This window comes from Zingiber officinale, chromosome 6A, assembly GCF_018446385.1.
Source record: "Zingiber officinale cultivar Zhangliang chromosome 6A, Zo_v1.1, whole genome shotgun sequence".
In the NCBI taxonomy this organism is placed as follows: domain Eukaryota; kingdom Viridiplantae; phylum Streptophyta; class Magnoliopsida; order Zingiberales; family Zingiberaceae; genus Zingiber; species Zingiber officinale.
In genome coordinates, this window is record NC_055997.1 from 107,698,614 (window position 1) to 107,767,944 (window position 69,331).

General features: G+C 35.6%; 2 protein-coding genes, 1 long non-coding RNA gene and 3 other non-coding genes across 6 annotated transcripts; 4 read left to right on the top strand and 2 right to left on the bottom strand.

The window, feature by feature from the left end:
• Nucleotides 1–34,597: 34,597 nt before the first annotated feature.
• Nucleotides 34,598–39,847, top strand: LOC121997310 (casein kinase 1-like). Its single transcript, XM_042551661.1, has 14 exons — nt 34,598–35,212; nt 35,330–35,370; nt 35,583–35,652; nt 35,725–35,873; nt 35,988–36,083; nt 37,234–37,304; nt 37,991–38,052; nt 38,144–38,207; nt 38,299–38,383; nt 38,498–38,624; nt 38,753–38,826; nt 38,906–38,966; nt 39,043–39,176; nt 39,262–39,847. Exons 1-14 carry the CDS (start codon nt 35,137–35,139, stop codon nt 39,598–39,600), a joined length of 1,449 nt encoding a protein of 482 aa, XP_042407595.1. The 5' UTR covers nt 34,598–35,136; the 3' UTR covers nt 39,601–39,847.
• A 580-nt stretch (nt 39,848–40,427) lies between these two features.
• Nucleotides 40,428–40,499, top strand: TRNAW-CCA. The gene has a single exon. It is a non-coding gene; the product is annotated as a tRNA-Trp (tRNA).
• An 80-nt stretch (nt 40,500–40,579) lies between these two features.
• TRNAW-CCA lies at nt 40,580–40,651 on the top strand. The gene has a single exon. It is a non-coding gene; the product is annotated as a tRNA-Trp (tRNA).
• Nucleotides 40,652–40,728: 77 nt separating this feature from the next.
• TRNAW-CCA lies at nt 40,729–40,800 on the top strand. Its single transcript has one exon. It is a non-coding gene; the product is annotated as a tRNA-Trp (tRNA).
• A 3,201-nt stretch (nt 40,801–44,001) lies between these two features.
• LOC121997311 (FCS-Like Zinc finger 7-like) lies at nt 44,002–45,659 on the bottom strand. Its single transcript, XM_042551662.1, has 2 exons — nt 45,218–45,659; nt 44,002–44,378 (listed from the first exon to the last, which is right to left on the bottom strand). The coding sequence occupies exons 1-2, from the start codon at nt 45,622–45,624 to the stop codon at nt 44,222–44,224; spliced, it is 564 nt and encodes a 187-aa protein (XP_042407596.1). The 5' UTR covers nt 45,625–45,659; the 3' UTR covers nt 44,002–44,221.
• A 1,038-nt stretch (nt 45,660–46,697) lies between these two features.
• On the bottom strand, nt 46,698–59,951 carry LOC121997312. The gene is made up of 4 exons (XR_006116256.1): nt 59,908–59,951; nt 47,909–48,115; nt 47,114–47,218; nt 46,698–47,023 (listed from the first exon to the last, which is right to left on the bottom strand). It is a non-coding gene; the product is annotated as an uncharacterized LOC121997312 (long non-coding RNA).
• Nucleotides 59,952–69,331: the final 9,380 nt, after the last annotated feature.

Genomic DNA, 69,331 nt, shown 5'->3' on the forward strand with positions numbered 1-69,331 from the left:
GTATTCTAATAAAATCTGGAAGCTTGTAGAATCACCAAATGGTGTAAAAGTCGTTGGGTGTAAAAAGGTCTATAATAGGAAAAGAGGGATAGACAGGAAGGTAGTAACTTTCAAAGCAAGGCTTGATGAAAAAAGAAACTTTTTCACTGGTAGTTATGCTTAAGTCTATCCAGATTCTTTTATCTATTTGGCAAGAGGATGTCAAGACAGCATTCCTTAATGGAAGTTTTGAAGAAAGCATCCATATAAAGCAACCAGAAGGGTTCATTGCAAAGGGCTAAGAGCATCTTGTGTAAGCTCAATCAGTCTATGGACTGAGGCAAAGCTTCAAGGTCTTGGAACATCCGGTTTATCAAAGTAATCCAGATCTATGGATTTATTTAGTAACTGGATAAGTCTTGTGTATACAAAAGGTGTGATAGAAGCGTGGTGGTATTTCTTGTACTATACGTAGATAACATTTTTGGTAGTTGGAAACAATATCAAAATGTTATCAGAAGTAAGAGTATGGTTGTCCAAATAATTCGATATAAAGGACTTGGGAGAATGTATATATTTTTGAGATCAAAATAATAAGGGATCGAAAGAAAAATATATTTTACTTATCCCAAGCTTGATACATCGGAAAATCCTTGCTCATTTTAAGCATGCAAAACTCCTCGAAAGGTTTCTTACTTTTTAAGCATGGAGTGTCTCTATCTAAAGAGATGTCTCCGTTGACATCAAAAGAGATTGAGGACATGTAGGCAGTTCTTTATGTTAGACAACCTAATGTATGCTATACACGAGATCAGAAATCTGTTTTGCCAAGCGCATAGTTAGCAGATATCAAAGTAACCCTAGACAAGGACATTGGACTGCAGTAAAGCATATATTAAAGTACCTTAGAGGCGCTAAAGATTATATGCTAGCTTACAAGGCAATTTGGTCCCTGTGGGTTACACGGATTTTGACTTCCAATCGGATAGGGACAATAATAAGTCAACCTCGGGGTTTTGTGTTTACTTTAGGAGGTAAAGTCATAACTATGGAAGAGTGATAAGCATAGGTGTTTTTCTGGACTCCACCATAGAAGCTTAGTATATGGCAAGCCTCTGAGGAAGTCATAAAAGCTGAATAACTTAATTACCTCAAGATAGACTTAGATATGATTTCTAGTTTGTCCAAAGATTATTACAATTTATTGTAATAATAATGGTGCAGTAACAAACTCGAAGAAACCATGAGTCTATAAGGCAAGTAAACACAATAAAGCGCAAGTACCACGCAATACGAGAAATCGTATAAACGAGGAGAAGTTGTTGCCGCCTAGAATGCATCAGATGATGACCTATAGATCTTTTCACTAAGGTCCTTAAGGCGAGAGCTTTTGATGGACATGTTGAAGGGTTGGGAATCAGATGTATGGCAGCAGATATGGCAGCTTAGTCTTTTAGTATAATTGGGAGATTATTAGGGTGTATACTAAAAGCCTAGCTTTTGGTATAAACATTTATCTAGTAATAAGAATCACATTGGTCAAATGTCTACATTTATGATAAATGTAGTTGTTCAATTAATTTATATTGTAGATAACATGGTGTGTGGTGTCACACACAGAGGATCATGTTATCAGTACCTTATAAATTATAAAAAGTAGCTCACGACCAAAATGGAAAGGAACAAACTATTAAAAGGTCGTAGTGTAATTAGGTATCAGTTTATCTTGACTGTATAATTACACTAGTACACTTAGAGTGTATTGAGTAGGACCATTTGAGGTCGTTTCTTTTATACTGATTTTATAAAGAAACAAAGACCTCGGTTATTATGGAAGTGTGTGCTCTTAATCCTAATATAATAACAAGCACATATATTTGATATTTATTTCTTTAATTTATCAATGGGTGAGATTTAGTTCGATGAATCATTAAGCCCGATAAGTTGGGAAATGGTATCACTTATAGTGTGTGTTGTTGATTATAGAAGGAAACTGTGTCCTAGAGATACTAGGTTGATAATGTCCTCAAGAGGAGCTCATAAGGATTGTCATGTTAAACCCTGCAGTTGGACCTAGTCCGACATGATGATAAGGTTGAGTGGTACTACTCTTGGACTAAGATATTAATTAAATGAGTTGTCAGTAACTCACTTAATTAGTGGACATTCGATATCTTAAACACAGGGAGACTAACACACTCATGATAAGAAGGAGCCCAAAATGTAATTTGGGATTGGTGCGGTAGTTCAATAATAGTTCTCTAGTGGAATGAATTATTATTGATAAAATTAAGTTGTGTGTTCGGGGCGAGCACGGGATGCTTAATTTTATCGGGAGACCAAAACCAATTCCTCCTCTCGGTCCCTATCGTAGCCTCTTGTATATAGAGATTTATACCCACCACATACCCACCTTCTTACCCAACCAATAGGGGCCGGCCAAGCTAAGCTTGAAGCTCAAGCTTAGGGCCGGCCAAGCCTAAAGGTTGGCCTTAAGGTGGCCGGCCAATAGCTTGGAGCCCAAGCTTAGGTGGCCAGCCACATCATATTAAAAAGGATTTTTTATTAAAATTATTTCTTATGTGGATATCATAGTTTTAAAAGAGAGTTTAAAAATTAAATCTTTCCTTTTAAAAGCTTTCTACAAAAGATTAAGAAAAGATTTGAAATCTTTCCTTATTTGTAGATTGAAAGGAGATTTTATTTTAAGAAAAACTTTCCTTTTTAACCATGATAATAATTTAAAAGAGAAGTTTAAAAATTAAATATTCTCTTTTATTAGTTTCTACAAAAGATTAAGAAAAGATTTGATATCTTTCCTTATTTGTAGATTGAAAAGAGATTTTAATTTTTAGAGATAACTTTCCTTTTGGAAATTATCCACATGTTTAAAAGAAAGATTTTATTTATAAAATTTCCTTTTTATTAACCACCATGAAGGGAAAATTATTGGAGAAATTTTTTATAAATTTCTGGAGACAAATTAGGAAGTTTTAATTAATTAAAACTCTCCTTGTTTATAGCTTGATGGTGGCCGGCTATGTAAATTGAGAATAGGAAAATTGTTTTTAGTTAAAATAATTTTTCTTTTTTATGACAAAAGAATTAAGGAATTTTTTATTAAAATTTCCTTATTTGTCAAGACCAAGGATTATAAAAGAGGGGGTAGAGGTGCCTTCACGGGTGATCAACTCTATTATTCTTCTCCTCTCTTTTCCTCCTTGGTGGCCGGCCCTAGCTTCTTCCTCTTCTCTTCTTCTTATGGCCGGCGGCAACCTCTCTTGGAGCTCTTGATGGTGGCCGGTTCTAGCTAGGAGAAGAAGGAGAGAAAGGTGGTTTTGTTTCTTGCATCCCTTGGAGCTTGGTGGTGGTGGCCGGACCTCTACTTCTCTTGGAGAATTGTGGTGGCCGAAACTTGCAAGGAAGAAGAAGGTGTTTGGTGGTTCTCATCTCGGAAGATCGTTGCCCACACAACGTCCGAGGTTAGAAGAGGAATACGGTAGAAGATCAAGAGGTCTTTTTAGAAGGTATAACTAGTAATTTTTCCTTTCCGCATCATGCTAGTTATTTATGGAAATAATACCAAATACAAGAGGCTTACGATTCTAGTATTTCGAATATGTTTTTCGTAGTTGTGTTCTTTTGTTTTTTCTTTTCCTTGTGATTTGATTGTTCTTTTCGGTTAACCTAAAGTTATTTTAGGAAATTAAATATTACCTTTCTATAAAAGGTTTTGTCTAGTCGGTGGTGGTTGCTCCCATATCCAAGAAGGCCATGTGCCTCGCCACGTCAGTACTGGGAACCAATTATGGAAATTAATATTTAATGGAATTAATAACTTAAGGTGATTTGGGTCGAACGTGTTAAGTTCCGCAGGAGACCCAAGTGAAAACCTAAAAGAACGAATAGATTAAGTTTTGGATCAAACGTGTTAAGTTCCGCAGGCGATCCAAAATTTAATTTAAAAGAACACATGGTAGCTAGGAAAAGGTTCAGACCTTTGTACAAAATTTTTCTACAGTGGAACCTCTAGGTTTTCCGAGTAGCAACCAACAGGAAGGACTCCATATATAAAGTCTTCCAACCTTTATTTTCTTAGCAATGTGGGACTAAAAGCTTACACTTATACATTACCAAAAGCAAAGGGAATAATGTGAATTAAAACTCAACAATCCCCCACTAATTCAAATTATTTTAGTCGAAAACAAAGATATGTTCTGAGACTTAGTTGCAATGAGATTTAAGTGAAAATACCTTCCGGTTTGAATTTTCACCTAAGTACACCAATCTTATTCACATAGGTTTGAAGAAAACTGAGTCTTGATCTTAAACCTTTTATATGTGAAGATCAATTAATAACAACTCATCACTGGCGACGGTTAAATCCTTCTGGGTTGGTGCATTATGGCCATGCCACCGAATCTTGTTTCATAAGTGCTAAGGAGAGTTGCCTAGACCCCCCACACTGCGGCCCCACAATTACACTTACATAGGTGAGTTCTCCAAGGATGTACTGCAAGCATCCTGTCATTAAGACCTTGAACTCATTAAGAGCTCCTAAGCTCATCCTTACTAGCAGTCAAGCATCTATCCAGGGAAGAGACTATGAGATTACATCTCAATCAATTTGATGCTTACGATTCATCCTTATAGCTTGTTTATACCACATTGAACCTACTTCTTGGGATCTCCAATCAGATAAGTTGGGTTGCTGCTATAGATGAATCCAGGATAGGCCTCAGTCCCATTCCCTTACTGGATCTCTTGATTTTCTCAGAATCAAGCCCTTTAGTGAGTGGATCAGCAACATTGTCCTTTGAACTTACAAAGTCCAATGACACCACTCCAAGAGACACTAACTCACGAATAGACTTTAATCGTATTCGTACATGTCCCTTCTGTTTCTGGTTATACTTAGAGCTTCTAATCTGAGCTATTGTTGTTTGATTATCACAGTGTACTGAAATAGAAGGTATTGACTTCATCATCAAGGGAATTTCATAAAGAAGACCCTTCAGCCAATCAACTTCAGTTACTGTGGTATCTAAAGCACACAATTCTGCCTCAGATGTGGAACGGGTTATGATCGTCTGTTTAACAGACCTCCAAGCAACTGCACCACCTCCAAGTGTAAAGACATAACCAGTAACGTCTTTACACTCAGCAGTGTCTGCTATCCAACTAGCATCACTATATCCCTCCAGGACTGCAGGGAATCTCCCATACCACAAGCCCAAGGATATAGTGCCTTTTAGGTATCTGAGTACTCTGTCTAATGCATCCCAATGCTTTCTGTCCGGACAGCTGGTAAACCTGCTCAATTTCGATATAGCAAAAGAAATATCAGGTCTAGAACAATTTGCTAAATACATTAGACTACCTATTATTTGTGAGTATCTTAATTGAGACACTGTCACACCACTCTTATTCTTGTGGAGAGTTTTTGAAGGATCATACGGTGTGACTATAGATTTAACTTGGCTATAGCCATATTTCTCTAATACTCTCTCAATATAGAGTGGCTGAGAAATTGTTATTCCATCAGTTGATCGAGTCAACTTCAGCCCTAAAATCATGTCAGCACAACCCATATCCTTCATATCAAACTTACCACTTAAGAGGGCCTTAGTCTCATTAATAATAGAAAGGTTAGAACCAAAAAGTAGAATATCATCTACATATAAACATAAGATAATACAACTATCACCTTTCATTTTAGCATACACACATTTATCAAAGTCATTCATTTCAAAGTCAAACGATAGCATAACACTATCAAATTTTTCATGCCACTGCTTTGGGGCTTGCTTCAAACCATAAAGAGATTTAACTAACCTACATACTTTATTCTCATTTCCAGAAACTACATGTCCCTCAGGTTGATCCATATATATCTCTTCTTCAAGATCTCCATTAAGGAATGTCGTTTTGACATCCATTTAATGGACCTCAAGATGATATATGGATGACAATGCTATTAACACTCGAATTGTAGTAATTCTGGTAACAGGAGAATAAGTGTCAAAATAGTCAATCCCTTTTTTCTGTTTGAATCCCTTAGCAACTAGGCGGGCTTTGAATTTATCTACTGACCCATCAGGTTTTAATTTTCTCTTAAACACTCATTTACATCCTATAGTGTTACACCCAGGAGGTAAATCTACCAACTCCCAAGTGGCATTAGAGATAATAGAGTCCATTTCATTTTTAATGGCCTCTTTCCAGTGCTTAGCTTCAGGAGAAGCCATAGCATCTCTATATGTCACAGGGTCACATTCTATATTATAGGTGATAAAGTCCTGGCCTAAATCCGTAGACACACGTTGCCTCTTGCTTCTCCTCAGTTCTGTACACTCACTAGATTCATCTAGTCTAGAGTGACTTGAGGAAGATATACCTTCTACGGATAATGGGGCATCTTCGGAAGCAGGCTTATCTCTAGTAGGAATACTAGATATAGAATGAGGTGTTCTTGTCTTCATAGGAAATATATCCTCAAAAAATGTAGCATCGCGAAGTTCGACAATAGTATTTGCATCTATTCCAAAAATTTCTGATTTAATAATCAGAAATCTATATGCAATACTATTTTGAGCATTACCCAAGAAGATACCATCTACGGTCTTTGGACCAAGTTTTTTCCTTCTGTGTTCAGGTACTAGTACCTTTGCAAGGCACCCCCACACTTTAAAGTATTTCAAACTTGTCCTCCGGCCTTTTCAAAGCTCATATGGGCTTTTATCCTTAGACCTCTGTTGGTTGCTACTCGGAAAACCTAGAGGTTCCACTGTACAAAAATTTTGTACAAAGATCTGAATCTTTTCCTAGCTACCATGTGTTCTTTTAAATTAAATTTTGGATCGCCTGCGGAACTTAACACGTTTGATCCAAAACTTAATTTATTTGTTCTTTTAGATTTTGACTTGGATCTCCTGCGGAACTTAACACGTTTGATCCAAATCACCTAAGTTATTAATTCCATTAAATATTAATTTCCAAAATTGGTTCCCAGTACTGACGTGGCGAGGCACATGACCTTCTTGGATATGGGAGCAACCACCACCGACTAGACAAAACCTTTTAAGGAAAACTAATATTTAATTTCCTAAAATAACTTTAGGTCAACCGAAAAGAACAATCAAATCACAAGGAAAAGAAAAACAAAAGAACACTATATCGAAAACAAATTCGAAACATTAGAATCGTATGCCTCTTGTATTTAGTATTATTTCCAAAAATAACTAGTATGATGCGGAAAGAAAAATTACTAGTTATACCTTTTAGAAAGACCTCTTGATCTTCTACTGTATTCCTCTTCTAACCTCGGACGTTGTGTGGGCAACGATCTTCCGAGATATGAACCACCTAGGCACCTTCTTCCTTCTTCCTTCAAGTTTCGGCCAAGCACAAGAACTTTCAAAGGATGAAGAATTTTCCACCAACCAAGCTCCAAGGGATGCATGCTTTCTCTCCTTCTTCTCCTTCCTTGATCCGGCCACATCCTCCAAGCTCCAAGAGATGATAGATTTCAGCCACAACAAGAGGAGAGAAGAGAAAGGGAAGGATCGGCCACCACACCAAGGAAAAGAGGGAGAAAAATAGAATAGAGTCCTTAGCCTTGAAGCCTCCTCTACCCCTCTTTTATAATCCTTGGTCTTGGCAAATAAGGAAAATTTAATAAAAACTTCCTTAATTCTTTTGTCATTGACAAGGAAAAATTATTTAATTAAAATAATTTTCTCTTTTCAAATTACAATGGTCGGCCATAACAAATAATATCTCCAAGCAAATAAAATTTTAAACACCAATTAAAACTTCCTTATTTGCTTCCGAAAATTTATAAAAATTTCTCCAATAATTTTATCCCTTCGTGATTGGTTTATAAAAAGGAAATTTAATAAATTAAAATCTTTCTTTTAAATATGTGGATTAAAATCTCTTTTAATCTACAAATAAGGAAAGATATCAAATCTTTTCTTAATCTTTTGTAGAAGAGAAGATTTAATTTTAAACTCTCTTTTAAATCATGAACATGGTTAAAAAGGAAAATTTTCTTAAAATTTAAAATCCTCCTTTAATCAACAAATAAGGAAAGATTTCAAATTTTAAACTCTCTTTTAAACATGTAGATGATTTACAAATAAGAAAAGTTTTTACCAAAAATTAAAAACATCCTTTTAAACTACAAATAAGGAAAGAGATTAATCTCTTCTCTTAATCTTTTGTAGAAAGCTATAAAAGGAAATTTTTAATTTTTAAACTCTCTTTTAAAATCATGATATCCACACAAGAAATAATTTTAATAAAAATCCTCTTTAATATTCTAGTGGCCGGCCACCTAAGCTTGGGACCCAAGCTTTGGCCGGCCACCTAATGGCTCATCCACTTGGTCTTGGCCGGCCCTAGCTTGGGTTCCAAGCTAGCTTGGCCGAATGGGTAAGAAGATGGGTATGTGGTGGGTATAAATCTCTATATACAAGAGGCTACGATAGGGACCGAGAGGAGGAATTGGTTTTGGTCTCCCGATGAAATTAAGCATCCCGTGTTCGCCCCGAACACACAACTTAATTTCATCAATAATAATTCATTCCACTAAAGAACTATTATTGAACTACCGCACCAATCCCAAATTACATTTTGGGCTCATTTTTATTATGAGTGTGTCAGTCTCCCTGTGTTTAAGATAACAAATGTCCACTAATTAAGTAAGTTACTGACAACTCACTTAATTAATATCTAGCTCCAAGAGTAGTACCACTCAACTTCATCGTCATGTCGGACTAAGTCCACCTGCAGGGTTTAACATGACAATCCTTATGAGCTCCTCTTGTGGACATTCTCAACCTAGATTACTAGGACACAGTTTCCTTCTATAATCAACAACACACACTATAAATTATATCATTTCCCAACTTATCGGGCTTATTGATTTATCGAACTAAATCTCACCCATTGATAAATTAAAGAAATAAATATCAAATATATGTGCTTGTTATTATATTAGGATTAAGAGCACACACTTCCATAATAACTGAGGTCTTTGTTTCTTTATAAAGTCAGTATAAAAGAAACGACCTCTAATGGTCCTATTCAATACACTCTTAGTGTACTAGTGTAATTATATAGTTAAGATAAACTAACACCTAATTACACTACGACCTTCCAATGGTTTGTTCCTTTCCATCATGGTCATGAGCTACTGTTTATAAATAAATCGATAACATGATCTTCTGTGTGTGACACCACACACCATGTTATCTACAATATAAATTAATTGAACAACTACATTTATCACAAATATAGACATTTGACCAATGTGATTCTTATTTCTAGATAAATGTTTTATACCAAAAGCTAGGCTTTTAGTATACATCCTAACAATCTCCCACTTATACTAAAAGACTAAGCTGGCATATCTGCTGCCATACATCTGATTCCCATGCCTTTCAAAAAGCTCTTGCCTTAAGGACCTTAGGTTATCATCTGATGCAATCTAGGCGGCAACAACTTCTCCTCGTTTATACGATTTCTCGTATTGGGTGGTACTTACGCTCTATTGTGTTTACTTGCCTTATAGACTCATGGTTTCTTCGAGTTTGCTACTGCACCATTATTATTACAATAAATTGTAATAATCTTTGGACAAACTAGAAATTATATCTAAGTCTATCTTGAGGTTATTTAAGTCATTCAACTTTTATGGCTACCTCAGAGGCTTGCCATATACTCAGCTTCTATGGTGGAGTCCAGAAAAACACCTATGCTTATCACTCTTCCATAGTTATGACTTTTCCTCCTAAAGTAAACTCAAAACCCCGAGGTCGACTTATTATTGTCCCTATCCGATTGGAAGTCAAAATCTGTGCAACCTACAGGAACCAAATTAACTGCCTTATAAGCTAGCATATAATCTCTAGTGCCTCTAAGGTACTTTTAATATATGCTTTACTGCAGTCCAATGTCCTTGTCTAGGGTTACTTTGATATCTGTAACTATGCCCTTGGCAAAATAGATTTCTGATCTCGTGCATAGCATACATTAGATTGTCTAGCTGCCGAAGCATAAAGAACTGCCTACATGTCCTCAATATCCTTTGATGTCATCGGAGACATCTCTTTAGATAAAGACACTCCATGCTTAAAAGGTAAGAAACCTTTCTAGGAGTTTTGCATGCTAAAAACGAGCAAGGATTTTTTCGATGTATTAAGCTTGGGATAAGTAATATATATTTTTTTCCTTTGATCTCAAAAATATATACATTCTCCCAAGTCCTTTATATCGAATTATTTGGACAACCATACCCTTACTTCTGACAACATTTTGATATTGTTTCCAAGTACCAAAAATGTTATCTACGTATAGTACAAGAAACACCACCACGTTTCCATCACACCTTTTGTATACACAAGACTTATCCGTTTACTTAATAAATCCATAGGTCTGGATTACTTTGATAAACTGGATGTTCCAAGACCTTGAAGCTTTGCCTCAGTCCATAGACTGATTGAGCTTGCACACAAGATGCTCTTAGCCCTTTACAATGAACCCTTCTGGTTGCTTTATATGGATGCTTTCTTCAAGACTTCCATTAAGGAATGTTGTCTTGACATCCACTTGCCAAATAGATAAAAGAATCCGGATAGACTTAAGCATGGCTACCAGTGAAAAAGTTTCCTTTTTCATCTAGCCTTGCTTTTGAAAGTTTCTACATTCCTGTCTATTCCTCTTTTCCTATTATTGACTTTTTTACACCCAAAGGCTTTTACACCATTTGGTGTTTCTACAAGCTTCCAGATTTTATTAGAATACATATATTCTAATTCTATTATTCATTACTCTTTGACAAGATGTTGCATCTTTATCTTGGAGTGCTTCGTCATATGTCCGGAGATCAGGTTCATGTCCTCCAGGGATCGAGTCCAAAAAACTCTCCCAAAACATGAATCCTTTTAGGTTACCTAACAACCCTCTCACTACGACAAGGCACTTTCTGCAATTGTGTATCATTTGTGATACGTGTTGCAGTTTCCTTGTGGTATCTCATCTTGTACAGTTGGTACTAGATTAGACATGTCTTTTATTATTTCCTTAAGAACAAATTTTCTTATGGGCACATGGTTTATTACATAGTCCTTTTCTAAAAATCGGTCATTGATGCTAACAATGACCTTCTGATTTTTAAGACTATAAACCTACTTTCATTTCTCTAGGATAACCCACAAACAAGTGAATTCCTGTCTAACTTATCATTGTCTCTCTTCTGCATATGTGCTGGACTACCCAAATCCGAATATGCTTCGAAATAGGCTTATGTCTATTCAGCAATTCTATATGAGTAGAGAGTTCTGTCTTTGGAAGGTACCATATTCACTTTCGTTTCCAGAGTATATCCTTAAAATGATTTTGGTAATATTCTAAATAACTCATCAATCTACTTATTTCTATAAGAGTCCTATACCTTCCTTTATCTACACCATTCTGTTGGGGTGTACCAGGTGCAGTTAGTTGGGATTGAATCCCTACTTCTGATAAGTGACTCCTAAATTCTCCCAAGAGGTACTTGTTGGTTGCTACTCGGAAAACCTAGAGGTTCCACTGTACAAAAATTTGTACAAAGGTCTGAACCTTTTTCCTAGCTACCATGTGTTCTTTTAAATTAAATTTTGGATCACCTGCGGAACTTAACACGTTTGATCCAAAACTTAATCTATTCATTCTTTTAGGTTTTGACTTGGGTCTCCTGCGGAACTTAACACGTTCGACCCAAATCACCTTAAGTTATTAATTCCATTAAATATTAATTTCCATAATCGGTTCCCAGTACTGACGTGGCGAGGCACATGGCCTTCTTGGATATGGGAGCAACCACCACCGACTAGACAAAACCTTTTATAGAAAGCTAATATTTAATTTCCTAAAATAACTTTAGGTTAACCGAAAAGAACAATCAAATCACAAGGAAAAGAAAAAACAAAATAACACAACATCGAAAAACATATTCGAAATTCTAAAATCATAAGCCTCTTGTATTTGGTATTTTTCCAAAAATAACTAGTATGATGCGGAAAGAAAAAATTACTAGTTATACCTTTTAGAAAGACCTCTTGATCTTCTACCGTATTCATCTTCTAACCTCGGACGTTGTGTGGGCAACGATCTTCCGAGATGAGAAACCACCAACCACCTTCTTCTCCTCCTAGCTAGGTTCGGCCACAAAGAAGCTTCACCAAGGATGAAGAACAAAACACCAACCAAGCTCCAAGAGACGCAAGCTTTCTCTCCTTCTTCTTCTTCTTCTCCTAGTATCCGGCCTCCATAAGAGCTCCAAGCAATAGAGAGTTTCGGCCACCACAAAGAGGAAGAGGAGAAGAGATGATGGCCGGCCACAACACCAAGGAAAAGAGGGAGAGAAAATAATAGAGGTTATGTCTTTTGAAGGCACCCTCACCCCTTCTTTTATATTCCTTGGCCTAGGCAAATTAGGAAATTTAATTACAATAATATTTCCTCAATTTCCTTGACATGATTTAATTAAGAAAAATAAAATAAAATTTCCCCAATTGAAATCTTATGGCCGGCCACATCAATGAAAACAAATTGGACAAGTTTCAATCAACAATTAAAACTTCCTAATTTGTTTCCGGAAATTTTAAAAAATAAAATTTCTCTTCAAAATCTCTTCATGGTTGATAAAAAGGAAATTTCTATAATTTTAATTTTACAACATGTGAATAATTTTTAAAGAGAAAATAAAATATCTCACCAATCTACAAATAAGGAAAGAGATCTAATCTCTTTCTTTAATCTTTTGTAGATCTTTTACAAGAGAGATATTTTAATTTTAATTCTCTTTAATAAATTATATCTTCCACATAATAAAAATTAAAATTAAATTTCTTTTTAATTTAATTTGGCCGGCCCCACTAGCTTGGGTTCAAGCTAGGGTCGGCCACTCAATGCCAGCCCTAGCTTGGTTCCCAAGCTAGCTTGGCCGGCCCCCTATTGGTGGGTATAGAAGGTGGGTATAGGTGGGTATAGAACTCTATAAATAAGAGGCTATGATAGGGACCGAGAGGAGGAATTGGTTTTGGTCTCCTGATAAAATTAAGCATCCCGTGTTCGCCCCGAACACACAACTTAATTTTATCAATAATAATTCATTCCACTAGAGAACTATTATTGAACTACCGCACCAATCCCAAATTACATTTTTGGGCTCGTTCTTATTATGAGTGTGTTAGTCTCCCTGTGTTTAAGATATCGAATGTCCACTAATTAAGTGAGTTACTGACAACTAATTTAATTAATATCTTAGTCCAAGAGTAGTACCACTCAACTTTATCGTCATGTCGGACTAAGTCCACCTGCAGGGTTTAACATGACAATCCTTATGAGCTCCTCTTGAGGACATTATCAACCTAGTATCTCTAGGACACAGTTTCCTTCTATAATCAACAACACACACTATAAGTGATACCATTTCCCAATTTATCGGGTTTATTGATTCATCAAACTAAATCTCACTCATTGATAAATTAAAGAAATAAATATCAAATATATGTGCTTGTTATTATATTAGGATTAAGAGCACATACTTCCATAATAACCGAGGTCTTTGTTTCTTTATAAAGTTAGTATAAAAGAAACGACCTCAAATGGTCCTACTCAATACACTCTGAGTGTACTAGTGTAATTATACAGTCAAGATAAACTGATACCTAATTACACTACGACCTTCTAATGGTTTGTTCCTTTCCATTTTGGTCGTGAGCTACTGTTTATAATTTATAAGGTACTGATAACATCATCTTCTATATGTGACACCACATACTATGTTATCTACAATATAAATTAATTGAACAACTACAAACAAATGTAGACAATTTGACCAAATGTGATTCTTTATATAACATAAATGTTTACAAAAACTTAGGCTTTCAGTATACACTCCAACAGTACTTGCCACTACGATCTTACCATAGTGACTTTTACTTTAACATTTCTCCGCATCAACCTTGTACTCTTTGAACTAATCAAAGTACTTAGTCTTGCGGTACATTAAGTAAATTTATTTGTATCTTGAATAGTTGTCTATAAAATAGATGAAATATTCAATACTACCTCTTGTCTAGATAGTCATAGGATCACACAAATCAGAATGAACCAATTTCAACATATCTTTGACTCCATACCCCTTTAAAAGCTTCTTGGTTATTTTTCCTTCCAAGTAAGACTCGTAGGTTGAAAAGATTTCCACTACTAATGAACCCAAAAGTTCATCAGCTACCAATGAATCCTACTCAAGTTAATATAACCTAGCCTTAGATGCCAAAGATATAATTGGTTCATTTTCGAATGTTACTTTCTCTTAAAGTTAGAAGATGTGTTACTCATTTACATTTGTTGCATCATGAGAGTTATTGGATTTATAAATTGCCAACTAACGTACCAGAACAGATAACTTCTCTCTTTTTCTTAATAACAACTTTGTTATTAAAAGAGACAGAATATCAAGTTCTTTGAATAGTTTAGAAACTGAAAACTAGTTCTTTCTAGACTTGGTGCGTAAAGACAATTACTCAAAAATCCATGTTTTATTCTTATCAAAAGATAAACATCTCCCACTGCAACAGCTACCATTTTTACAGTAGTGCCCATGTGGACGGTGTTTTAATTTTCATTTAGTTGCCGGGTTTCCTGGAACCCTGCAATGAATTGCGGACATGATTAATGACATCTGTATCTACACTCCAGGTTCTGGTAGATAACACCACTAAACATGTTTCAACTAATGAATTAAATACACCTATATTGTTCTTAATTCTAAGAAGACAGTCTACCTTAATGTCCAAGTCCTATTTCCAATCAATATAATTGGGACTACTAAGTCTTTTCTATAGTATGACTAATAGGGGATTGACAAACATTTTAAATCCTAAGAATCATAAAAATATTTGGTCAAGATCAACCCCTTAAAATCCCCATGAATTTTGTATGCCACAATAGTGTGAACGTATACAAAATCGAAGAGGAGATTTTATTCATTAATTTTATTATCTCGTCAACTTTACTTTATGACGAATAAAATTAATAGTTGATCTGTCTTTGATCAAATATTTGGTCAAAACTTTTTGAATTTAAAATAACATTGATTCCTCAAACAATATTATTTAAATTCACCAACACCTCAAACACCGTGAATTTTGCATGCCACGATAGTGTGGACGTATACAAAATTTAAACATTTGTAAGAGGAGGGGTTTACCCATTAATTATCTTGTCAATAAATCTTTATGACAAATAAAATTACCTCAAACACCGTGAATTTTGTATGCCACGATAGTGTGGACGTATACAAAATCAAACATTTGTAAGAGGGGTTTTTAATTTTATTATCTTGTCAACCTATTTATTTGACAAATTAATAGTTGGTTTTCTTCGGTCACACAAATAATAGTAGTGACTCCGATGGGGAGGATACTATTAGACGTGCCTAAGTGTATACCATTACTTGACACTAAGTCCATTAATAAGATTATGCCCCTTCCGATGGGGAAGATCACACGCTCTTAATTAACTTCCTATAGTCATCCAAAATGGAAGTTTAATCTAGTGATCCGCAAACAAACTCATCCAATATGGAGGAAGGCACTCAGAGCCAACGCGCAAGCTTGCTGCATCACTTATAAACCAGTAATGAAGACAGTGGAATTTATTTAAAATAAATCCCTCTCCCACTTAGTTATTTAAAGTGAGGAATTTTGCCTATGCTAGTCTACCTAACATGCATACTAACAAGAATACACAACACAGCATAAAAAGCAATAAATAGAAAAACTAATTTTCAACTATTATGGCTTTTATCTATTGTTGTCCTCCGTGTGTCGCCAACCCTAACTGCTGCCATCTTTGGCCACCGCCACTGGGTCTAGTTGTCGCATCCATCTTGCTCCTTGTTCCGCTGCGCCTCTGGTCCTCAAAAGGTTCCACGCCTTACAAGATTCGATCCGCGACATAAATAAAATTTTACATTTTTCGATCCTATATTCCTCGAAGGAATGTACATGTAAACTAGATCGAACATAAAATAAAATTTACATCCATCGATCATATATTCCATAAAAGGAATGTACATGTAACTAGATCAAAAAATTAAATCCTAATAAAACTAAATACAGCTCCTGCTGTATTTTATAATACAATCATGCACACACAATAAATGCCCTTGACATGTCCAAGGGTCCAATCACACACATAATAACTAAAAGCCATAATAGTTGGATCCTGCATCAACAAAGTTAGCACATCCTACTATTAACCTGCCTAAATTATGTATGACATGTGAATAATTAAACTAATACCAAATACACAGAGGCAAAACCATAGCTCTGATACCAATTGTTGGTTGCTACTCAAAAAACCTAGAGGTTCCACTGTACAAAAATTTTGTACAAAGGTCTGAACCTTTTCCTAGCTACCATGTGTTCTTTTAAATTAAATTTTGGATCGCCTGCGGAACTTAACACGTTTGATCCAAAACTTAATCTATTCGTTCTTTTAGGTTTTCACTTGGGTCTCCTGTGGAACTTAACACGTTCGACCCAAATCACCTTAAGTTATTAATTCCATTAAATATTAATTTCCATAATCGGTTCCCAGTACTGACGTGGCGAGGCACATGGCCTTCTTGGATATGGGAGCAACCACCACCGACTAGACAAAACCTTTTATAGAAAGGTAATATTTAATTTCCTAAAATAACTTTAGGTTAACCGAAAAGAACAATCAAATCACAAGGAAAAGAAAAAACAAAAGAACACAACTTCGAAAAACATATTCGAAATACTAGAATCGTAAGCCTCTTGTATTTGGTATTATTTCTATAAATAACTAGCATGATGTGGAAAGGAAAAATTACTAGTTATACCTTCTAAAAAGACTTCTTGATCTTCTACCGTATTCCTCTTCTAACCTCGGACGTTGTGTGGGCAACGATCTTCCGAGATGAGAACCACCTAGGCACCTTCTTCCTTCTTCCTTCAAGTTTCGGCCAAGCACAAGAACTTTCAAAGGATGAAGAATTTTCCACCAACCAAGCTCCAAGGGATGCATGCTTTCTCTCCTTCTTCTCCTTCCTTGATCCGGCCACATCCTCCAAGCTCCAAGAGATGATAGATTTCAGCCACAACAAGAGGAAAGAAGAGAAAGGGAAGGGCCGCCACCACACCAAGGAAAAGAGGGAGAAAAATAGAATAGAGTCCTTAACCTTGAAGCCTCCTCTACCCCTCTTTTATAATCCTTGGTCTTGGCAAATAAGGAAAATTTAATAAAAACTTCCTTAATTCTTTTTCCATTGAAAAGGAAAATTTATTTAATTAAAACAATTTTCTCTTTTCAAATTACAATGGCCGGCCATAACAAATAATATCTCCAAGCAAATAAAATTTTAAACACCAATTAAAACTTCCTTATTTGCTTCCGGAAATTTATAAAAATTTCTCCAATAATTTTATCCCTTCATGATTGGTTTATAAAAAGGAAATTTAATAAATTAAAATCTTTCTTTTAAACATGTGGATTAAAATCTCTTTTAATCTACAAATAAGGAAAAATATCAAATCTTTTCTTAATCTTTTGTAGAAGAGAATATTTAATTTTAAACTCTCTTTTAAATCATGAACATGGTTAAAAAGGAAAGTTTTCTTAAAATTTAAAATCCTCCTTTAATCAACAAATAAGCGAAGATTTCAAATTTTAAACTCTCTTTTAAACATGTAGATGATTTACAAATAAGGAAAGTTTTTACCAAAAATTAAAAACATCCTTTTAAACTACAAATAAGGAAAGAGATTAATCTCTTCTCTTAATCTTTTGTAGAAAACTATAAAAGGAAATTTTTAATTTTTAAACTCTCTTTTAAAATCATGATATCCACACAAGAAATAATTTTAATAAAAATCCTCTTTAATATTCTAGTGGTCGGCCACCTAAGCTTGGGACCCAAGCTTTGGCCGGCCACCTACATGGCTCATCCACTTGGTCTTGGCCAGCCCTAGCTTGGGTTCCAAGCTAGCTTGGCCGGCCCCATTGGATGGGTAAGAAGATGGGTATGTGGTGGGTATAAATCTCTATATACAAAAGGCTACGATAGGGACCGAGAGGAGGAATTGGTTTTGGTCTCCCGATGAAATTAAGCATCCCGTGTTCGCCCCGAACACACAACTTAATTTCATCAATAATAATTCATTCCACTAAAGAACTATTATTGAACTACCGCACCAATCCCAAATTACATTTTGGGTTCCTTCTTATTATGAGTGCGTCAGTCTCCCTGTGTTTAAGATAACAAATGTCCACTAATTAAGTAATTTACTGACAACTCACTTAATTAATATCTAGCTCCAAGAGTAGTACCACTCAACTTCATCGTCATGTCGGACTAAATCCACCTGCAAGGTTTAACATGACAATCCTTATGAGCTCCTCTTGGGGACATTCTCAACCTAGATTACTAGGACACAGTTTCCTTCTATAATCAACAACACACATTATAAATGATATCATTTCCCAACTTATCGGGCTTATTGATTTATCGAATTAAATCTCACTCATTGATAAATTAAAGAAATAAATATCAAATATATGTGCTTGTTATTATATTAGGATTAAGAGCACACACTTCCATAATAACTGAGGTCTATGTTTCTTTATAAAGTCAGTATAAAAGAAACGACCTCTAATAGTCCTACTCAATACACTCTTACTGTATTAGTGTAATTATATAGTTAAGATAAACTAACACCTAATTACACTACGACCTTCCAATGGTTTGTTCCTTTCCATCATGGTCGTGAGCTACTGTTTATAATTTATAAGGTACTGATAACATGATCTTCTGTGTGTGACACCACACACCATGTTATCTACAATATAAATTAATTGAACAACTACATTTATCACAAATGTAGACATTTGACCAATGTGATTCTTATTTCTAGATAAATGTTTTATACCAAAAGCTAGGCTTTTAGTATACATCCTAACAACCTCATGGGGATTCTATTTAACACATGACATGCAGTGTATAGAGCTTCCCCCCACATGAAGTTGGGTAACCCAGAACTGCCTAACATAGAATTAATCATATCTTCAAGGGTTCGATTTTTTCGTTCTGCCATACCGTTGGATTGAGGACTATATGGAGCAGTTACCTCGTGAATTATACCTGTATCTTGACAAAATTTTTGAAACAGGTTCGAGGTAAACTCTCCACCCCTATCAGACCTTAATCTCTTAACAGATTTATTTGTTTGCTTCTCAGCTTCAGATTTAAAAATCATAAATTTATCTAAAGCTTCATCCTTAGTTTTCAGCAAATAAACATAATAATAACGAGAGTGATCATCAATGAAGGTGATGAAATACCTTTTATGATCTCTCGTTATTACACCGTTAAACTCACAACAGTCAGTATGGATCAATTCTAATATATCAGAATTTCTCTCAACTGATTTGAAGGGTTTTCGGGTTTGTTTATATTGCACACAAACTTCACATTTTTTCTTATCATTTATAGCATGCTTAGGAATCATGTCTAGGTTCATCATCCTTTTCATGGTATTAAAATTGACATGTCCTAATCTGTCATGTCATATATCATAAGACTCAATGTTATATGAACAACCAATATCAGTAGATTTATTTAAGGTAGCATTTTCTACATTGAGTTTAAATAGACCTTCATTAAGGTAACCTTTTCCAATAAAGGTTCCTAAATGTAATATTACAACTTTATTACATTTAAAGTTCAACTCATAACCAGCACGGACTAACTTTGACCCGCTAATCAAATTCCGACGGACCGCTGGAACATGATGCACCTCATGCAGTGACAGAACTTTTCCAAAGATGAACCTCAGGTCAACTTGTCCTATCCCAAACACCCTGGCTGCAGAATGGTTCCCCATGGTTACGGAAGTGCCTTCAATTACCTGATAAGTAAGGAAGGTAAAGCGATCAGCACAACAGTGCACATTTGCACCTGTATCAACTAACCATTCATTAGGTTGATAGATCAAGTTTAGTTCGGGTTTGAAGGTAACAAACCTATTGCTGGTGTCGTCACTAGCAGTCACGACATTTGCTTGTGCTTTGATGTTGGACGTATTGCTTTGGTTTTTCTCCTTGTCTTTTCGCTTAGGGCAGAATTTGGCATAATGTCCAATTTGTCCACATGTCCAGCACGGCTTGGTTACATTTTTCTTTTGAACCTTTGGTTTGGGTTTCATCTTGTTCTTTATTTTATGATTTTTGAATTTCTTCTTGTCAGATGAGACTACTACATTTGCCTTTGGAATAAAATCCATAGGCATTCTTGTATCATCAATTTTATGTTGTTTTCGATGTTCTTCTTCGATATTTAAGGCAATCATCAAATCTTCTAGAGAGATTTTACCTCTCCGATGTTTAAGAATCATGCCAAAATCTTCCCAACTCGGAGGCAATTTTTCGATGATTGATAAGACCTGAAATTTTTCGGGTAATGGCATATCTCCTTCGTCAAGACCATGAATTTGAACTTGGAATTCATGTGTCTGCTCAATTACAGATTTGCATTCAACCATTTTGAAGTTTAGGAATTTTGCCACAGTGTACTTTTCTAAACCAGAATTTTCGGAGTTGTATTTTTTATCCAAAGATTTTCACAGCTCTTTAGCTGAAGAGGTTGAACAGTACACATCAAATAGTGCGTCTGAGAGGGCAGACAGGATCCTCCCATGGCAGAGATAATCCCTTTGCTTAAACCTCTGTAAGGCAGCACTATAGGCAGGTTCCTCTTCATTAGGTGAAGGAGGATCTGTTTCTATAACGGAGAATAGCCCTAGCGTAGTAAGCCAAAATTTCATCCGTTGTTGCCAACGTCTGAAGTTTTGCCCGAAAAATCTTTCAGGTCGGGCGCTAGTCTCATCAAACTCCGTTACCCTATCATTCATCATGTCTATTGATGCTACAATAAATTCTCTAAAATTATAGGGATATGATTACGCTAACACAATAATATAATCTATAATTGCACCAATAAATGGCGAGCATGCAATAAACGGTAATAAGAGTAAGGTTAAGAATTTGTGTATCTCCGGTTGAAGCGTCGGGTTTGTCGACTGTCTTTAGAAAATTTATTGCCGCCCACGGTGCAGAGGCTCTCCGGCAAAATCCTCCCAAGATTCGACAACCGCTCGCGTCGTCCGTAAGTGCACTCCAAGACGAACGCTGCACTGGGACTCAACCTCAGATTGCAGAAACCAAGCCTCAGAACTCGGGAAGAAGAAAGTGTTGGGGTTACAAGGTTGCAAACATAGTCCCATATTGAAAACACATGGAAAAGATCATGGGTTTATAAGAGAAAGATATCTCCATTGGCATGAGGCCTTTTGGGGAGAGCCCAAGAGCAAAGCCATGAGGGTCTAGGCCCAAAGTGGACAATATCATGCTATTGTGGAGATATCTAAATTCTTTTCGATCCTACAATTGGTATCAGAGCCCGGACTGCCAGAAGGTTTAACCGCCGACTGTGCACAAGAGCTATGGTCTGATTGAACCATGTGAGTACAATATTGACCTCGAACAAAGAAAGTGGGGGCTCCTATGTTCGGATCAAGAGGACCAGGCACCAGGCAGGAAGTCCTAGTAGGTCGGGTGGACCGAGGGGCAGGAAGTCCTAGTTGTGGCTAGGCAAGGAAGTCCTAGTAGGTCGGGTAGACCGAGGGGCAGGAAGACCTGGTGGGTCAAGGATCGGACGTGGGAAGCCCATGGTCCTTTGTTTGAGGGGGGGATTGTTGGGGTTGCAAGGTTGCAAACATAGTCCCATATTGAAAACACATGGAAAAGATCATGGGTTTATAAGAGAAAGATATCTCCATTGGCATGAGGCCTTTTGGGGAGAGCCCAAGAGCAAAGTCATGAGGGTCTAGGCCCAAAGTGGACAATATCATGCTATTGTGGAGATATCTAAATTCTTTTCGATCCTACAGAAAGGAGAAAGCAGAGGAATGCTTTGTTTTGGAGTGAGTTGAGAAGGAAGTGAGGCAGTGTATTTATACACTTGAAGTAGTGCACAGGAACCAAAGTGTCTGCTTTCTCACGCGGAGACCAGCCAGGTGCGTCTCTTCGCTTTCTCAGATGCGGACCAAATCACGCGGACAGATACCATCAGGTGCAAACCAAACCGGACTCAGGTAGCCAAAAACAAACTGGGTCGCCCGTAAGCGCGAGGTCCATGAGCTGGGGATTTGCACCCCCCCTGCGCGCGATGTTCGCGTGCGTCGCACCCGATTTATGGATTTCCGGTTTGAACCCCCCTGAAACCACCTGATTTGGGCTCGACTCGCGCATGCGTGTAGGTCCCCTTAATTTTGCTAAGCATAGATGGAAGGACTCCATATATAAAGGCTTCCAACCTTTCTTTTCTTAGCAATGTGGGACTAAAAGCTTACACTTATGCATTATCAAAAGCAAAGGGAATAATGTGAATTAAAACTCAACATTATATCATGTAGAAGCTATTGTGGTAGAAGCTACACAATAGTTATAATACGTAGAAGTTACTCGATAACTGCTACAACGTATAAAAATTACCTAGTACCTACTGCAATGTATTTAGAGTGAGTTTAAGATTTAGAATTTATACCATGTAAAAACTATCCAATAGTTGATACAATATGTAGAAGTTATCCGATAGTTCCTACAACATATAGAAACTACTCAGTAACCACTAAACGTATTTAATGTAAGTTTAGGGTTTATGATTTATGGTTTAAAATATCTAAACATTATTATATCAAAATAATATTTATCAATTTCATCAAAATTATTTAAACTTCATTAAATAAAATAATTTTAAAATAGCTATATAAGTTATTCTTATATAATAATATTCAAATATTCTAAATCTTAAAGTCATGCTAAAAACACATTATAGTAGTTATTAGATAGCTTTTATACCTTGTAATAATTCTCGAGTAGCTTCAACATATTGTAATAGTTACTGGATAGTTTCTACACGATATAAATCTTAAATTTTAAATTCACCCTAAACATGCTATAACATCTACTGGATAGTTTCTGCATGTTGTAGCAACTACCGAGTAGCTTCTATATGTGTAGTAGCTATTGGGTAGCTTCTACGTGATATAAATCTTAAATTTTAAATCATAAACTCACCTTAAACATGTTGTAACAGCTACTGGGTAGCTTCTACACATTATAGCAATTATCCAGTAGCTACTACATGTTGCAGAAGCTACTCGATAGCTTCTACAACAGAGTTGGGCCAAAGGGATAATTTCGGAATAAAATTATGGGAAGAATACTCATTTGATTTTTTTTTTAAAACATCTTTTTGATTATTTGTAAAATCTAGACGCTTTTTTTTTTGCATTAGGTGACACCGAACTTGGGACGATCAGCCCAACCCCAAGATAGTTTTCCACGGACTATCTGTTAGAGTGTATACTAAAAGCCTAGCTTTTGGTATAAACATTTATCTAGAAATAAGAATCACATTGGTCAAATGTCTACATTTGTGATAAATGTAGTTGTTCAATTAATTTATATTGTAGATAACATGGTGTGTGGTGTCACACACAGAGGATCATGTTATCAGTACCTTATAAATTATAAACAGTAGCTCACGACTAAGATGGAAAGGAACAAACCATTGGAAGGTCGTAGTGTAATTAGGTGTTAGTTTATCTTAACTATATAATTACACTAGTACACTTAGAGTGTATTGAGTAGGACCATTTGAGGTCGTTCTTTTTATACTGACTTTATAAAGGAACAAAGACCTCAGTTATTATGGAAGTGTGTGCTCTTAATCCTAATATAATAACAAGCACATATATTTGATATTTATTTCTTTAATTTATCAATGGGTGAGATTTAGTTCGATGAATCAATAAGCCCGATAAGTTGGGAAATGATATCACTTATAGTGTGTGTTGTTGATTATAGAAGGAAACTGTGTCCTAGTGATACTAGGTTGATAATGTCCTCAAGAGGAGCTCATAAGGATTGTCATGTTAAACCCTGCAGGTGGACTTAGTCCGACATGATAATAAGGTTGAGTGGTACTACTCTTGGACTAAGAAATTAATTAAATGAGTTGTCAGTAACTCACTTAATTAGTGGACATTCGATATCTTAAACACAGGGAGACTAACACACTCATAATAAGAAGGAGCCCAAAAATGTAATTTGGGATTGGTGCGGTAGTTCAATAATAATTCTCTAGTGGAATGAATTATTATTGATAAAATTAAGTTGTGTGTTCGGGGCGAACACGGGATGCTTAATTTTATCGGGAGACCAAAACCAATTCCTCCTCTCGGTCCCTATCGTAGCCTCTTATTTATAGAGTTCTATACCCACCTATACCCACCTTCTATACCAACCAATTGGGGGTCGGCCAAGCTAGCTTGGGAACCAAGCTAGGGCCGGCCTAGGTATAAAATTGGGTGGTCGGCCCTAGCTTGAACCCAAGCTAGTGGGGGCCGGCCAAATTAAATTAAAAAGGGATTTTAATTTTAATTTTTATTATGTGGAAGAAATAATTTATTAAAGAGAATTAAAATTAAAATATCTCTCTTGTAAAAGATCTACAAAAGATTAAATAAAGAGATTAGATCTCTTTCCTTATTTGTAGATTGGAGAGTTATTTTATTTTCTCTTTAAAAATTATCCACATGTTGATAAAATTAAAATTATAGAAATTTTCTTTTATCAACCATGAAGAGATTTTTAAAGAGAAATTTTATTTTTAAAATTTCCGGAAACAAATTAGGAAGTTTTAATTGTTGATTAAAACTTGTCCAATTTGCTCTCCAATGATGTGGTCGGCCATTGAAGTTTAATTTGGAAAATTTGTTTTATTTTTCTAAATTAAATCATGTCAAGGAAATTGAGGAAATTTTATTGTAATTAAATTTCCTAATTTGCCTAGGCCAAGGAATATAAAAGAAGGGGTGAGGGTGCCTTCATAAAAAAAACAACCTCTATTGTTTTCTCTCCCTCTTTTCCTTGGTGTTGTGGCCGGCCATCATCTCTTCTCCTCTTCCTCTTTGTGGTGGCCGAAACTTTCTATTGGTTGGAGCTCTTGTGGAGGTCGGATACTACTAGGAGAAGAAGAAGAAGAAGGAGAGGAAGCGAGCATCTCTTGGAGCGTGGTTAGTGTTTTGGTTTTCTTCCTTGGTGAAGTTTTTCTTTTGTGGCCGAACCTTGCTTGGAGGAGAAGAAAGTGGTTGGTGGTTTCTCATCTCGGTAGATCGTTGCCCACACAACGTCCGAGGTTAGAAGAGGAATACGGTAGAAGATCAAGAGGTCTTTCTAGAAGGTATAACTAGTTATTTTCCCTTTCCGCATCATGCTAGTTATTTATGGAAATAATACCAAATACAAGAGGCTTACGTTCTAGAATTTCGAATATGTTTTTTCGATGCTGTGTTCTTTTGTTTTTTCTTTTCCTTGTGATTTGATTGTTCTCTTTGGTTAACCTAAAGTTATTTTAGGAAATTAAATATTAGATTTCTATAAAAGGTTTTGTCTAGTCGGTGGTGGTTGCTCCTATATCCAAGAAGGCCATGTGCCTCGCCACGTCAGTACTGGGAACCAATTATGGAAATTAATATTTAATGGAATTAATAACTTAAGGTGATTTGGGTCGAACGTGTTAAGTTCCGCAGGAGACCCAAGTCAAAACCTAAAAGAACGAATAGATTAAGTTTTGGATCAAACGTGTTAAGTTCCGCAGGCGATCCAAAATTTAATTTAAAAGAACACATGGTAGCTAGGAAAAGGTTCAGACCTTTGTACAAAATTTTTATACAGTGGAACCTCTAGGTTTTCCGAGTAGCATCCAACAATTGGTATCAGAGCTAGGGTTTTGTCTCTGTGTATTTGGTATTAGTTTAATTATGCACATGTCATACATAATTTAGGCAGGATAATAGTAGGATGTGCTAACTTTGTGGATGCAGGATCCAACTATTATGACTTATAGTTATTATGTGTGTGATTGGATCCTTGGACATGTCAAGGGCATTTTATTGTGTGTGCATGATTGTATTATAAAATACAGCAGGAGCTGTATTTAGTTTTATTAGGATTTTATTTTTGATCTAGATACATGTGCATTCCTTTTATGGAATATAGGATCAAAATGTAAAATTCTATTTATGTCGCGGATCGAATCTTGCAAAGCGTGGAACCTTCTAAGGACCAGAGGCGCAGCGGAACTAGGAGCAAGATGGATGCGACAGCTAGACCCGGTGGCGGTGGCCAAATATGGCAGCAGCTTGGGATGACAACACACGGAGGACAACTAGAGATAAAAGCCATAATAGTTGAAAATTAGATTTTCTATTTATTGCTTTTATATTGTGCTGTGTGTGCATGTTAGTTTACAAGTTTAGTAGGCTAGCATAGTTAAAAATTCCTCATTTATAAATAACTAAGTGGGAGAGGGATTTTTAAGTAAATCCCATGGTCTCCATTACTGGTTTGTAAGTGATGCAAACAAGCTTGCGCGTTGGCTCTGAGTGCCTTCCTCCATAACGGATGAGCTTGTTTGCGGATCACTGGAACAGACTTCCATTTTTGGATGACTATAGGAAGTTAATTAAGAGCGTGTGATCTTCCCCCAACGGAAGGGGCATAATCTTATTAATGGACTTAGTGTCAAGTAATGGTATACACTTAGACACATCTAATAGTATCCTCCCTATCGGAGTCACTGCTATTATTTGTGTGACCAAATGAAACCAACTATTAATTTGTCATAAAACTAGGTTGACAAGATAATAAAATTAAAGGGTTAAAACCCCTCTTACAAATGATTGATTTTGTATACGTCCACACTAACGTGGCATACAAAATTAACGGTGTTTGAGATAATTTTATTTGTCATAAAGTTACGTTGACAAGATAGTTAATGGGTAAAACCCTCCTCTTACAAATGTTGATTTTGTATACGTCCACACTAACGTGGCATGCAAAATTCACGGTGTTTTGAGGTGTTGGTAAATTTAAATAGTATTGTTAGAGGAATCAATATTATTTTAAATTTAGAAGTCTTGACCAAATATTTGATTAAAGATAGACCAACTATTAATTTTATTCGTCATAAAGTAAGGTTGACGAGATAATAAAATTAAATGATAAAATTTCCTCTTTGAATTTGTATACGTCCACACTAACGTGGCATACAAAATTCATGGAGATTTTTAAGGAGTTGGTCTTAACCAAATATTTTTGTGATTCTTAGGATGATGGTCAATCCCTAGCTGATATACTTTAGGATAGACTTAGTGGTCCCAATTATAATTGATTGGAAATAGGATTTGGACATTAAGGTAGACTGTCTTCTTAGAACTAAGAACAATTTAGGTGTATTTAATTCATTAGTTGAAACATGTCTAGTGGTGTTATCTACCAGAACCTGGAATGTAGATACAAGATGCCATTAATCATGCCTGCAATTCATTGCAGGGTTCCAGGAAACCCGACAACTAAATGAAAGGTAAATCACCGTCCACATGGGCACTACTGTAAAAGTGGTAGCTATTGCAGTGGGAGATGTTTATCCTTTGATAAGAATAAAATATGGATTTTAAGTAATTGTCTTTACATACCAAGTTTAGAAAGAACCTGATTTCAGTTTCTAAACTATTCTAGATATTGTGTCTATTTTGATAACAAAGTTGTTATCAAGAAAAATAGGGAAGTTATCTATTCTGGTATGATGGTTGACAATTTATAATCCAATAACTCCCACGATGCAACAAATGGAAATTAGTAACTCATCTTCTAATTTTAAGAGAAAGCAACCTTCGGAAATGAACCAATTATATCTTTGGCATCTAAAAGCTAGGTTATACTTGAGTAGGATTCATTGGTAACTAATGAACTTTTGGGTTCATTGGTAGTGGAAATATTTCCAACCTGCGAGTCTTACTTGGAAGGAAAATAACCAAGAAGCTTTTAAGTCCAAGGGGTATGGAGTCAAAGATATGTTGAAATCGGTTCATTCTGATTTGTGTGATCCTATGACTATCCAGACAAGAGGTAGTATTGAATATTTTGTCTATTTTATAGACAACTATTCAAGATACAAATAAATTTACTTAATGTACCGCAAGACTAAGTACTTTGATTAGTTCAAAGAGTACAAGGTAGATGCGGAGAAATGTTAAAGTAAAAAGTCACTATGGAAGATCGTAGTGGCAAGTACCTCTTGGGAGAATTTAGGAGTCATTTATCAGAAGTAGGGATTCAATCCCAACTAACTACACCTAGGTATATCCCAACAGAATGGTGTAGAAAAAGGAAGGTATAGGACTCTTATGGAAATAAGTAGATTGATGATGAGTTATTTAGAAAATTACCAAATTCATTTTAAGGATATACTCTGAAAACGGAAGTGAACATAGTACCTTCTAAAGTCAGAACTCTCTACTCATATAGAATTGCTGAATAGGTGTAAGCCTATTTTGAAGCATATTCAGATTCGGGTAGTCCAACACATATGCTGAAGAGAGACAATGATAAGTTGGACAGGAATTCACTTGTTTGTGGGTTATCCTAGAGAAATGAAAGTAGGTTTATAGTCTTAAAAATCAAAAGGTTATTGTTAGCATCAATAACCGAATTTTAGAAAAGGACTATGTAATAAACCTCATGCCCATAAGTAAATTTGTTCTTAAGGAAATAATAAAGGACATGTCTAATCTAGTACCAACTGTACAAGATGAAATATCACAAGAAACTGCAACACGTATCACAAATGATACACAATTGCAGAAAGTGCCTCATCGTAGTGGGAGGGTTGTTAGGCAACCTAAAAAAATTTATGTTTTGGGAGAGTTTTTGGACTCTATCCCTGGAGGACATGAACCGGATCTCCGGTCATATGATGAAGCACTCCAAGATAAAGATGCAGCATCTTGGCAAAGAGTAATGAATAAAAGAATTAGAATATATGTATTCTAATAAAATCTGGAAGCTTGTAGAATCACCAAATGGTGTAAAAGCCGTTGGGTGTAAAAAGGTCTATAATAGGAAAAGAGGGATAGACAGGAAGGTAGTAACTTTCAAAGCAAGACTTGATGAAAAAGGAAACTTTTTCACTGGTAGTCATGCTTAAGTCTATCCGGATTCTTTTATCTATTTGGCAAGTGGATGTCAAGACAGCATTCCTTAATGGAAGTCTTGAAGAAAACATCCATATAAAGCAACCAGAAGGGTTCATTGCAAAGGGCTAAGAGCATCTTGTGTGTAAGCTCAATCAGTCTATGGACTGAGGCAAAGCTTCAAGGTCTTGGAATATCCGGTTTATCAAAGTAATCCAGATCTATGGATTTAGTAATCGGATAAGTCTTGTGTATACAAAAGATGTGATGGAAACGTGGTGGTAATTTTTGTACTATACTTAGATAATATTTTTGGTAGTTGGAAACAATATCAAAATGTTGTCAGAAGTAAGGGTATGGTTGTCCAAACAATTCGATATAAAGGACTTGGGAGAATGTATATATTCTTGAGATCAAAGTAATAAGGGATCACAAGAAAAGAATATTTTACTTATCCCAAGCTTCATACATCGGAAAAATCCTTGTTCGTTTTAAGCATACAAAACTCCAAGAAAAGTTTCTTACCTTTTCAGGATGGAGTAACTTTATCTAAAGATATGTCTCTGTAGACATCAAAGGAGATAAAGGAAATATAGGCAATTCTTTATGCTACGGCTGTTGAAAGCCTAATGTATGCTATGCACGAGATCAGAAATCTGTTTTGCCAAAGGCATAGTTAGCAGATATCAAAGTAATCCTGGACAAGGACAGTGGACTGCAATAAAGCATATATTATAGTACCTTAGAGGCACTAGAGATTATATGCTAGCTTACAAGACAGTTAATTTGGTCCTTGTGGGTTGCATGGATTTTGACTTCCAATCGGATAGGGACAATAATAAGTCAACCTCGGGGTTTTGTGTTTACTTTAGGAGGTAAAGTCATAACTATGGAAGAGTGATAAGCATAGGTGTTTTTCTGGACTCCACCATAGAAGCTTAGTATATGGCAAGCCTCTGAGGTAGCTATAAAAGCTGAATGACTCAATAATCTCAAGATAGACTTAGATATGATTTTTGGTTTGTCCAAAGATTATTACAATTTATTGTAATAATATTGGTGCAGTAGCAAACTCGAAGAAACCATAAGTCTATAAAGGCAAGTAAACACAAAAGAGCGCAAGTACCACCCAATACGAGAAATCGTATAAACGAGGAGAAGTTGTTGCTGCCTAGATTGCATCAGGTGATGACCTATAGATCCTTCCACCGAGGTCCTTAAGGCAAGAGCTTTTGATGGACATGTTGAAGGGTTAGGAATCAGATGTATGGCAGCAGATATAGCAGCTTAGTCTTTTAGTATAAGTGGGAGATTGTTAGAGTGTATACTAAAAGCCTAGCTTTTGGTATAAACATTTATCTAGAAATAAGAATCACATTGGTCAAATGTCTACATTTGTGATAAATGTAGTTGTTCAATTAATTTATATTGTAGATAACATAGTATGTGGTGTCACATATAGAAGATGATGTTATCAGTACCTTATAAATTATAAACAGTAGCTCACGACCAAAATGGAAAGGAACAAACCATTAGAAGGTCGTAGTGTAATTAGGTATCAGTTTATCTTGACTGTATAATTACACTAGTACACTCAGAGTGTATTGAGTAGGACCATTTGAGGTCGTTTCTTTTATACTGACTTTATAAAGAAACAAAGACCTCGGTTATTATGGAAGTATGTGCTCTTAATCCTAATATAATAACAAGCACATATATTTGATATTTATTTCTTTAATTTATCAATGGGTGAGATTTAGTTTGATGAATCAATAAGCCCGATAAATTGGGAAATGGTATCACTTATAGTGTGTGTTGTTGATTATAGAAGGAAACTGTGTCCTAGTGATACTAGGTTGATAATGTCCTCAAGAGGAGCTCATAAGGATTGTCATGTTAAACCCTGCAGGTGGACTTAGTCCGACATGATAATAAGGTTGAGTGGTACTACTCTTGGACTAAGAAATCAATTAAATGAGTTGTCAGTAACTCACTTAATTAGTGGACATTCGATATCTTAAACACAGGGAGACTAACACACTCATAATAAGAAGGAGCCCAAAAATGTAATTTGGGATTGGTGCGGTAGTTCAATAATAATTCTCTAGTGGAATGAATTATTATTGATAAAATTAAGTTGTGTGTTCGGGGCGAACACGGGATGCTTAATTTTATCGGGAGACCAAAACCAATTCCTCCTCTCGGTCCCTATCGTAGCCTCTTATTTATAGAGTTCTATACCCACCTATACCCACCTTCTATACCCACCAATAAGGGGCCGGCCAAGCTAGCTTGGGAACCAAGCTAGGGCCGACCTAGGTATAAAATTGGGTGGCCGGCCCTAGCTTGAACCCAAGCTAGTGGGGCCGGCCAAATTAAATTAAAAAGGGATTTTAATTTTAGTTTTTATTATGTGGAAGAAATAATTTATTAAAGAGAATTAAAATTAAAATATCTCTCTTGTAAAAGATCTACAAAAGATTAAAGAAAGAGATTAGATCTCTTTCCTTATTTGTAGATTGATGAGTTATTTTATTTTCTCTTTAAAAATTATCCACATGTTGATAAAATTAAAATTATAGAAATTTCCTTTTATCAACCATGAAGAGATTTTTAAAGAGAAATTTTATTTTTAAAATTTCCGGAAACAAATTAGGAAGTTTTAATTGTTGATTAAAACTTGTCCAATTTGCTCTCCAATGATGTGGCCGGCCATTGAAGTTTAATTTGGAAAATTTGTTTTATTTTTCTAAATTAAATCATGTCAAGGAAATTGAGGAAATTTTATTGTAATTAAATTTCCTAATTTGCCTAGGCCAAGGAATATAAAAGAAGGGGTGAGGGTGCCTTCATAAAAAAAACAACCTCTATTGTTTTCTCTCCCTCTTTTCCTTGGTGTTGTGGCCGGCCATCATCTCTTCTCCTCTTCCTCTTTGTGGTGGCCGAAACTCTCTATTGGTTGGAGCTCTTGTGGAGGCCGGATACTACTAGAAGAAGAAGAAGAAGAAGGAGAGGAAGCGAGCATCTCTTGGAGCTTGGTTAGTGTTTTGGTTTTCTTCCTTGGTGAAGTTTTTCTTTTGTGGCCGAACCTTGCTTGGAGGAGAAGAAAGTGGTTGGTGGTTTCTCATCTCGGTAGATCGTTGCCCACACAACGTCCGAGGTTAGAAGAGGAATACGGTAGAAGATCAAGAGGTCTTTCTAGAAGGTATAACTAGTTATTTTCCCTTTCCGCATCATGCTAGTTATTTATGGAAATAATACCAAATACAAGAGGCTTACGTTCTAGAATTTCGAATATGTTTTTTTGATGCTGTGTTCTTTTGTTTTTTCTTTTCCTTGTGATTTGATTGTTCTCTTTGGTTAACCTAAAGTTATTTTAGGAAATTAAATATTAGATTTCTATAAAAGGTTTTGTCTAGTCGGTGGTGGTTGCTCCTATATCCAAGAAGGCCATGTGCCTCGCCACGTCAGTACTGGGAACCAATTATGGAAATTAATATTTAATGGAATTAATAACTTAAGGTGATTTGGGTCGAACGTGTTAAGTTCCGCAGGAGACCCAAGTCAAAACCTAAAAGAACGAATAGATTAAGTTTTGGATCAAACGTGTTAAGTTCCGCAGGCGATCCAAAATTTAATTTAAAAGAACACATGGTAGCTAGGAAAAGGTTCAGACCTTTGTACAAAATTTTTATACAGTGGAACCTCTAGGTTTTCCGAGTAGCATCCAACACTATCTAGGTAAATCAAGAAGCTCTCGCGGTGAGCAGCCCAGAAGTCCAGCATCCTATGATTACGTGCTCCATTTGGAGAAAAAATCCATACAAATACGCTATAACTGTGGATCAAATCTCAAGTACCTATATGATAATTTTATATATTTCCGCTATACCATAGTACCGAGGGCTACTCATTAATATTTATGAATAGATATTGTGACAAATAAATTTGTGAATTATATTTATCAATGAAAAAGTTCTTATTAGAAGTAACTTATAAATAAATAAACTCTTAAAATAAATAAACTCTTAAAATAAATAAATAAATTTGTTACATTAAATTCTATAGTCAAATGAACAAACTTAAAAATATAAAGGGTTCAACAAACTCAACTTAGGAACTTGATAACATCTAAAAAAGAACTAAACTCAACCGTCAAACTCAAACTAAAAAACAACTAATAGTGAACACCACTTTAGCAACATGATTAATTTTAGACTCGATTTTGTTGGAGTCGATTATTTTATCAAACAATCTATTCACAATCTTGAATAGCATAGAGCTCGCTTCAAATAATAATAACATAGAATTCATCTCAATCGGATTCCCCTGAGACTAAACAAGGCAAAGCACCTTAAAATTATAAGTCTTCTTTCCTCACAAACATGTTGTAAATAGTGGAAGAGTAAATCGAGTGATACATTTATACCCTCTTACATTTTTATTAACTCTTTTAATATTTTATATTAACCTTATTTTTTAATATATATGGACAAAAATTAAAAGTAACACCCCGTTCTTAATAAATCTTAAAAAGAAGCATCCTATATTGATTTATTATCAAAATAACATCTCACTCTGAGTATATTTACCCTTCTTTCTCTAATCTACTATTCATTCGGGTTTGATTAGTTTACAGATCGGTTCATGTTCAATCCTAAATCGATAGGCTAACTAGGGCGGGTGGATAGGAAAAGAACCCAATACATTTAGAATTTTGTACTTGTCTAAAAAAAAAACTCAATCATTTCTAATTCTCTTTCAAAATCCCTCGTTGGCCCTTCATTGTCTTCGTCGATCAACTCCATCGCACTACATCAACTCCATCGCACTACTTTACCTGCTTGTCATTGTTCTTGTTCATTTGTAGTATCTTCCCCATGTACATGTTCATTTTCTATTATCTATCTTTTAATTGTTTGCTACTATTTCATCTTTTTATTTAGGGTTTAGATTTTAATGTCAGTTTAATTCTTATTCGAGTTCCTGAACATCTTCCTCCATCCAATTGTCATTGTAGTAGTAGATACAATATTATAGCAGCTACGAAATCGTAGTTATTATAACGTTATGGTCTAAGCTATAATGTTCTGGACTATGGTATAAATACATTGTAGAAATTACGATCTCGTAGCTATTACAATATAATAATCTAAGCACGTTTTAAACTCTACTCTAAGTATGTTATAGTAGTTACGATTCTATAGCTGATATATATTATGATCTAATCATATGTACAATTATGAAATTACAATTACTATAATGTTTAAAAATAAAAGAGACATCTTTTCATATAATTATAGAGGATATTTTATATAACTATAGGCGTCTTTTGTCACCGTATAGATGTTTTATAAAATAAGTAAAAGTTTGAAATTAAAATGTTTTTTTTAATACAATAAATTAATATTTTGCTGTTGGACTTGGGTCTATTAAGCTAAGCGATTATTACATGTTTCATTTTCGCGGTGACTTTTGTTGATTTTTTCCGCCTTGTTTTCTCAATCCAGATCTTGGCAACCGCCGGATCGGTTCCTTTTGTGGGCAATCGGCGATCTTAGCTCCCGGTGGAGGGGTTTTTCGTCACTCAACTCGGCGGATTTAATCTTCTAGGATATTTCTATGACGACTTGTTCGATCAGAATCGGTGGGCGGAGAGAAGCATTCATTGAATCTGTTTTCGCAGGTGCCGGTCGCTTTGCCGAGGTTGTGTGTGGTGTCTGGGTGGCGGTGCCGCGCTCCGAATCGCTATGATTTGATTTTTTAGGGCTTCTAGATCTGAGATTGAAGGACTGATCGTGCCACTCTACTGTGATCGAATTCGTTGTTCGTTCTGTCCGTTTTTTATTTTGGGGTGGATGAGAGTTGTCATGCTAAATTCTGGTGATTTGCGTTAGGGGATTGATAATCTAGAGATCTGTGGCTTTGTTCCCATTTGATTGTTGTGGGTGTACCAAGGACAGAATACTAAATCATGGATCACGTGATCGGTGGAAAATTTAAGCTGGGAAAAAAAATTGGAAGCGGTTCTTTTGGCGAGCTCTATCATGGTATTTTGTATCTCTCCGATCTTTCGGATCAATCTTGTAGTTTTGTAATTTGAGATTTATTGGCTTCTATCGTTTTTCTTTGATTTTCCCCATTTCTTCTTTGTTGGTTTGATTCAGGCGTTAACATACAAAGTGGAGAAGAAGTGGCAGTTAAGCTGGTACGTCATACGCGGTGCTACAATGTCCAAAGTTTAAGCATTTACACTTTGGAATATAAGATGTGTTTACTAAAATTACTTGAGTTCATTTGCATTAAGTTTATTTTTTGTGTATGGTCTCGGTTCTAGTCTAGTAGTTAATTTGATCTATTGATATGCTTTTAATTCTCAGTTATACCCATCTGATCTTGGCATTTGCCAATTATTATCAGGAATCTGTGAAGACCAAGCATCCTCAGCTTCATTATGAGTCAAAGGTGTATACACTTCTCCAAGGAGGAAGTAAGTAACTATGGTTCATTTGTCTTCTTGGTCAATGCATAATGATGATTTAGCTTTGTATTTCCAATGCAGCCGGAATCCCCCATCTGAAATGGTTTGGTGGAGAAGGAGAATACAACATCATGGTCATTGATATTCTTGGTCCTAGTCTTGAAGATTTGTTCAACTACTGTAACCGAAAGTTCTCGTTGAAAACAGTCTTAATGCTTGCAGATCAGTTAGTAAGTTTATAATTTCCCCTGGATTGTAGTATGCTATTTCAAAGTTGGATCTTTGATAGTTCTGAAATTATGCTCTCTTGAAGCATTGTCATAATATTTCCTTTTTCTTTAAAGATAAACCGGGTGGAGTATATGCACTCAAAGGCTTTTCTTCATCGCGATATAAAACCAGATAATTTTCTTATGGGCCTTGGCCATAAAGCAAATCAGGTGTGTTCATAATACATCTCTATTCTGCTTCCAGAAGTTAGGATGATATGTTTTAGCTTAAGATATTTGCAATTGAATGACCAACAGAGTACGTTGCTCATTATAATGCATACAGATAAAACGAAATTGTTTGTATGCTATTTTGTGTTAAACTTGTTATTAATAATGGTTTACTTTGAACAAGCATTCTATGAATGGCCTAATATTTAGTCATTTGGTTAGCTAGTTCTTTCTCTCCTAAGCATAACTATATGGCTGGGATTTACACACAGATGTCTTGAATGTTTTTGTTCTGAATGAGAGAGCTTCAATAACATTATCATTATAGTATAGTCATGTCAGTACATCTTTGAACAAGCATTCTATGAATGGCCTAATTAGTTGTTTGGTTAGTTCTTTCTCTCCTAATCCTATATATATGGCTGGGATTTACGCCCAGATTTCTTGAATGTTGTTGTTCTGAATGAGAGAGCTTCAATAACATTATCATTATAGCATAGTCATGTCAGTACATCTTTGAACAAGCATTCTATGAATGACCTAATTAGTTGTTTGGTTAGCTAGTTCTTTCTCTCCTAAGCATGTCTATATGGCTGGGATTCACACACAGATTTCTTGAATGTTTTTGTTCTGAATGAGAGAGTTTCAATAACATTATTATTATTGTATAGTCATGTCAGTACATTTTCTTCTCATGAATAGTTATATTTATGATCCTATTAAAATGAGTAAATTTGCCAAGTTTGATTTAACTTTTGGATTGTCAATGTGACATTCAAGGGATGTGCCATTTTATTTTTCTTAGAACAGTGAAGGCAGTAGTTTTCTTCTTGAAACTCTTCAGTTTCAAGTCATGTGATTACACATGCTTTGGATTATTGTTAATAACTCAGATTCAATAACTTGGTTTTCAGATGGGCCCTCTAATTGGTTTGTTTGTACCGTTGAAGTCATTTGCACTGTTGTTTGAAATGTTAGTATTCGCATGCACTTGGCAATGTCTCTTCATCTTCTATATGTATCTAAGACTATGTTCATTTCAATTCTTACTGATGTCAATTGATAGATTTTGTGTGTGTGTGTGTTAGAAATGGAGCAACTGAGTCTTCACTTTCTGATTTGTTGATTGGTATTGCCTTTTGACTCTCAGGTTTATATTATTGATTATGGTCTCGCAAAGAAGTACAGGGATTTCCAAACTCATAAGCACATACCTTACAGGTAATCAAAACTTGATCTTGATATAATGATTCTATTTTTTTTTTTTTTTTTACTGCATAGCACGTTTTGGCACATTCTTCTTGAGGTGTTGATGTTTCAATAGTAACAAATATGCAGAATCTTTGATGAGTTTGTCTTGTTTCTCTTAGTTTATACTTTATAGTTTATTTCTTTATAAGTTTCTTCATGTCAATACTAGCCACTGTTAGTGAGACTTTTCATCCCGCCCCTAAAAGTTCATCTTTACTATACATACCTTTTTATGAGCAACTTGACAAAAAGGGAAAAGAGTTAATCAGAGGGGGAAATAAAATTTGAGATGCCTGTACAGTTTTTTCTGAATCAAGATTATTTGATCGATTTCAGGGTTTTCTGTGAGTTCTGAAAGGAACTGATTTCTTTTGGGGGTTGAGTTATAGTAAACGAACAATTAGGCATGACACTTAACAATCTTTGGTGACTAACAAGAAATGTACAAACTAAATTGAGCATAGAATTCTGTCTTCATAAGCAAGTTTTGTTTTATGACTGTAAATTGACTTTTCTTTGGAATCTTTTTCTTGTTTTTATTTACTCCATCCAGCCTAATGAATTTTGTTATGTTTTATATCTTCCTACCATGGGTTTTTGTTGAATTGTTTTATAGGCAGTCTGTTTTTGGTTTCATATGGTGTATCCATTTACAGGGAGAATAAGAACCTTACAGGAACTGCAAGATATGCAAGTGTTAATACACATATAGGGATTGGTGAGTTTCTTGGTCCTTAAATATTAATGCAAGTATTCTGTACTTAACACTGTTCTTTTGTATTTACTAATGCATGATTGTTTACATGCAGAGCAAAGCCGAAGAGATGATTTGGAATCTCTTGGTTACGTGCTTATGTATTTTTTAAGAGGAAGGTTGACATCTGTCCATCTACCGTCTTTTTTTTCATTTTTGTTTCTGTTGAATACTTAATACGATATCTCTGGTGGTTTTACTTTGCCTTAGCCTTCCTTGGCAAGGGCTTAAAGCTGGCAATAAAAAGCAAAAGTATGACAAAATTAGTGAGAAGAAAGTGATAACCTCTGTGGAGGTAATTCAGAATCCTTCTTTTACAAACTTGGGAAAACTTTAGTCAGCCACTTTTATTTTTATTTCAATTTGCATAATGATTGTGAGAGATTTTGGATTTTCTGATGTAAAACAGGCACTTTGCAAGTCATTTCCCTCAGAATTTACATCTTATTTCCACTACTGTCGATCCTTGCGTTTTGAGGACAAGCCGGATTATTCATACTTGAGGAGGCTATTCCGTGAGCTATTTATTCGAGAAGGTCAGCAAAATTACAATTGTTGTCTATTGTTCTCCTTATTCTTTTTTGTTGAATTGGCAGTCCACTTTATACTCTGTCCTTGTTTTAATGTGGTATACAAATTTGTCTCTTGATCCATGTTGTCACAGGGCATCAATTTGATTATGTTTTTGACTGGACCATATTGAAATATCCTCAGATGGGCGCTAGACCTCGATTGCGTGTATGCATCTCAAGATTCTCTTGCTATGTTCCTAGTTTTACCTCCTGTGATGACTTTTTATGGAATATTTTTTTTTCAGCAAGTGAATGATAGGAGTGGAGCTATTGCTCCATTCCCTGAAAGGCCAGAAGGAACTTCAGGTTCTATTTTTTTTCAGAGTTTCCTCATAGTCGTCGACAAAGTTTGTCCTGCTAAGTTGTTTCTTCTTATTAGCAGGACCTGTTGTGCGTGATAGATTCTCAGGTGCCATTGAAGCATTTGCTTGGATGAATGCCTCAGGCTCTGGTCATCAAGGCGAAAATTCCAAGCGCAAATCTCCTAATCATGTCCTCTTTTCGTCAAAGCAAGCTGTAAGTTCTATTTGTTCTCCTTTTAGGTGGAATATTTGTCAGGATGTGATATTATTGCCGCCCATATTTTTGCTTCAAATTTCAGGTTGATCCTGAGAAAACACGACCATCATCGCGCAATGGAAGCACTTCAAGGAGGGCTGCTGTGTCAAGCAGCAGACCCAGTTCTATCGAACCTAGCAACGCCCATAACGGCAGAATAAGTGGGATATTTTCAAGTGGCAGCCGACCATCTAGTAGTCATCAAAGAGTTCAACAGCCTGCAGTGGATTCTAGGCCATCATCCATCTCCAGATCAGCTGCTGTTAGAGGTACTCGCAACGAATCTTTTCTACGCAGCTTCGACCTCCTCTCTCTCGGTACTGAGAAGGCAAGAAGTGGAAGTAAACAGAAAGCAAAGCAAACTCCTTTCCTTCTGCCATAAGATGTACCTTCAAAGATTCCCTGAGTTACAATAGTGCTCCACACCTTTTATGGTGATGCCTTTGAGCACATTGTTTCCTGCCTGATGGCAAGTTACAAACTTCGGAAACATTCCGACTGAGACTAGTAAGCAAATTAATGCACAATGTTGGCGATCTTGGGCAATAAAGCGCCTAAGAGCCAGTGATATCGTGTTCTTATATTGTTGTTTTTAAGAGTAATATATTAATATTAGGATATCTTGGCTATGTGTGTGATTCGTGGTATGTTTTTTGAGTTTAATTTCTAAAATTCTTAAAACGCTTGGTTTTCCTTGTTGTTCAAATATGATTTGATTTTTTTTAGCATGATTTAAACTTGTATGATTAATTATTAAATTCGATATAAGTTTGGTTGTTCATTTTAAGTTATTTTAATTATTTACCATGATAAGACTGTTTTTATGTATATGATTCATAAATTTTAGTCATGAGTAATGTTAATGAAAAATTCACAACCATATTTATGAACATCAACGAGTTGAATTTAAGTTTATTTGTTTAATCTCATGAGTTATTTATTAAACGAATATAAATAAGTTAGGAAGTTAATGATGATGATTTTGTAAAGAAAAGAAAATTAATTTCAAATATACCTAGCTCTGTTCAATCTGGGGCGATCAATTTACTCGTCCAGCGAAAGGGGCTGACAAGTTTGGGTTCTGCTTACAAAAAGGATGTGTGTTCTTTTTCTGAGGTAAAAATACTGCGTCAAGATTAAAAATGTTACAAAAAAATATTTATCTATTTATGTATTCATATAACATTCATTAAACATTAATAAAAACGTGGATCCGTGGCGCAATGGTAGCGCGTCTGACTCCAGATCAGAAGGTTGCGTGTTCGATTCACGTCGGGTTCAATTCCCTTCTAACTTATTTTTTCCTTTAGAAAGAATAATAATTTTATCAAAACTATCAGTTAAAACAGTAAAAATAAAGTGGATCCGTGGCGCAATGGTAGCGCGTCTGACTCCAGATCAGAAGGTTGCGTGTTCGATTCACGTCGGGTTCAATTCCCTTCTGCCTTATTTTTTCCTTTAGAAAGAATAATACTTTTTTGAAACTTATCAATTAAAACAAAAGATAAGTGGATCCGTGGCGCAATGGTAGCGCGTCTGACTCCAGATCAGAAGGTTGCGTGTTCGATTCACGTCGGGTTCAATGCCCAGCTTTATTAATTTTGAACTTTATGACAATTATTGAAGACGTCGTCTGATGAGATGGGTCCCAACACCCTGCGAGTTCTATCAGTTCAGTTCAAAGTTTGAAACTAAAATTTTTAACTAGACGTGCGAAATTAGAATGGCGTGTCCAAGGTAAGATCAAGTTTGACTTTTCTTTGCCTTAAAATTAAACCTTTTGAGACAAGGAGTGCCTCAGTCCATTTTAGTCAGATCTCAATTACCTCCTTACTTTTTTTTAAATTTTTTTTTTCTAATTATTAATTCAGATGCTCAAGTTTCACTCGATCAATTCATCCGTTGAGTGCATTTGAAAATATGAATGGTGCATTTGATTGAGCGATATTATTCTTAATAATTTTGATTATTTATCTAAGATTATCAATAAAAATTTTATTTGGTTTTCGTAATCGATGATTCTTGAGTAATATTTCATGTCCGATACGTCAGCAAAAATGACATGCAACCAGAAATTAGAAAACTTCAGAAAACTAAGGGGGCGTTTGGTACGCACGTTTTCCATTTTCATTTTCTGGAAAACGCGCGTTTTCTGAAAAACGGTGTTTGGTTTACGTTTTCCGCGCGCGTTTTCTAAAAAATTGACTATCGTTTTCTAGAAAAACAGAGAATGACAAAAAGTCATTTTCTGTTTTCTAGAAAACGCGCGTTTTCCAGAAAATGAAAATGAAAATGTGCAAACCAAATGCACCCTAAAGTTTTTCTTGATTCCTAGGTTAACGAATTTTTTTTACCCAAAATATCTTCGGATAAGAGAAAAATGTGACAAAAAATAAAAACATAAAAATAAAATAAAAAATATAATAAAATTAAAAATGTAAAAAAATAAAAACCCATAAAAAAATAAAAATAATAAAAAATTGTAAACCCCCTTAAAAATAAAAGAAATTAAAAATAGAATTAAAAAAAATTAAAAGATAGGAAAAAATATAAAAAAACGTAAAAACAAAATTTTTTAAAAAAGTGAAAAATAATGAAAAAGCGTTAAAAACATAAAAATTGTAAAAAAACATAAAAATTTTTAAAAAACGTAAAAACCAAAAAATAAATAAATAAAAATAAAAAACTTAAATAAAAAAATAAAAATAAAAAACTTAAAAAATAAAAAAACTTAAAATATAAAAAAGGTAAAAAAACTTTAAAAAAATAAAAACATAAAAAAAAATTAAAAATAAAGAAAATGTGAAAAAGAAAAAGTAAAAAATATAGAGTTTAAATAATAATAATAATAATAATAATAATAATAATATTATTATTATTATTATTATTATTATTATTATGTATAGTTGGTTTTGTAGTTGAGAGTAATATAGTAAAATATTAAATTAGGTTATTCATTAAAATCCTCAAACAAATAAGTTTTTGTTGCATTACTAGATTGAACCAAACAACATTTGGTTATATTTTATTCTCCATAACCTTGGTTATGTGATTATCTGATAATCATATAACCAAGGTTATATATATGATAACTTGAACCAAACGTAAGGTGTGTTTGGTTGGAGATTATCCTTGATAATTTTAGTTATTCATCCGAGGTTATTATCGAAAACCGTGTTTGATTTAGGTAATCGATGATTCCCGAGTAATATTCCATGTCCAACACGTCAGCGAAAGGGACATGTACCCTTAAATCGAAAAATCTTGAAAAACTGAGATTTTTCTTGATTCCGAGATTAACAAAAAAAATTTATCCAAAATACCTTCGAATAAGAGAAAAATATGATAAAAAAGGAAAATATAAATTAAAAAATTAAAAATTAAAAATTAAAAATAAAATATTTAAAGAAAACATAAAAAAAAAATCAAAAAATAGAAAAATGTAAAAATGGGAAAAAAATAAAAAACATAAAAAAAATAGAAAAAATGTAAAAAAAAAATTAAAACGTAAAAAATAATAAAAACGTAAATAAATTAAAAATATATATATATAATAGAAAAAAAACATAAAAAAAATAAAATTTAAAATTTAAAAAAAAATTAAAAAAAATAAAAAAACTTTAAAAAATTTAAAAAAATAAAAAAAAAAATGAAAAGAAATAAAAAATACATAAAAATAAAAAAAAACGTGAAAAAAAAAAATTAGAGTATAAAAGATATATAGGGTTGATTTTATAACTAAAGGTAATATAGTAAAATATTAAATTAGATTATTTATTAAAATCTTCAAATAAATAAATTTTTATTGTATTATTTAAAGTTAATCAAATAATATTAAATTATATTTTATTTCCCATAATCTTATATATATATGATTACTTAATAATCACATAATTAAAATTATAAATGATAATTTAAATCAAACGCATGCTAATAATATTACACCGACAGTCGACCTCCAGTCTTTACCATCCCTAAAGGGTCGTTCTAGTGTCAAACCGTTGAGTATATTTGACTCGACGACGGACTCGTGAGTTCTCAAAAAAAAAAAAAATCACATAAAACTTGCTTGATTGCTTAAAAAAAACAAAAAAAGTCAACAAATTTAACTCTTTTATCTATTATGTCATTTTGGAGAAGCGCAACTAATTGTCCACTTGATGTAGTCTAATTAACCAAACAATTAAATTGAGAAATCGCACAACAATTATCCACTAATTAATTAATTAATTAGGCCAAATGGCATGCCTTCCTCGTCCAAGCCAAAAACAAACTGTGAAATCACGAATAATCTTACAACAAACCTGTATTCATATTAATCTAAATGATTTAAACACACTAAAACATATTAAATTATCAACTTACTATTGTATACCACAAGAACAAAATGTATCTCTTATAAAGCAGGCTTATTTTATCATCACTTGCTTTCCTAAATATTCTTTCAAGAAACAAGTCATAGAATTTGAACCATCAGCTCAACTGTGATCAGTGGCTGCAATTCCTTAACAGTCATCCACAGGCTTGATGCTAATAGACAATTCGATCTCTAGAAAAAGTTTGGAATTAAGATCAAATCTCAGCCAAGAACTTTTGGCAGCAGCCTTCACAAAGTGCTTGCAAGAATCACAAGGACAAAGTTTGATTCAGAAGTTGTGGGCAAAACATGAGAGAGCATAAAGGAGGCTGATAAATTATGGTGCAGCAACTCTTCTTCACACAGGGATCAAAACACATAGAAAAGTTTGCCATTACTTTGCATCTATGATCACAGAACATATTCTTCTGGAAAGATGAGTCACTTTTTTTTCCTTTTTATTTTTATTTCTAACTCTCCCATAACAAAAGGAAAAGATGGTTCTCAGAGCACAATAATTAGCATAAGGTTCACATAATATGTTCTATTGACTGAAAGTAATGCTGGAGTGGCCATAGAATAATCCAGCTACGTCTACGTTTACCTTGTATTGTAGGATTTACAACACATTAGCTGCCGCTGGAAGCTAGGCAGCAACGACAGATTCACCATTGTCAGATTTCTCGGTCGTGTTGGATGCTTGAACAGCATCCTTCATGGAAGTCAAAGAGCATTTCTCCTTGATCTCAACTTGGTTTATGTGTTGTTGCCTGCACTCGAGGCTACAGAAGGCAGTATCACCCCTGTGAAGAATGATATGTAGCAGTAATTCCAGTTAAGCTCGAAGCATAAAAAAATCAGCATTAATGACAGAATTTATGGACGTTGAAGTGAAGGACAAGTTGCCAAATAGATATTGATGAATTTTTTCCACATTCAACTGTTTCATTGAAGAAATCAAACAAAAAAGAATAAAAGCAAAGATTAGGATCCAAGAAAGATATAAACAAGATAATTTAGAAGCTCTTCCAATATAAATTATATATACATGCTGATCGTATGTATGTATGAACTAGCAATATCAACTACAATTTTTTGCATGTTCAGCAAACAATTCTGTCTAAACAATTTCAGCACATAAAGTGAAAAGAATAGTATGAAACATTTGAGACAATATCTCTCGCAGTTCACAGTATTTTTCTAAGCCTGAACAAAGATTTACAGCTTGCCAATTACTGATTTGTGACATGATCTGGCTGCTATAAATTGAAAAAGATAGCTGAACAATATTGCAAAGTGGCAAGCATTTGCAACAGCTTGAATATTTCCAATGGGGTAAGCATGAACTTAAATATCTACATGCTTTCATTCATCAGAAAAAGGAGAAGAAGATACACACAGGTTTGCGTATGATCAGTAAGTAAATATGTGCACAAAATCATCTCCATGATTTCCTATGGAGCAGAATCGAACAATGGCAAGGAGGGAATCAAATCAGAAATTTCTTTTTAAAGGAAATGTTAGACAAAACCCAAAAATAGCAGAAAAATAAGAACAAGAGATGATGAGACATCCAAATAAAAAAAAAAAAAAAAGCGAACCCTAAAAATCATTTTCCCCCTTTGTTGACGCTGAGAAATACCTATACATGAAGGTGTCGCGTCCGGGGCCGAGGCGGCGCTTGCAGAGGCCGCAAGCCATCAAAAAGGGCGCGGTCTCCGTCACCGCGAAGTCGCTGGAGATCCTCCGCCGCCCTCGTCCTCCGACGCCACTGCCCGGTGGAGCCACTCCGCCAGAGTGGTATCCGGCCTCGATCCAGTTGACACTCACGAGTTCTCCTCCGACGAGGACCTTCCGCGGAGCTCCCTCCGCAGGATCCACGTCCGCGGCTTGGCGCTGGGCGCGGTGCTCCTGGAGGAGGCGGCTGCTGCTCTGGCTGTCACCGCCCGCCGGACGCGGGGTCTCCCCCTCGGCGGCGAACTCCGTCATGCTGGTTGTACGCCGCATGGCGGGCCGCATGGCGGGCCGCGGGCGCTTCTTTACCATCATCGTCGTCCTTCGAGCGTCCTCCCTCGCTCTTTCGCTCGAGTAGCGAGGGAGGCCACTAATATAGGACAGGGAAAGCGACACGTGACCGGAGCAAAGGCGGTGAGGTCACCGCGGAGATTGAGAGTGGGAGAGTGGTTAATTAAATTAACATGGGTAAATTTCATTTACCGCCCATCTTTATATTATTTTTCAAACTACCATAGAAACTTTAGATTATCACAGTACAATACAATACAATTTAAAATTCATAAATTAAAAAGTAGCACATCCAATTCCCTCGAGTTAATTATCGTTAAAATTATGATAAAATTAGAATTTTCAAAATTCACTTAATTTGACTCCATAATTTATGGTTATAAAATTAAAAAGTTAGAAAATCCGCCATTATTTAATTAACAAATTAATGATTTGAGAAAACATAATAATAAAAAAAGAATAAGTAATTTTTTAAAGAAACTGTTATATTTCATTTCAATTCTAGTGTGAATTTAGAGGTTTGTTCTTCTTTAATAGATGTTATAAATGAAATTCTAGTTTGAATTTAGAGGAAAAAATTAGTATCATTTATTTGTTCTTCTTTAATAGATGTTATAAATGAACTTCTTCCAGCTATTTTAATAAAGAGAAATCATACCAAACCAAAAATAAATAAATAAATAAAACATTTTGAATATCCAAATGCATCTAATTTTAGATTTCAAAAGGATCATTTTTTAAAAACATTCCTAAAATATTTTTCAAACTCCATAATACCCTCTTCTCTATGTGTCCTCCCTTATTAAGGAAATTTTGAAATTTAATTTGGTTAATTCAGTTTTTTATTTTATTTTTTTAATTCGATTAGATTTTAATTTTAAAATTCATAATTCCGTTAAATCGAGTAAAGATATTATTTTTTATTTAAAAATATAATTAAATAAATATATAATTAATTTAATTAATTTAAATTTAAAATTCTAATTAATTCAACTGAAAATTGAATTAACGAATATAAAAAGTACATATGAACCACAATAGATGACTCAGTGTCACAAGCAATTTGAGCTCACAATCGTCGAGTGTGCTGCGTGGGAATTGAGCCCTAGTTGCCTAGAATGCCGGTAAACAACAAAATGTAAATTCCAACATGAATCTGATGAACATTCCTGACCAAATCTGATTGGGCCTCTCTATCAATGCAATTTAAATTTGATCATACTTTATGGACGACTGAAACATACACACAAAATGGGAGCCCAAAGGTTCTTACAAAAGATAGTTGTTTGTTCATCTCGAACTCGTGTTTACCTCCATCTTTATGGCCTCAGCTAATTGTTGTGGATCATATTCTGCTCCAAAGAATCTAACCATCTCCATATTTGAATCTAGTAGGTACCCGAATTGTGAAGGCATGGCATCCCTGCAAGTTTGGCTTTAAGCAAAATCAGTTTCAGACGCATTACACATTGTCTGATGATTCGACAAGATAAATTTTGCCTTCTTCGTCGACCTTGTGGTATACGCGGAACCAACCCCCGTGTAGTCTGTCTTATAGCAGATTCAGGACCTGTTATTCCTATGATCAAATTCTTGGGAGCACGAAAGGAAGTGAGAGCTGGAATACAGAAACAAAATGGCAAAATTATTAGCCAGAAAAGAAAATATTGAGTTACAACCAACCTTTCAGATAAACCTTCAGTGGAGAGTGACAAAAACAGACATGATCTTGAAATAGGAAACATTCTCTATTAAAGGCAATTTTCAATTAGAAATCGTTCGATAATCATCTTTGTTACAAACTAAAGCTGGAGGGAACCGAGCCACATGGTAAGTCAAGCAGATAAATTAACTTGTCATTTTTTTTATTTTTTTTTTTGAGAGGACTGCATCTCAAGAGAATGATATTATTTTAGATAATAAAAGTCAAATGCTTGCTAAAGTCAAATGCTTGCTAAAGTCCAATTGTGTTACCAATTGTTATGTGCAGTTGTTTAGTTCACTTCATTTGTCATGTATTCTTCTACCAGATACGGTAAAGATACCACTTTTGTGTCTATATATTCTAAAAAAAAGGAAAAAAAAAACAACCATTTAGATATAGCGTTGAGTTTATTTGCGGCATAAAGAAGACCAATACAGAAACAGATAAGCAAACCTGAATGGCAACAAACAAACATTCTGCCAAAGTTAAACCTATAATGAAGTTATCTTAAAGCTAAAACCAACCATGTATTGCATGCAATCTTAGACATTAGTTTTAAATTGTTTTGAAAGCGAACCCAACAGATCTGCCAGAAAATATCACCTAGTATTTTCATAACGTCAGCCATTTTTTAACTTGTCTTGGACCAGCATCAGGTGATGAAGTGTAACCCAAGTACATGAGTACCCATTTGCCACAGAAGGTTGACTCAGTAACAGTGTTATTTTCAGTATCAAACAACTTGAACGGTCCCTCCACTAGCTGGTCTGTTGTTATTATTTCTCTCAAAACTAATACTTTGTTCTGAACCTGGAAAGGATATGCAAGCAGTAAAGTTTGATAGATTATATGAGAATGGAAAAAAAATAACATAACAAAACAAGATGCAGGCATTGTTAATCATTCAGCAAGATGTAATGCTCCATTCTTTGGGATTGCCTGTGAGTATATCTCCAGCCATTTTTGTTCTGTTTAGGACAATCTCACTAGTCAAAGTAAGGGTCAAAAGTTGTCTTTTCATTGTTGGTAAAATGTTTTAGTCAGCACTATCTTTCCTCGTTCTAAATTATAATTATCCTGAGTTAAACAAGGAGAGTTCTGACACTCGATGCGCGTAAATTATATACACTTTTATACATACTTTAACGCACATTCACGTATTTTATTTGCGTTTAATCTATGCATTTCTACACCTTTTATAGTATTTTCAGTACATTTACTCTTCTTTGTTGAAGATATGCTCTTTGTGTATTTTTCTGTTTACAGACATCGCTTCTGGAGTGAAAACGGTATTCGTAGACAATTCGGAGAACAAACGAAGACAAAGGGACTTGGCCGTGTGGAATCCACACGACCGTGCCACTTACTGGAGGTGGAGAAGACCCAGGTTGTGTGATCCCACACGGTCGTGCTATAAAACAAAGAAGAAGATAGCCCTGGCCGTGTGGGTTTCCAGAGAGTAAAAAAAAGTATGGTCGTGTGGATCCACAGCCGTGTTGGATTTCCAAAGGCAAAAAGATTGTGGCCGTGTGAATTCACACGACCGTGTTGGTGCAATTTGCACTTACGGTCTAACTCAGATTTTGATGAATGATAAGTGAATTAAGCTAGGTGTTATCATGATCTAACCTTGTTACCAAGTGTGCAAGGTTAACTAACTTGACGGGTCAAGAGGACCTAACATCAAACAGGAAGTCTAGTCGGGATGTGCAATTTCTGAGTGGCAAAGTCCATATGTGTGATTCCGGCAAGAGATCGGGATGTACGATTCCCGAGTGGCAAAGTCCGGATGTACGATTCCGGCAAGAGATCAGGATGTGAGATTCCTGAGTGGCGAAGTCCAAATGTGCGATTCTAGCAGAAAGACCAGGTGGGTCAGATTGACATCAAGGAAGAAACTTGACACACGGTAAGTGAAGATAAGTCACTGGAGGAGAGTGACTAAGTGAGGACGCGTCCCAATTGAGGGGGCAGTAGGCGTTGGTTCAATTTTGGTTCATTTCGGAAATCTAAATTGAGACCCTGACTAGATCCTGGTCTGAAGGATAAGGTCTAAGTCATAAATTAATCTTATTATTGTTGTGCTAACTTTGTTTTGTAAGTTAGATATTGTCATGTTGGACTAACCTAGCTTGTAGGCGAAAGGAGCAAAAAGGTTTCGGGTGAGCAGTACTCGAGGCGCCTTCAAGCGTTGGAAGGCGCCTTCAATACTATTCATGGAAAGCACCTTCGGTGCTATAAAAGGCGTCTTCTAATGAATAAAATTCAGACCTCATCACAAATAAGGAGCAACGATTTCGGGATAGGATTTTGCCTATAGAAGGCGCATTCCAGCCTCTATAAAAGGGCATCCCAACCAAACATTCAACATCAACTTCTATACGAGCTTCAATGCGTTCGATTGACTTTCTGACTGCTTCGGCTTCCTGCTGCTGGCTTACTATGACTCTGCTACGCTCGCCTGCCACCGAGAAGCCATCTAAACACCAAGCTCGAGCCGACTATCTACATAAAGTGTTTAGTAACGAAGTGTTAATTTCTGTTCTTAATTACTTCAAATGAAAAGTGTAGCTTACTACACTCTTTCGACTCTTTTTGTATTCGATCACCTCTTCCAGCGGTTCCGGAAAAGGTTTTTAGTGAATTACCCGTCGATAGATCCGCGGGACCTGGGTCTTGGAGTAGAAGTCGCCGAAAGCTCTGAACCAAGTAAAACCGAACCGTGTCTTTTACTTTTATGTTTTCTATTCTTGTTTCCGCTGTGTTTACTTTATCTTTTAAAAGTAAAAGAAAAGTTTTAAAAATCACATGATTCACCTCCCCCCTCTCACGTGCGTCTCGATCCAACAAGTGGTATCAAAGCAAGGTTTTGCTATGAATTGGTGCAACCATCAATCAAGCAGAGGAACCATTTTTTTTTTATTTCGATTTTTCGTGCCTTATTTGAATTGGTAAAATTACCTCTTCAGATAATTATTTTTCATTCGGTTTTTACTCGAAATTGGTGCAACATCACTTGAGTCGTCGACCTATTTTTCTCAAACACTACTAATCTAAAACCAAGTCTTGGTACCTCCTAGTTGTCTATTTTCAGTTATCAATGCCCCAACTTGAGGGATTCAATACCGCTCGTCCTCCTCTCGTCAACAGAAATGATTTTTCATATTAGAAGAAGAGGATGAAAGTTTACTTGAAAATAGACATCAAGTAATGATTCACCATCCGACGAGAGTATCGGGTGCCTGTAGACGAAGCAACAAAAGTACCTCTAATCCTGAAAGATGAAGTCCAGAAGATAAGAAGAAAGCCCAGATCGACTCAAAAGCGTTGAACACGATCCAGTACAGACTCACAAAAGAAGAACTCAACTGAGTCGGCCCACACGAGAATGCAAAGGAGCTATGGGGCAAGCTCTTCGAACTACACAAAGGAACTACCGACTCAAGGGTAACGAAGCATGATCTATTATTGAATTCTTTACTTAATATTAAATGCAGGACAGAGAAACCACAAGCCAACTACATGCGAGGATCAAAGATATCCTTAACGGTCTACACATGATCGGACATCAACTCGAGAATCGCGATGTTATCAGGTACGCTCTGAACTCGTTCCCTCAAAACTCACTATGGGCATCGATCGTAGATGCCTATAAGGTTTCAAGGAACCTCTCAAAATTAAAGTTAAATGAATTATTTTATGAATTAGAGCTGCACGAATAAACTAGCAGTCTAAAGGTCGAGAAAGGAATTACATTTCTTGCCGGCACTTCGAAGGGAGCTAAATCCGAAGCAGAAATTGAACCCGAATTAGAATCAAACGAAGAAGAGCAACTAGTGAACATAGTAAAGAAGATGTTCACCAAACACAAGAAAAGCTTCACCAAACACGACATGAAGAAGATGTCCAAGTTTGCATCCAATAACTCAAAGGCAAACGTCACATGCAACGGTTGCAACAAGAAGGGGCACTTCAAACACGAATGTCCGAACGAAGACAAGATCAAGAAGCAAAAGAAAGCACTAAAGGCAACTTGGACCGAGTCTTTTTCGGATGGATTGGAAGCTGATGAACCAAAGCAAGCTAGCTACCTCGCACTAATAGCAACCAAAAGTGAATCAAATCCAGAAGAAGAGTCTGAATACGAGTCTAGCAACGAATCCGCATCCGGTTCGGACGAACCAACTGGGATTCATGTTTGATTATACTGTAATTTTTTTTAAAATTATTTCCTACTTAAACAAAAAATTAACAAAAACTGAGGAACACGCTAAACTCCTCCTTAAGGAAAATAAGGAACAACTTGTTGGAAATTTCGGGCCGCAAAAACCGCTTTTTCGCGTTGCGGAAACCCCGATTCCCATGCCACCAGATCCGTGCGAAGTAAAATTTTCGAAAAACATTATGAGTACGAGTTTCTTATGCTAGTTCTAAACTAGATCTACAAGGAGAAGGAATTTACCCTTGATGCGATGCCCTTCGCAATCCCGCTCGTCTAACGGTTTGCCGGATCTCGAGATCGTCAAGTGTACGATCCTCTAGAAGTATCCACACGAACAAACTAGGTTGAGAAGACCAAACAAAGGTGTGCTAGCACCTTAGATGGTTCGGCCAAGGAGGAGGAGAGGGAGAGGAGAATGAGAGCAAGGAAGAAGATGGAATGAATGCCTTGAATGAAAATCAAATTTTCATCCACACCATAAGTGGTCGGCCACTTAATGGAGTTGTAACCTCCATTCTCATTTAATGTGGCCATTAAAGAGGAGATTTGTAACCTCCATGAGGTGGCACACACATGTGCTAAACATGATGATGTGTAACACCATTATTGGCCACTTAATGTCAACTCACAAATGAGGTGGCAAATGGTCAAGTCAAACTTGACCTTTCATCTTCCTTCTCAAGTCAAGTCAAACTTGACCAAATCTCTCTCATGGTTGATATAATCTAATCATTTGATTCAAACCAACTTAATATAATGAATCTAATTCATTTAATTAAATTGATTCAATGAGTCATAATCTAAATTAGACTCATTGAACACATGAATCAACTTGAGTCCAACTCAATTAGTTCAATTAGGATTACTCTTAATCCAATTTGATTCATCACATGAATCTGATCCTCTTGGTTCATCATATGAACCTAATCTCCATCTAATTGTCCTTTGTGTGTGACCCTATAGGTTCTTATAACGTTAGCAATGCTCCTAAACTAATTTAGAAGCATAAGTAATGAGCGGTATCTAGCAACACATCATTACTACCCAAGTTATAAGAATGTTGAGATCCAACATCACCTTGTGACTACTAATTATGACTCTTCACAATATATGACATTGTCCTTCTATCCTAAACATCTAGATTGATCAATGTGAGGCATAGACCGTGTCATCCTCTAATCAATCTAAATCTTGAATCCCAAGTAGACTCACTCGATCAAATGAGCTCAATATCTCATATTGACTCATTTGGGCATGGTCATGCACTTAGTGGTCTCATTCTATCAAGAATATCAATGTCACTCCCGTCATATAGGAGGGATAGATCCCATCTACATCACTCACATCTCTCTGCATAATTTGTTACATTCCCAGTAATCGCCTTTATAGTCCACCCTGTTACGCGTGACGTTTGACGAAACCAAAGTATGTAACTCCTTATGTAGGGATCCATGGTGACTTCAGGTCCAAGGACTAGTAGTCATACTAATAGTCACATGAGAAAGTATATGACACTCATATAACGATCCATGATACTTTCTCATGGCGAGTCATTCAGTATACATTCTCCAATGCATACCCATGTGTCAACTTGATATCTCTATATCCATGACTTGTGAGATCAAGTCATCGAGTTGACCTACATGCTAGTCTCGTCGCATTAACATTATCCCTGAATGTTAATACTCGACTAGGAATGATTAAGAGTAGTGTTCCCTATATCATCTCACTATCGGTTCAACTAACCGATTGATATAGGTAAGAACCCTCTACTCAAAGACGCTATTATACTTAGTTATTTGGCACCAATACAAGTAAATATAATAACCAAAACAAATGCCTTTATTAATATACAAGAATATGATACAATGAGTCCATACAACAATCATCAAATGATTGGCTCTAGGGCTCTAACTAACACAACTGAGTTTGATGTCCTTAACTGACCAAGTTCAAGACAAAAATTAACTCATGCTACAAATCTTATGGAAGAAAATTCTATCTTGAAAAATCAAATTAAAGAGTTAAAAGACCAGTTGGAAAAGTTTACCTCAAGATCCAAGTATTTAAATATGATACTTGGATCTCAAAGAGTTGTGTACAATAAAATCAAATTTGGATACAAGTTAAACTCTACATTTAAATCATTTTTAACCCTAACTTAAAATTCAAAATTAACTAAAGCTTAAGTTCTAAGAGCGTGCCTAGACACATAAATAGGGCTCAATCAATACTATGTACCAAAAAATAAAATTCACTATATAAATCAAATAAATCACTCTCAACCTCAAAAATTAAACCTCCAAAAAGAAATTCAAATCTAAAGAATAAAATCAAATCAAATAAACATAAATTAAACAAAAGCAAAATCAAACTAAACTCAAATTATAACCAAGTCTATTACAACTATAAAGCAAATTGACACAAACCTAAAACTTAAAAGTTCAGTAATTCACGGGGAGACTCCAAATTAGTTGACACCTCCAAAAATAATAAGTTATCCGATTGGATAATTAGGACTAGCATAAATAGGGACAAAAGTTTTGGATGATAGTAGGTTAAGAAAGTTCTGCCTATGCATGTCTAGGAACATATGACTTCGACTTAGTGCATTTGGCTTAGTGGAACTAACTGAAGCTACCCCTTACTAATCCTAACTGATTAGATCAAAATTTTGTATTAAGTTTAGAGGATAGGACTATTTGAAAATTTTTAAAAGTGTGGTTACTTTAACGATATCCAGGTGACTTACCACAGCTTAGAAGTTTATTCAAAGAATGCTTGTTTGTTGAACCCAAAGTTAAAATTGAATCTAACACAAGTTAAATCAAACCCTAAAATTCAACTTAACTCTTCTCACAAAATTATAAGATTGCCTGAATGAAAATACAGATCGGATGAGATGAATAAATTAAAATTAAAATCAAGTCAAATTAAAATTAAATTTAAATATAAATTAACTTTAAAATTAAATTAATTAAATTCAAATTTAAATTAACATTAAAATCAAATTAAGTAAATTCAAATTGATTTAATTAAATAAAATTCAAATTAATTAAATTAAATTCAAATTAATTAAATTAAATTCGAAGTAATTAAAATTAAAATCAAATTAATTAAATTTAAATTCTAATTGAGTTAACTAATTCACACTTAACCTAAAATCTTTTTCCTACTCTTTGTAGAAATCTAGATGGATATTGGACAGTGATTCCTCCTGATATATGATCAGGGATCAAGCAATGTTCACAAAATTAACCTTCAAAAGATTAGGAACAGTTGTCTTTGAAACAACGACAAACTAAAGGTAATTGGAATAGATAACATTGAACTAGAATCTAATTTCATTATTCATAAAGTACTACTTATTAAAAATTTTAAATTTAACCTACTCAGCGTTAGTCAATTGTGTGATTCAGAGTATAAAGTATTCATTGAATATTTAATTAAACATATGAAAGACCCTACAATAAAATTAAAAGGACTTAGAAATAATAATATTTACATGATTAACCTAGCCAGCTCCTCACTTAAGTGTCATCTGACACAAAAAGAGAAAATCTGACTATGGCATAGGAGAATGTCCCACACTAACTTTAGAAACCTTATCAAACTAAATGGCATAGTTAGAGGACTACCAAAACTACCCAACTTAAACTCAACAATTTGTAATGTTTGTCAACAAGGAAAACAGACCAAATCAACCTACAAATCAACTAATCAAACTCAAACCATTTCAACACTTGAATTATTATACTTAGATTTATTTAACTCATATAGATTTAAATCTATAAATGGAAATTTATATTATCTAGTAATAATTGATGATAACTCAAGCTTCACTTGGGTATAATTTTTAAAAAATAAAGATGAAACATTTGAAATATTTAGTAATTTTTGTAAACAAACTAAAAATGAAAAAGATTCAAAAATTAAAAGAATTAGAAGTGATAACAATAAGGAGTTTAAAAATCATAGGTTTACTAAATTATGCTTAGAAAATGGCAACCATCAAGAATTCTCTTGTCCCAATACACCTTAACAAAATGGAATAGTCGAAAGGAAAAATAAAACCCTCCAAGAAGCCACTAGGACAATGCTAAATGAATATCAACTACTAAAATATTTTTGAACAGAAACTGTTAGTACAACCTGCTATGTACAAAATAGAACAACAATTAATAAAAAATAAAATAAAACCCCATTTGAAATTTACTATAATAAATTACCAAATATTAAATACTTTAAAGTATTATAGAAGTGTCATAGGTAGTCTATTATACCTAACTACAAGCTGACCTGACATACTATTTACAGTTAGTATATGTGCTAGATATCAAACTTATGCTAAGGAAGCTTATCTCAAACTTGTTAAACGAATTTTCAGATATCTAAAAGATATACAAAATATAGGAATGTGGTACCCTACGACAACTAATTTTAACCTTTTAGGATGTTATGACTCAGACTATGCTGGCTCTAAATTAAATAGAAATAGTGTAAGTGGTGGATGCCAATTACTTGGACTATCACTTAGTAGAAAACAATATTGTGTTGATTTATCTACAACTGAGGCAGAATATGCAACTATGGGTGAATGTGTAGCACAATTGTTATGGATGATGCACACATTGCAAGACTTTAACTTAAATTATAAAAATATAAAAATCTTTATTGATAACATAAGTTTAATAAACTCAAAAATCTAGTGCATCATTCAAGAACCAAACATGTAGAGGTTAAACACCATTTTGTAAGAGATTATGTAGCCAAAGGCGATATTGAACTCAATTATGTTGAGTCAAAATCGAATTTTGCTAACATATTTACTAAACCATTATCAAAACTCGAATTTAGCAACTTACAACAAAAATTAGGAATGTGTACGATAAACTAGGACTGCTATTTTCAAAATAATTTTCAAATGTTTCGCAAATTCTAGGAAAATTCTTTACTTATATTTTCTAAAAATTCTCATTTTCTTAGTATTTCAAAATTATTTTTGGCCTCCATAGAAAGCATGCTCCTATAAATCTAGATATCGAGCATCTCACAAACACAATAGGTCTACCTTGATTGTGTATTCAAAAACTTAGAACAGCGTGAGATGCATAGGCCTATTGTCTGAACTTCAGATGCTTATATCAGTGCATCAGCATAAGTTTGGACGAAAAATACTAAAATTACAATGATCAGGTTAAGTAATCTATTTTAATCAAACACTAACGAGGTACATTCACTTAACTTGACTAACCAAATGAACATTGCTATCTTCTAATAGTTAATTAGTAACTAACAGTTAGACATTTAAGGCTACATTTTTTTAAAAAATATTTGTTATAATATATCAAGTTCAAGGGAAGACATTTAAAATTACCTTCAAAATGACTTAATTCTCGCCTTACTCTTTTTTGAAACTAAAGAAGATTCTAAAGCTTACTCATTTTTTTATCTTGGTTTATAATTTTAAATTTTACTTTAAAAACCCCTTTTGTAAATTTTGTTTGAAAAATAATTAAAAATACTTTGCAAAAGAGGTTGGTTTGAAAAACTCTTTTCTTTGAAAACCTTACTTTCAAAACTACCTGACAAAACTTGCTTTGTGAAAAAAAATCTCAAAATATCTGTTTTAAAAATAAAAGTGTTTTGAAAATTAAAGTGATTTGAAAAATACTTGAAAAACTTCTTCGACAGAAAATGTGTTGAAAAAATAATTTGAAATTTTTTTTGAAAAAGTATTTTATCCCTTTGAAAACTGTTTTTATAAGTACTTTGAAAATCAATTTTAAAAATGTTTTTGAAAATTTATTTTGTTTCCAAATTACTTTGAAAATATTTTTTTTAAAAAAATTTGTTTTCAAAAGTTCTTTTTACAAAATCACACTTTACAAACTGCTTTTTGTGTTTTTGAAAAAGGTATTGAAAAAATATTATTTGCAAACTTATTTCAAACTCATTTTTGCTTGAATGTTATTCTAAAGAAGTTTTTAAACTTATTTTGCTTAGCTAAATCTCCTTGACAACACTTTTTAAAGTGTTAAAACCCTTTGAAGATTTCTTTCAATATACTTGATAAATTTTATTAACTCCTCCTACCAATAAACCTATAGATTTTTATAATTACTTTGAAAGTTTTATACTTATTAAAAGTTTCATAATTTGCTACATTTATCTGCATTTTTTTGATGAATGACAAAGGGAGAGGGTACGAGTTAAATATAAGAAAAAGACAAACCAAATCTTGAAAACATTAACCCTAAAATGATCAAGATAATAAAACAACAATTGATCTTACTTAAGTTTTATCTCTTGAATCAATTGTCATTACTTTTTTTGCATATCTTTTTCTAACTTTAACTTAGGTTGTTATTGCATCAAAAAGGGAAAGATTGTTTGTGCAATTTGCACTAACGGTCTAACTCAGGTTTTGATGAATGACAAATAAGTTAAGTTAGGTGTTATCATGATCTAACCTTGTTATTGAGTGTGCAAGGTTAACTAACTTGACAAGTCAAAAGGACCTAACTGTTGGACCACTAGCAACCGGCTAGGGGGGGTGAATGACCCTGCAAAAGTAAGACGAACCTTTCTCGACTTTAAAGCGTAAACACTTGCATAAACAAAATAGATAAACTGAAAAGAAGAGGCACAACGAATTACTTGGTTACAACCGGAGAGGTTGTTAATCCAAGGAAGATGAAATGCTCAGTAAACTCTCCTTCAGGTGGAGAAGCCTCTTACAGTAGTTGAAATACTCAATTATAGCTCAGAACTCAATTAGGATTAATCACAAGTGTTGTGTTTAATTCCCTAGGTCCAGAAGTCTTTTTATAGCCCCTGGAAAAACTTATCCTGGGTTAGAAAACACCCCTAACAGGTTGGAAGGCGCCTCCAGCGAGGCACTAAAGGATAAAGCTTTATCCTTACTAACGGCAGAATTTGCCAGTCGAAGGCATCTTCCATGATAGGTTGAAGGCACCTTCAAGGGACTGAAGGCGCCTTCAAGGGACTGAAGGCGCCTTCCATGAAGGCTTGAAGGCACCTTCAAAGTGTTGAAGGCGCCTTCCAATAGAAAGGCACGAGGGCACCTCCAATAGCGTTGGAGGCGCCTTCAGTAACTCCCTTTGCTCTTTCCGCTGCTCCAATCGCTTGGGTGAGTTCGTCCATTTGGAATAGGGCTCACCCGAACCCAATTTTCGATGTTCTCCTCGAGCAACCTTCCTCCCCGGCTTCTTGTCCCTCGAACCGCCGCGCGCGTCCTTCTCGTCTGTCGGTGTACTCTTCCACGGCACCTTATCCCTCAGACGCACCGAGCTCGTCGGCTCTCTTCCGTGCCGTCATTCTCGCTAGCCGCGTCTTCCGCTCGACTTTCTGTGCTCTTAAGCTCCTGCACACTTAGACACAGAGATCAAATACTAACAGAACCTAACCTGACTTGGTTGATCACATCAAAACTATAACGAGGTTCCAACAATCTCTCCCTTTTTGATGTGATCAAATCCAAGTTAAGTTAGGATAAATCACAAAAAATAGTTTTAATTTTTTCAAGAAAAAAATTTGCAAGTAAGAAAAAATTTTCTAAGTAAAATTTTGCAAGAAAAATTTTACAAGTAAAAAAAATTTGTGCAATTTAAAAAAAAATTACAAGTAAAAAAATCTTTGCAAGTACCCCCTAGACTTGTTCTTCACTACTCCCCCTTTTGGTCACATTAAGAATGGGGTATTTTAAAATGTCAAAAAAAATGAATCTAGTGGAAATATGAAGGTCTAACTATTTTAAAAAAATATTTGCTTAAAAAAAATTCTAACAGAATTTCTTTTGACAAGCAATTTTAAAGCATTTTTATAACTACTAAATGCTTAACAGTTAGTCAATTAAATACTTATTTCAATAATTGGCTTACAGGTTGTGGTGAGACACTTGGCCTTCTTGGATAATGGAACAACAACCACTTTCTAGACAAAGCTTTTTAAAGAAATTTATATTTAATTTTCTCTCTGAAAGCCTAAGTCCCCAAAAAAAATAGTCTAGATATGATTTTGGAATCCAAAATAGATTTCTTCCAACTGGATTAATTAAGAATTTCTTAGGTACGTATTTCTTTAAAAAATTTCTAATTTGGCTATTATATTATTTAAGGTACCAATTCAATCCACTATATCTTCTAACATTTTGAATCTGTGAGCATGCGTAATTTTTCAAATGTTCTATTTCCTTTTTCAAGTTTTCATTTTCAATTTTTATTTTATCAAAGTCTTCTAATCAACAAGATTTAACTAGAGTTGATTTTAATTCTTTAACTTCTTTTTCTAATTTACAACAATTTTTGGTTAATAGTTTTATAAACTGAAATAACTTGTCAGGAGGAAAAGACCGTACCTGACTTACCTTGTCGATCCCGTGATCTGAAGCTCCCCCTGAAGTATTGTTTTCTTCCGATGTCGCTCCCCCTTCATCAATGCTCTCGATGCTCATTTCGGACAAGCTTGATACGTCTCCGTCTTCTTGGTGACTTGCCACTAGCGCAAGTCCGGCGAGGACTATCAATGGCAGATATTATGGCCTATCAAATATGGAATTTATTTTGTCATAATTGTGTTAATTAGCTGTGTATATATTATTACCTAGAGTAGATTATTTGTAATTAGTACATACTTAAATTAGATTATCAGTAATTAATATGGTAGCTATATTTACTTTGTTACTAAAGATAAATTGTAAAGCAATTCTATTTAATGAGAAAGCTCCGGAGAAGAAAGGGACACTTTTTCTGGAATTTCAAAGCTGTTTGTCATGGTATCAGAGCCAAAGGAAGGCTGAAATTTCTTCTGCCCTTAAAGCTCTCTAGTTTGTTTCTTTTGGGTTGATTTCCAATCAACAATTTTTTTTCTCTCGGTTGATTGACTTGTGATTGAGAGTTTGGATTAAGATTTCTGCTTTTCTGGATTGACTTGTTTTTCGGATGGCTAATGAGAATTTTTCTGGAAGAATACCTACGGAGACTTTGGCAATCAAATTTACCGGAAAGAATTATGCAACATGGGAATTTCAGTTCCGGATGTTTCTGAAAGGGAAGGAGCTTTGGGGTCACATTGATGGGTCTTTAATGGCTCCTGAAAACGCTAAGGACCTTGGTCAATGGGAGACAAAGGATGCCCGAATTATCTCTTGGCTTCTCGGATCCATCGAAGCTCATATGGTGAACAATTTACGTCCTTTTAATACGGCTAAGGAGATGTGGGATTACCTGAAACGAATATATCATCAAGATAATACTGCAAGGCGATTCCAACTAGAGCTTGAGATTGGTAATCTCAGTCAAGGTGATCTTTCTATTGAGCAATATTATTCTGGATTTCTTAATCTTTGGGGTGAATATTCTAATATTATATATTCAAAAGTACCAAAGGAGGTCTTAGCTAGTATTCAGGCAATTCATGAAGTTAGTAAACGCGATCAATTTTTAATGAAATTGAGATCAGACTTTGATGTTGCTCGGGCTGGATTGCTAAATAGAAATCCAGTTCCTTCTTTGGATATATGTCTTGGAGAATTGTTGCGTGAAGAACAAAGATTAGCTACCCAAGCTGTTCTAGGTGCATCACTAGAAAAATCTACAGTTATCAATGTTGCTTATGCTGCTCAAGGGAGGAACCGTGGTAAGGATCAACTGCAGTGCTATAGTTGTAAGGAGTTTGGGCATATTGCTCGCAACTGCAGTAAGAAATTCTGCAATTATTGTAAGCAACATGGGCATATTATTAAGGAGTGTCCTACACGTCCGGAAAATCGACGAACCCAAGCTTTTCAAGCTACTATTCCAAATCTGAATGTTATTGGTCCTACATCTACAGTCACTGGCACCAATCAATCTGTTCTTACGCCAGAGATGGTCCAACAGATGATTCTCACAGCCTTTTCTATTCTACTCTTACTCTTCAGGGCCAAGGTACGAATATTTCTTCTTCATGGATTGTTGATTCTGGGGCGTCCAATCATATGACTGGGTCACCTGATCTGTTGCATAATGTACGACAGTATAATGGCTCACAAAATATTCAGATTGCTAATGGCAGTAATCTTCCAATTACAGCCATTGGTGATATAGGGTCTTCTTTTAGTCATGTATTTATCTCTCCTGGGTTGTCTACAAATCTAATTTCTGTTGGTCAGATGGTTGATAATCACTGTGATGTACATTTCTCTCGTGATGGTTGTATTGTACAGGATCAGGTGTCGGGTCAGGTGATCGCGAAGGGGCCTAAAGTGGGAAGATTATTTCCGTTGCAGTTTTCTGTTCCTAGAAATTTGTCCTTCTCTTATATTGTTACTGCAAATAAGGCTGATATTTGGCATAAACGATTGGGCCATCCGAATAATGTGATTTTATCTAATTTAATGAAGAATGGCTTTCTTGGTGACAACATTCAGTCTTTTAAACATCTATTACCTCTTGCCTGCACTACTTGTAAACTTGGGCAAAGTAAAGTTCTACCTTTTCCTACTCATGGTGGTCATGCTAAAACATGCTTTGAGATAATACATAGTGATGTTTGGGGCATTACTCCAGTTACTTCCCATGCACAATATAGATATTTTGTGACGTTTATTGATGACTATAGTCGATTCACGTGGATATATTTTCTACGTAATAAAGCTGATGTGTTCACTGTTTTTCAAAAATTTCTGGCTTTTATTGAGACACAATTCTCTACGTGCATTAAGATTTTACGGTCTGATAATGGTGGTGAATATCTATCACATGAATTTCAAGCCATTTTGCAAAACAAAGGTATTTTATCACAACGGTCATGTCCTTATACTCCCCAGCAAAATGGGGTGGCTGAACGAAAACATCGTCACTTATTGGATATGGTACGCACACTCCTCCTAGAGTCCTCAGTTCCGCCTACATTTTGGGTGGAAGCCTTGTCTACTGCTGTGTATTTGATTAATCGGTTGCCCTCTCAACAACTGAATTTTGATTCTCCTTACTATCGTCTTTTCGGTATGCATCCTGATTATCACATGTTGCACACATTTGGGTGTGTTTGTTTTGTCCACTTGCCGTCTCATGAGCGTCACAAGCTTACAGCTCAATCTGTACGGTGTGCTTTTATGGGTTACAACAATGTTCAAAAAGGTTTTCTATGTTATGATGCGATTGCTAATCGTTTGCGTATTTCCCGAAATGTGATTTTCTTTGAGCATGAGTATTATTTTCCGCAACATGTTTCTCCTTCTGGAAGTATTCTTCTTCCTCATTTTGAAGATACCTCTCCATCAACTGATCGTTTTATACCTGGCGTTATATATCAACGACGAAAAACCTCACCATCACAAACTCTTCCCGATCCTAATTCAATGGTTCTTCGAAAATCCTCTCGCACTCGTCATCCTCCTGATAAATATGGTTTTTCTGCCACTTTAGCTGATATTACAGTTCCTACCTCTTATTCGCATGTGACTAAGCAGACATGTTGGGTTAAAGCTATGCAGGATGAACTTCAGGCTCTTCAGGAGAATCACACTTGGGATATTGTTCTTTGCCCAAGTGGTGTTAAGCCCATTGGTTGTAAATGGGTATATTCTATTAAGCTACGATATGATGGCTCAATTGATAGATATAAAGCAAGGCTGGTGGCACTTGGTAATCGCTAGGAGTATGGAGTGGATTATGAGGAGACATTTGCTCCTGTAGCTAAGATGACGACAGTGCGACTTATCCTTGCTATTGCTGCTTCCAAGGGATGGTCATTACGACAAATGAATGTGAAAAATGTCTTTTTGCATGGAGATCTTAAGGAAGAAATTTATGACTCCACCATCAGGATTATTTTCTACACCCTCTTCTGATGTTTGCAAACTAAAACGTTCACTCTATGGTTTAAAGCAGGCTCCACGTGCTTGGTTTGACAAGTTCCGCTCTACGCTTATTAACTTCTCTTTTGTCCAAAGTCAGTATGATTCTTCTTTATTCCTGTGCAAAACTGCAAAAGGAATCGTCTTGCTCCTGGTATATGTTGATGATATTGTTATTACAGGGTCCGACTCTGTCTTAATTTCTCAGCTTCAAGAGCATCTTCAGGGGTCTTTCTATATGAAAGACTTGGGATCTCTACACTATTTTTTGGGGCTTGAAGTACACTCTACTCCAGCTGGAATTTTCTTACACCAACATAAATATCTTCAGGGGATAGTGGCTTTGGCTGGTCTACAGGATGGTCGTTCTGTTGATCATCCTTTAGAGGTGAACGTTAAATATCGCCGTGATGAGGGTGATTTTCTCCCAGATCCATCTTTATATAGACAACTAGTGGGGAGCTTGAACTATCTGACTATTACCCGGCCTGATATTGCCTTTTCTGTTCAACAAGTTAGTCAATTTCTACAAGCACCTACACATCTTCATTTGGCTGCAGTTCGACGCATTATTCGCTATTTGCATGGCACTTCTTCCCGGGGACTTTTCTTCTCTGAGGGCTCTCCTATTCGTTTGGTTGCATATAGTGATGCTGATTGGGCTGGTTGTTCTGATACTCGACGCTCAGTTACAGGTTGGTGCATGTTTTTGGGTACCTCTCTTATTGCGTGGAAAAGTAAGAAGCAAGATCGGGTGTCTAAGTCTTCCACAGAATCAGAGTATTGCGCTATGTCCTCTGCTTGTTCTGAAATAGTTTGGCTTCGGGGACTGTTGGGTGAACTTGGGTTTTCCCAACTTGAACCTACTCCACTTCATGCAGATAATACTAGTGTTATTCAAATTGCTGCTAATCCAGTATTTCACGAACGCACCAAACACATCGAAGTAGATTGTCATTCTATTCGTGAGGCATATGATGCTTGTGTCATCACTCTTCCACATATAACCACTGAATTCCAAATTGCTGATGTGTTTACTAAAGCTCTCTCCCGACATCGTCATCACTTTCTTATTGACAAATTGATGCTTGTTGATCATCCAGCATCAATTTGAGGGGGGATATCAATGGCAGATATTATGGCCTATCAAATATGGAATTTACTTTGCCATAATTGTGCTAATTAGCTGTGTATATATTATTACCTAGAGTAGATTATTTGTAATTAGTACATACTTAAATTAGATTATCAGTAATTAATATGGTAGCTATATTTACTTTGTTACTAAAGATAAATTGTAAAGCAATTCTATTTAATGAGAAAGCTCCGGAGAAGAAAGGGACACTTTTTCTGGAATTTCAAAGATGTTTGTCAAGGACTTCTATCTCCGATTCGGACGACATTTCGTCCCACGTCGTCTTTAGATTTCGATGCTTCTCCTAAACTGGTCTTTTGTCCTTGCTCTTCAATTTAGGGCAATTGTCTTTCACGTGCCCTTCTTCATTGCAATGGTAGTATCTATCTTTCTTCTTCTTCTTTGATTCTGCACTTGATTAAACTTGTTAGATTTAAACAACTTTTTAAATCTACTCACCATTAGTGTTGTTTCATCATTATCGAAAGAAGATTCGGAATCTTGTTCGTCCGTTTTTGCCTTTAAGGCGATGTTATACATTTGCTCCTTCGGACCTACACATCTCGTTTCATGGACTTCAAAAGTTGAAAATAATTCTTCTAAAGTAGTAGATTCTAGATCCTTAAATATATAATAAGCATCTACTAATGATGCCCATTCAAGATTTTTAGAGAATGTGTTAAGTGCGTACCTTAGCGAATCTCGGTTACTTACCTTTTCTCTGAGATTCGTGAGTCCGGTGATGAACTCCTTGATCCTTGAGTGAAGGTTTGCAATGGTTTCGCCTTCTTCCAGTTTGATGTTACTGATATGGTTTCTGAGCAGATCCTGTCTCGCGAGTTTCGCCTTGGAGGGTCCTTCGTGTAGTTCCAGGAATTTCTCCCAAAGCTCCTTCGCAGACTCGTAGGCTCCGATCCGGTTGACTTCTTGTGGTGGTAAAACGCTTAGCAAATGGAACTATGTTTTGCCATTTGCCACGAAGTCGGCTTGCTCCTTTTTGATCCAGTGGTATTTTTCTTTACCTTCGGGTGCTACAAAACCAAATTCCATTATTAAAAGCAGCTCGAAATCAATTTTAAAAAATATCTCCATCTTTTTCTTCTAGTTGACGAATTTCCCCTCAAACTTTGGTGGGTAGATGCTTGATCCGGCCATCTCGTGTGCTTCGTTCGGTGGTTAGTCCTCCTGAAGTGACCTGGCTCTGATACCAATTGTTGGACTGCTGGTGGTCGGCTAGAGGGGGGTGAATGACCCTGCAAAAGTAAGACGAACCTTTCTCGACTTTAAAGCATAAACATTTGCATAAACAAAATAGATAAATTGAAAAGAAGAGGCACAACGAATTACTTGGTTACAACCAGGAGGTTGTTAATCCAAGGAAAATGAAATGCTCAGTAAACTCTACTTCAAACTGAGAAGCCTTTAACAGTAGTTGAAGTACTCAATTACAGTTTAGAACTCAATTAGGATTAATCACAAGTGTTGTGTTTAATTTCCTAGGTCCAGGAGTCTTTTAATAGCCCCTGAAAATGTTAGTTAGAGCCCTAGAGTCAATCATTTGATGATTGTTGTATGGACTCATTGTATCATATTCTTATGTATATAAAGACATTTGTTTATAGTTATTATACTTGCTTGTATTGGTGCCAAATAACTAAGTATAATAGCGTCCTTGAGTCGAAGGTTCTTACCTATATCAATCGATTGATTGAATCGATAGTGAGATGATATAGGAAACACTACACTTAATCATTCCTAGTCAAGTATTAACATTCAAGGACAATGTTAATGCGACGAGACTAGCATGTAAGTCAACTCGATGACTTGATCTCACAAGTCATGGATATAGAGATATCAAGTTGACACATGGGTATGCATTGGAGAATGTATACTGAATGACCCGCCATGAGAAAGTATCATGGATCGTTATATGAGTGTCATATACTTTCTCATGTGGCTATTAGTATGACTATTAGTCCTTGGACCTGAAGTCACCATGGTTCCCTACATAAGGAGTTGTATACTTTGACTTCGTCAAACGTCACCCGTAACTGGGTGGACTATAAAGGTGATTACTGGGTGTGTAACAAATTATACGGAGGGATGTGAGTGATGTAGATGAGATCTATCCCTCCTATATGATGGGAGTGACATCATTATTCTTGATAGAGTGATACCATTAAGTGCATAGTCATGCCCAAATGAATCAATATGAGATATTGAGCTCATTTGATTATAGTGAGTCTGCTTGGAGTTCAAGATTTAGATTGATTAGAGGATGACACGGTCTATGCCTCAAGTTAATCAATCTAGATGTCAAGGATAGAAGGACATTGCCACATATTGTGAAGAGTCACAATTAGTAGTCACAAGGTGATGTTGGATCTCAATATTCTTGTAACTTGGGTAGTAATGATGTGTTGCTAGATACCGCTTATTACTTATGCTTCTAAATGAGTTTAGGAGCATTGCCAACGTTACAAGAACCTATAGGGTCACACACAAAGGGCAATTAGATGGAGATTAGGTTCATATGATGAACCAAGAGGATTAGGTTCATGTGATGAACCAAATTGGATTATGAGTAATCCAAATTAAACTAATTGAGTTGGACTCGATTTGATTCATGTGTTCAATGGATCTAATTTAGACTACGTTTCATTGAATCAATTTAATCAATGAATAGAGATTCATTATATTAAATTGATTTGAATCAAATGGTTAGATTTGATCGACCAAGGGAGATAAGAGATTCAAGTTTGACTTGAGTTGAGAGGGAAGATGAAGAGTCAAGTTTGACTTGACTACATGCCATATCATTTGTGACTTGGCATGGGCTAGCCAATGATGATGTTCCACATCATCAAGGCCACATAATTAGTATTCCTAATGTAGCCGACCATATGAATGGAATAAGATTCATTTGACATGGAATGCATTAAATGCATTCAATGTGGCCGGCCATATGAATGGAATAAGATTCATTTAGCATGGAATGCATTAAGTGCATTCAATGTGGCCGACCATATGTAGGAATGAGTGATTGTCATTCATTTATCATCGAATTGAATTTTTCTTCCTCTCTACAATTCCTCTTTCTCTCCCTCTCCTCCTCCTTGGCCGAAACCTTCAAGAGTGCTAGCACACTCTAAAGGTTTTTCTCCACTCTTTTGTCCGTGTGGATACTTGTAGAGGAGTGTTCATTTGACACTCTTCGAGATCCGGCAAGAACTTTGGACGAGCGGGATACGCGAAGGGCATCGCTTCAAGGGTAACTTCTTTATCATTTAGATCTAATATAGATCTCGAGTAGAAAACATGTACAAGTCTATTTTATTAATTTCGCACGGATCCGGTGGCAAGTTTTTCGGGGTTTCCGCAACGCGAAAAAGCGATTTTTTGCGGCTCGAAATGCTTACAGAAAAAACTTATCCTGGGCAGGAAGGCGCCTCCAACAGGCTAGAAGGCGCCTCCAGCAAGGCACTAAAGGATAAAGCTTTATCCTTACCAATGGCAGAATTTGCCCAGTCGAAGGCGCTTTCAAGTGATTCAAGACGCTTTCCATGACAAGTTGAAGGCGCCTTCAAGGGACTGAAGGCGCCTTCCATGAAAGCTTGAAGGCACCTTCAAAGTGTTGAAGGCGCCTTCCAACAGAAAGGCACGACGGTGCCTCCAACAGCGTTGGAGGCACCTTCAACAGCTCCGTTTGCTCTTTCCGCTACTCCAATCGCCTGGGTGAGTTCGTCCATCCGGAATAAGGCTCACCTGAACCCAACTTCCGGTCTTCTCTTGGAGCAGCCTTCCTCCCGGCTTCTCATCCCTCGGACCGCCGCGTGCGTCCTTTTCGTCTGCTGGTGTATTCTTCCGCAGCACCTCGTCCCTCAGACGCACCGAGCCCGTCAGCTCTCTTCCGTGCCATCTTTTTCGCTAGTTGCGTCTTCCGCTTAACTTCCTATGCTCCTAAGCTCCTGCACACTTGGACACGGAGATCAAATATTAGCAGAACCTAACCTGACTTGGTTGATCAAATCAAAATTACCATGGGGTTCCAACACTAACACCAGGCAAGAAGTTCAGTCGGGATATGTGATTCCCGAGTGGTGAAGTCCGGTTCTGCGATTTCGACAAGAGATCGGGATGTGCGATTCCCGAGTGATGAAGTCCAGATATACAATTCTGGTAGGAAGACCTTATGGGTCAGATTGACGTCAAGGAGGAAACTTGATACACGATAAGTGAAAGTAAGCCACTGGAGGAGAGTGACTAAATGAGGATGCGTCCCGGTTGAGGGACAATAGACGATCTAATTTAGGTCTATTTCAGAAACCTAAATTGAGATCCTGACTAGATCCTGGTCTGAAAGACAGGGTCTAAGTCATAAATTAATCTTATTATTGTTATGCTAACTTTATTTTGCAAATTAGATATTGTCGTGTTGGGCTAACCTAACTTGCAGGGCAAAAGGAGCAAAAAGACCTGAGATGAACAGTACCCAAGGCACCTTCAGGCGTTGGAAGGCACCTTCAGTACTGTTCATGGAAGGCGCCTTCGGTGCTATGGAAGGCGGCTTCTAATGGATAAAATTCAGACCTCGTCACAGATAAGGAACAATGATTTCGGGATAGGATTTTGCCTATGGAAGGCGCCTTCAAGGATGGAACGCGTCTTCCAGCCTCCATAAAAGGGGATCTCGACCAAGCATTCAATATCAACTTCTATACGAGCTTCTACACGTCTAATTAACTTTTCAACTACTCTGGTTACCTGTTGCTGCCCTGCTACGGCTCTACTATGCTCGACTACTGT

What these genes read in the sequence shown, in the direction of transcription:
- LOC121997311 (XM_042551662.1), bottom strand. Translation starts at nt 45,624, where the DNA reads ATGATGGTAAAGAAGCGCCCGCGGCCCGCCATGCGGCCCGCCATGCGG. An exon ending in CGCGACACCTTCATGTATAG is followed by an intron (nt 44,379 to 45,217) that starts GTATTTCTCAGC and finishes CATTCTTCACAG; the next exon opens with GGGTGATACTGCCTTCTGTA.
- LOC121997310 (XM_042551661.1), top strand. Translation starts at nt 35,137, where the DNA reads ATGGATCACGTGATCGGTGGAAAATTTAAGCTGGGAAAAAAAATTGGA. An exon ending in TAATGCTTGCAGATCAGTTA is followed by an intron (nt 35,874 to 35,987) that starts GTAAGTTTATAA and finishes TTTTCTTTAAAG; the next exon opens with ATAAACCGGGTGGAGTATAT. An exon ending in TAATACACATATAGGGATTG is followed by an intron (nt 38,053 to 38,143) that starts GTGAGTTTCTTG and finishes GTTTACATGCAG; the next exon opens with AGCAAAGCCGAAGAGATGAT.